This window comes from Homo sapiens, chromosome 5 (assembly GCF_000001405.40).
Source record: "Homo sapiens chromosome 5, GRCh38.p14 Primary Assembly".
NCBI lineage: Eukaryota > Metazoa > Chordata > Mammalia > Primates > Hominidae > Homo > Homo sapiens.
In genome coordinates, this window is record NC_000005.10 from 166,115,228 (window position 1) to 166,187,316 (window position 72,089).

At 37.8% G+C, this 72,089-nt stretch overlaps 3 annotated features.

The window, feature by feature from the left end:
* Positions 29,711–30,245: an enhancer, noted in NCBI's record as "H3K27ac-H3K4me1 hESC enhancer chr5:165571943-165572477 (GRCh37/hg19 assembly coordinates)". NCBI's record gives its function as "activates a minimal SCP1, AML or CMV promoter by ChIP-STARR-seq in naive H9 embryonic stem cells {active_cell/tissue: H9 hESC(naive)}" and the evidence as "EXISTENCE:reporter gene assay evidence [ECO:0000049][PMID:30033119]".
* Positions 30,246–30,779: an enhancer, noted in NCBI's record as "H3K27ac-H3K4me1 hESC enhancer chr5:165572478-165573011 (GRCh37/hg19 assembly coordinates)". NCBI's record gives its function as "activates a minimal SCP1, AML or CMV promoter by ChIP-STARR-seq in naive H9 embryonic stem cells {active_cell/tissue: H9 hESC(naive)}" and the evidence as "EXISTENCE:reporter gene assay evidence [ECO:0000049][PMID:30033119]".
* Positions 50,650–51,404: an enhancer, noted in NCBI's record as "OCT4-NANOG hESC enhancer chr5:165592882-165593636 (GRCh37/hg19 assembly coordinates)". NCBI's record gives its function as "activates a minimal SCP1, AML or CMV promoter by ChIP-STARR-seq in naive and primed H9 embryonic stem cells {active_cell/tissue: H9 hESC(naive and primed)}" and the evidence as "EXISTENCE:reporter gene assay evidence [ECO:0000049][PMID:30033119]".

The following is a 72,089-nucleotide window of genomic DNA, read 5'->3' on the forward strand; positions in this document are numbered from 1 at the left end:
CTTGTAGCCATGCTGTTCAATCCCTGAAATCAGCAATTTATTCAAGAAATCCTTTTCCTTTTAGTGGGAAGTAAAGACCAAGATCTAGGTATAAGCTATGCATGTTGCTGTTAGGGAGTTCTTGCTTCTGGGTCCTTGCAGCAGACAGTGTTGGTAAAAATATGTTTATATACAGATGTATTTGCATACATGTATTACACAAGCACACTTGTATAGATATACTTATATGTTTGCATTCATGTGCACATCAACATGCACATACATACACACGTACCTATTTCAGAAATCATCACTTCATTTGTTCTTCTCAGTGAAAATCTTAGCTCCCAACATGACCAACACATTTATGCATTTGCTCAAGCCTATAATACATCTAAAATATTTTCATAATTTTCTTACCCACACCATTATCATAAACAATTCTACTAAAAAGAGTTTAGGATTGGTTTGAGCTTCTGCCATCAAATCCCACACATCACTCTGCCCAAGACCAAGAGTACAGAGTGAAACATTCCGTCCATCTGCATTTAGACTGGATCTTTCTTTTATACCCCTTTCACGTGACTATGGTGTTCACCTAAAATATGACTAAGCTCATTTGTTTCCGTTTGTGGACAGTATTTTCTTCTTGTCATTCTTATTGTTTAATGTAACTTTGTGAATATGTGGGATGTTAATGTGCTTCAAAAGTCAAAACTGTACATCAACATATACTCAGAGAAGAGTCACTCTCCTCTGTCCTTCCACCCTGTCCCTTCCATCTCACCCCGTGTAGTTAACAACTTTATTTTTTTCTGGATTTTGCTACTACCTATATTGCTCTTTTTGGGTCATGATTAGCAAGTGTAGTGTATTTACTTATTATTCTTTCTTACATAATATATAGCATAGCATATATATTCTTTTACGTTTTTCTTTTTTACTCAATACTATGCGTGTTCAGAGTCTTTCCTCATTTTTTTAATGACAGCATAGTACTCCATTGAATTTACCCATTCTCCTATGCTTGAAGATTTAGGTGGTTTCTAATATTTTGGAATTACAAATAAAGCTGCTTTAAATAGGCTTGTAAAAAGGGATTTTCATATTTTTGGAGGTATATCTTGAGTGTAAACTTCTAGAAGTAGGACTACTGGATTGAAGGGTAAATACATAGATAGTTAATTAAATATTTTCAAAATCCACTCCATAAGAATCGCACCATTTTCCATTCCCACCCACAATGTTGGAGACAGCCTGTTTCTCCATAGCCTCTCCAAAGGAGTGGATTGTTAAGCTTTTGAATTTTTGCCAGTCTAATGGTTCAGGAACACTTTCTTACAGTAGTTTTAATTACACTTTTCTTATGAATGAAGATGAATACCATTTCAAGTGTTTAAAGGACTTTTTTTTATCTCTCTTTGTAAATTTTCAGTTCAGGGCACTTCTTTAACAAATATGGAAAAGTTGATCTTGGAGTGCTTTCATCCCCGTTCAAAGGCAGTGATAGACAACAGGTATATTGTGACTGAGCCAGAGGTCAGAAATCAGAGTGTCAGCAGGGCTGTGTTCCCTCAGAAGCTCTGAGCTAGATTCTGTTCCTTATCCTTTCTAGCTTCTGGCAGATACATATGTTCCTTGGATGAAGGCCCCACCATTCCAATCTCTGCTTCCATCCTTATATTACCTTCTCCTCTTCTGTCTCTCTGCTCTCCCTTGCCTACTTCTCATAAGAACACTCACGGAGACATTTAAGGCCCACCTGAATAATTCAGGATAATCACCTCCTCTCAAGATCCTTAACTGAATTATATCTTTGACACACAAGATATTTACTCTTTTGCTATATAAGGTAGTAGTCAAAGTTTCTGGGGATTAGGTTATGGACATATGTTTTTGGGAACTATCACTGAGCCCACTACACATGGTTAATCTTAAATTATATAAAGGGGAAAGAGGAGACAGGCTTCTTGGTATCTAATATGCTGTGGGTATTTGAAGAAAAGGAGTTATGGGAAACAGCATGGTCATTCTCCTGGCTGTGACTCTCAGCTTGTCTGGAATAGAAGGCTCAGCTTGTCTGGAATAGAAGGGTACTTAGATCATAAGAGCGTTCAGCTGAAAGAGATTTAGTAATTGTTTTTGTATTTTAACCGACTTAATCATTTTGTTGTAATGTGCCCTAATAGCAGTAACTGCATTATAAATTTATTAAAAATGAAGCCATCTGAGGATGTCTGGATTATACAATAAACAGTTTTGAAAAGGAGGAACAAGGCACTTTAAAAACTTCAAGCATCTAATGAGCTTAATTTGTGACCCTAGCAACAATACCAAAACATGTGGTTGTAAAGCTTTGTAGAAGGGTGAGATCACAGTATTCCGGGCATGGTGATTCAACTGAAGGCACCATTCAGATATGATGTCATCAACACTGAACATGTGTTGGAAGCACCTTATACTGACAGCTGTTGTTTCACACAGTTTTTCTTAAACAAAAGTCTACCTTTAAATGTCATTGTAAAGGGTGTTCTCCTTTGTTTAAGGATTAGGTCATATAACTGGTAAATATTATTGCCTTATATATTTTCATAATGCCTGTCCATCAGAAAGTATTGGCTGGTACTACCTATTGTGATTTAAACAAGATGTTCTTAGTCACGCAGAGACTAACATTACACTTTACAGTGTATCCTATTGGCCTTCAGGATAAATTTATGAATCATAGAATCTTATAGTTGGAAGAAAATTTAGAGGTAGCTAACAAACCACCCATCTGATTTGATGCTTCAATAGTGTTTCCTACCAATACCTTGTTAAGAGGGCATCTAAAATTTGTTCAAATACCTCCAATGTCAGGGAACTCACTACCATTCAAAAGAACTCATTTCATTTAATGGTTCAACATTAAGAAAAACAATCGTCCTACATTACATTAAGTTAAATATTTTGTTACATTATTTGCAGACAGGTTATTTTCCTTTTCTAGTCATCTCTTTTCCACAGTGACAATCCTGAGTGTCTCCTGCAGTTCTGCATGTGACACTGTTTTGAGTCATCATTTAAGACCTTGTCTAAACATGTAGATATTGTCAATGCTACTATGTCTTTATTAATATTGACTGTAACCATTTGCAAATCCAAGTTAGCTGAAGGTGTGAAGAAGCTGTAAAATCAAATGAGAGTTACCTGTGAGTTGTGGGTTTGGGCCGATACTTTGGGCCTAGAGGATCTGTAAAGTTCCTGTAAGATTTTGGCTGTTGGTATGTGTTTTGTTTAAGCAAAACAAAGGATTTATATTATAGAAATTATAAAAAACTTATAAAACAATTAATAAATAATTTTATAAATAATTATAAAAAAGTGTCTCATGAAAATGAAGGTTAGAAATGCAGCCAGGGTTCAAAGAGCTGAAACAAGGATCTCTAGAACTATGAGAAACAATCACATCTGTTTATTCATTTATCTCTCTCCCATTTTTAGTCTCATTCTTTCTGAGTGTCAATCTCATTTCTTCTTTCTTCTACATATCTTCTGCTTGTGTTTTATCCTTTTCTTTCTCTACAAACTGGCTTATGTGATATTACTGATTATCGATTTACATATTACTCTTTAAGATTTATTCAGATCAACAAACAGCTCTCTGTTACAATTCCAAATTTTTAGAAGATATTGACTCTTTTGCTCACTTTTAATGGCAAAAACTGCAATTACTTTTGCACCAATCTATAGAAGCCACTTCCCCCAACTGTTGTCAAGGCAATCATGTTCCTTCACCTAATCAACTGGAGTTAAGGGGCTGAAGAAATAGCATAATGTTGTTCAACATCATGGCTGGGAGGCTTACATGTATAGATCAGAGTCAGACAATTCCAGGAGAAAGTAGATGGCTCTACACCAGGACAGGCAATCCTCAAAATGTCTACAACAGAGACCAGGACGGGCAATCCTCAAAATGTCTGCAACAGAGAGGGGTGACTTTGAGTTCCCTGGGGTCTGAGAAAATCAAGGAAAATGTTTTCTCTAGGAGGTAAATATGTGGGAGCTCGAAGACACAAAAATAATAACTTGGTTGTTTAAAACTTTTTTTAAGATATCAAAAAGGTGAGAGAGGTTGTTTGACTTTCTTTTCTTGCCTGGATCACTTTAGAAGGGATTCAGGGGAGGCCATATATCCAGACATAAATTGCATATCACTTTTATAAACCAAGCTCAATGAGCTTGGTAAAGAAAGGAACCTCAACACATAAATCTCTTAATACATTCCAAGAGTAGATTTGTATTATTGACAATAAGTCACATTTTTGCCCCCATATTTATTATACTTCACTAAAACCCGTATCTTTCTAACATTTGCTATTGTTAAATTATACCTCAACCTATCTACACTTACTGAGTATTCCTTTATGCAGGATTTGATATTTATCCTGGCTGAATTCATGACTTGCCTCATCATTCCAATCTACCGTGACATTTCTGGATTCTTATTCACTAATTCAAAAAGTTATCCCTTCAGCTTCATGTCAACTGAAAATATGATTACATGCCATCAGGTAGTGATGAGGCATTGAAAACAAGGTATCAGTTAGAATACAATGAGCATTTGACAGGATATTAGAGATCTTGACTCTGATTTCAACTGTGAACTATTATAGGAATTTGCATAAGCCATTTAATTGGATTATGCCTTCTTTTATTTATATATAAATGGGGTAATAAACAGTTTTGTAATTATAAAATGAAACAGCATCGAAGAAGAAGACAGGCAACTGCTTCAACTTCTGTATAAATGGATGGTATCATAGAATTCTTGTCTTAGGTATCAGGAATTGCCAGGTGAGATGAATTGCTACAGTCCTTGCCCTGGGGTGGCCTGATCTGAAGGTCCAGTTGAACTTTATTCTGCATAGAAAGAAGATGTGAAACTGTAGCTGTAGAGCACACCTTCACTGGAGAGGCAATTTTTTCTATCCCTAGCATTGAAATATAATTTATATGTCAGATGGTGCCTTTGAGGCACCAGTCAGTACATGCATCAAGCCTGTTAAAAGTGATGCCAGTTAAAGGATGACATTACTTTGATTCTAAGATAGCTGCACTGACTACAAGGTGGCTCCTATAGTGAATGCATATGGTTTTAACTTATGCAGCAACTCTAATGCCCTTGTTTATTTTTTTAACAACACTCCTATTTTTCTTCACGAAACCACCCCTTTCCATGTTAGTCCATGTAGTTCAGTTCAGTAGGGTTGAACCACTGTCTCAAGGGTGGACATATGGTACACACTTGACCAAACAGAGTCTGGCCTCCACTGGCCACAGAAATAGAGTCAGAGACAAACATGCAAATGAAGTTATTCCAATTATACTTCCTCCCAGATAATTTAAGTATCAGGTAGAACGACAATGACAAAAACAGTTGCTACTTGGTCATGAGTTCTTGCTGTGTAGATCCTCCAGGCTGTCCTACTTTCTGTTTTTCCCAAGGCCTAGATATTCAAGTGTTATTTTAAAATATACAAGCTACTCCACCTATTTCCAATACTTTTTGCCTGAATAAGTCTGTTCTATTTTTTGTTACCTGTAACTAAATAACTAAAACCAACATATACTATGACTCAAGACAATGAAAAAAAAGGCATTATAGAACCAAGAAAATGCAACATCCCAATGGCTCTACGGTCCCCTCTATGCATGCACTTTAAGTCCCCAAGAGTTCTGTGCTTTTCCCAGTTATGCCGGTAAAATCTAGTATCAACCCAGGTGCTCCCATGGTTCCATCCAAGGCCGATTGTATGAGCCAGCCACTTGAAACACACTATTTATACATGACACCTTCGCACACTCAGTATCAGTCTAGCTCATGCTTTCTCTTGAGCATGGGCTTATGAGTTTCTTCTGTCTCATAAGTACTTGATATAATTGGCCTGATTCTACCTTAGTCCCTGCTTCCTTCAACTAAATTCTTTCCAAATCTCAAACTATTGAAATTAAATTTCACATGTTCTCTGCCCATTCATAGCTGTTCCTTATATTCTAGAGATATTTAGTATTTGTTAGGGAAATTTAATCACAGAAAATGGGTCTTTTTATTTTTGATGTAACTATAGCAAAAGTCTCCTTGGCACTAACTACTCAGTCCTGTATGGCATTGGGAGGTACGTTAATTATCTATTGCTGCATCATTAATCACCCTAACATTTAGTGGCTTGAAACAATAGTATTTATCATCTTATAGTTCTGTAGGTGTCAAATGTGGGCAGAACTTAGTTGGGTTCTCTGTTTCAGAGTCCATCAAAGACTGTAATCAAGTTGTCAGCAATGTCTGTGGTCTCATCTCAAGGCTCAAATGGGGAAGGATCTGCTTTCAAACTCACTTATGTGGTTGTTGGCAGGATTCATTTTCTCATGGAATAGCTGACTAAGGGCCAAGACCTTTGCCGGAGGTTGGCTAGAGGCTGCCCTCAGTTTCTTTCTTTTTTTTTTTTTTTTTTTGAGACAGAGTCTCACTTTGTTACCCAGGCTGGAGTGCTGTGGTGTGATCTCAGCTCACTGCAACCTCTGCCTTCTGGGTTCAAGTGATTCTCCTGTCTCAGCCTCCCAAGTAGCTGGGATTACAGACATGTACCACCACACCCAGCTAATTTTTGTAGTTTTATTAGAGACCTCAGCCTCCCGAAGTCTTGGGATTAGAGGCATGAGCCACCATGTCCAACCAGCCCTCAGTTTCTTGATGTGTTGGTCTCTCTATATGGCAGCTGGCTTCATCAGAGCAGGCAAGCAAGACAGTGAGAGAGAAAGAGTATGAATAAGATGGAAGTCATAGTCTTTTATGATGTAATCTTAGAAGTGACAACCTATTACATTTTTCGTATTCGTTCTGTTGGTTAGAAGCAAGTCATGTGGACCAGCCAGCACTCAAGGAGAAGGGTCATGAATACTACCAGGTCATGAATATCAGGAATCGTATCAGAAGCTTCTTTGCACAGTAGGATGCCAATTTTTTGTTGGATACCACATATTGATATCATGTGGTAGCTTAATCACCAAACATTGAAAGTAGTAAGGCAAAACAGAGCATAGCCTTCACTTTATAATGTCCTCACAACTCTGTTTTCTATAGTAGCATCTGTGTATTTATCAAGAGAAACTACCATACATTTGTTATTGAAATCTTCTCATTGTCATATTTAGTTTCATAGCAGTGTGTTCTCTTGAAGCTCTTAGTGCTGCATACTGAAGTGATCATGACAGTGTGCTTTAAACATGTAGACAAGATTTTTATCTGCTATGGTGCAATACTGTACTGGGTTCTCACTGATAATCAGGTGTTTGTTGTCCTCTGTCAGTGAAAATGGGAATACAATTTACTTGATTCTTTTAAGATGTCTGTGATGCTAGGACTCCCACATTTTCTAAGCAGTTGAACCATCTTTTTACAGAAGAATGTCCATATGTTTTTCTTCAGTATTACAGTCAGTCTTCTTTTCTCTATTGTCTTTTTTAGGATATCTTCTTAATATTACAATTCTGTTACTTAAATCTAATTCTTATGTGTAGAATTAGACTGCAGAAAATTGACTGTGTGTGTGTTTCCAAAGTCAGTATCTGCCTTGTCTTGCATAAATCTGAGAATTTCGTATTTTTGCAATTTTTGTTTCTAAACACTCTCATAGTTGTAATCTTCAGTTCCCCAGTATATAGATAAGTAATTTACATGTACTGTGCTTTCATGATGACAAAAATGAAAGACTTTAAATTTGAATCAATATTCAACTGCGCCATATGTAGAAAAAGATAATAGCTGTGCTATTGAAAAAAAGAGGATGGTCATTCTAATTAATTGAACTTTCTAGTTAAAAGACTTCAAACATTAGGCATTATCCAGAGGATATAGTAAATGTTTTCTATTATGTCTGTGTTTTTTACACTATAGCAATATATGTTATGATGCCAGGATACTGCAGGAGAATAGCCAACACATTTATTGTAATTAATGTTTTTATTCATTCATACTTTCATTTACTTACTCGTTTAATAAACAGTTGTAGAATGTACCCTCTGTGCCAGATACGGCATGGTGTGCTGGTGAATATGAATAACACATAATTCTTATACTTTAGAAACTCACAGTTTATTTAGAGAAAACAAACATAAAAAAATATTTATAGCATTTTACACAAAATAATGATCATAGAAGAATGTAAATGATATGGGAATAATTTAAAACTTATTGTCAAACTTTTGATTTTATTAATTGGAAAACCATTTTTAAAAATTCTGTGGGACTCAAATATACTTATTTTACTAACTATAGGCTTAAAGAAAGAGAGAATATATTGTCACTCTAATATCAAAAAATATAAGCCATTTTAACACCCAAATCAGAGAAAGGACTTGATCTTAGATTAAAATATATTTCTTCCAAAGTAAAACCACTGTATTATTTCTATTAGCAACTCTGTTCATTTCTGCTTAACTAATTACCCCAAAACCTAGAGACAAACAGCAAAAATGTAGTCTCTCACAGTCTCTATAGTTCAAAAACTCATACACAGCTTAGCTGGGAGCCCCTGGCTGAGAGTCTTTCACAAGGCTGCAATTTAGGTGTCTGCTGAGGCTGCAGTTATTTCAAGACTAAATTGGAGGCAGATGTGCTTCCAGCCTCACTCGTGTGGCTGCTGGCAGGTCTCCGGTCCTCACTGGCTCTTGGCTGGGTGCCTCCCTCCATTCCTTCTTTTTTGTGCCTCCATATAGGGCAGAAGGCAGCAATGACAGCTGGTTTACCACAGATTGAGTAAGCAAGAGAGGGGTGAGCTAACTGGAAGACACAGTAGCTCATAACATAATCTCAGAAGCGGCAGCTCATTCGATACTTTTTTTCAGTATCCTGCTTAGAGATGCTAGGTGGACCAGCCTACAGTAAGATGATGAATATCAAGAAGTAGAGATCTGTAGATCATCTTAGAGGCTGCCTATCACAGAAACATTACATCAATCTTTTTCGTGTTTTATTGCAACTTGTGTTGATGAATCTCTGTAATAAATAAAAGGAAGAACAAGAAAGGGAAGGCTTCTTGGAGGCAGTAACTGAGCAACATATTCCCCGACAAAAAAGGGTTGTTGAAGTAACTGTTACATAGAATATGAGCGAAAGCACCAGGTTAGAAATGGCCAGGTGTATCCTTTGGGATAGATGATAAGGAGCAGATACGGAGTCAAAGCTAATAGCACTGCAGAAGCAGGCAAGGGTCAGGTGCTGCAGAGCTGTACATGCCATACTGAGCAACTGGGCTTTATATTTTGCAGGAGGTAATTTAAAAGATACGTGGGGTTGGGATGATTAATGTTTTCTTGTCATCTTTATGAATATGATATTTGTGAAATTATTAGTAAATAGCAAGTTGCTTTCACAGGAAACATTAGTAGAGTTGAAGTTATATATATATATTTGTTGTTCAGGTGGCCTGAAAAAAGGATCTAACCACTAAATAGTTAATTAATCTAGTTTAAAATTACTATTAGAATTTTAAAATAATGACAAATCAGAGTCATTTTTAAATAAATTTTGTGAGAAAAGCATATCATGTCTTTAAAATTTTTTTAGTCATCTTATAATAGTAAGTAATGTTTAAGCAGACAGAAGTAAAACATATATAAATGTTAAGCTTAGCCTCCCAATCGTTAGCAAAATTAATCTTCATCTCTTCTGTTATGAGAATTCTTTATATGAAGTCTTAGTCATAATCAAGAAAGTTCAATCTTAGCAGGTCCCTTAACCTTAGAAGCACTGTCCCATGTTGTGGTTGATAATGTTTTCAAGGGGCAACAGATATCAGCGAAATGTCCCTCTTTTTAAAATGCCTGAGAAACTGTGTTTGAATCCAATGGTGATTCATTTTATGGCTTCTTCAGTGACTTCATAAACTGTACATGTGTGCATCCCTATAAGCATGTGTATGTGTGTGCGTGCACACACACATACACATGTGCCCACACATATAAAGAAAAATACAAACCACTTTCAGGGCATAACCTCAAAATAGCTCAATACATCACTGGGAAGGTAGATTCTGACCTGCAAACCACCTTGCATTTTGCTATAAATATGATCATATCACCTTCAAATGAATGCCCAGGGTTACTTCTGAATATGTTTCCAATATGTGATATAAAACTTTCGGCAAACAGTTTAAATATTAATCCACACTTATAAATGTTTCTACTTCAATTGTTAATGTTTTCATCATATAACTAGTTTACTTTGTTTCGGATTTTGAGGGTGCAAAAATAAGACAACATTTCTTTTTTGAAATTCAGATGATCAGCTATAGCACTTATCTCATAATCAAGAAAATATCATCTTTCTGCTCTGGAATTTCCTCAGTCATAAAAAGATCAAGAATTCCTGGGGGTATGCTCAAGTTAACTGGTCAATTCCTCGCTACAATTGCCTAGTAAGTTGAAAACTAGAAATTCTAACCAATCTGCTAGTTGATTCTGTTGTCTGCTGGTTGCTCGTGCCTCTGCTGATGAAGTGTCTCTGTAGAAAACCAATAGTTCATCATGGAATGAAGCTGACATGTAGGATCTAGAGGTGTCTGAGTTACGTTGCTCCTACTCAACTCTCATAGTTTCTCAGGGAGGAAAGAAGATGAGAATAACATCTCTCTCTCTCCAGGGAGATTAAGCACTTCAAGTCTAAACCCTCTTGGTAACAGCTCTAGCACACATTCTTAGCTATTTTTCAGTAGCATATGTACAGTGCAGAGGTAATTAGCTACAGCCACTCACTATTGCTTGACTCAGACTCCATCATGCACCTCTAGAGCATCAGTTGTAAACTTACAGGCCCACGAACATAACAGATGCAAGAAGCAGGCCAGGTGAGGTCTGGTATAAAGTGAAGAGCTCTCGCCCCACCCTAGCTCCTTGTTATTGTGTGAGAATGAAGGCCCAAGTTACATGTTATTGGATTTTTTAAGAGAAACTAAACATTCTGATTTTTATATAAAATCTTCTGTATTCAATGTTGACAGCTAACTTGTATATTTAAAAACCCAGTGGAGACCAGGTGTCGTGGTTCACACCTTTCATCCCAGCACTTTAGGAGGCCACGATGGGAGAATTGTTTGAGCCCAGGGGTTTGAGGCCAGCCTTGGAAAAATAGTAAAACTCTGTCTCTCCAAAATTAAAAAAAAAAAAAAAAATAGCCAGGTGTGTTGGTGCATGCCTATAGTCCCAGCTACTTGGGAGGCTGAAGCAGGAGAATTACATGAGCCCAGGATGTTGAGGCTCTATTGAGCCATGATCACACCAATGCACTCTAGGTTGGGTGACAGAGCGAGGTCATCTCAAAAAAAAAAAAAAAAAAAAAGAAGAAAAGAAAAAATAAAGAAATAAACAACAAACAAATTCTATGGAGATGTGGCTAGGAAGGACTATTGGCTCCTTCAGCAGATTCTAGTGTTTTGTGTATCACCGCAACTGCCTTTCTGGGGTCTTGGGGTGCTTTCCAGACTCTATTCTCCTGCCCTGTTACAAGGTATTTTTATATCTGCTTCCCTTGCATAGTTGGCAGCAAGTAGCCAAAATCTGAGAATGGAAAGGAAAAAGAAAAAGGGTAGGAAAAAAGGTCTTGCTGGATTTACTTACCTATGAAATATTTATGTCTAGAACAGTGCTTGGCCCAACGTGCCCACTCATCTGTGGCTTGTTTTTCACTTTCTTCATCATGTCATTAGAAGTCCAAAACAAAGATGTCATCAAGATCGCTGACTAGAGGCACCTAGCATGTGTCTCCTCTACAAAGAAGAACAAAAATAACAAGTATGAATAGATAACTGCAAGTTGAACAAAGTCTCTAGGGGAGAACAATGGAATTTAATGATGAAGTGACAAAGACCCCCTGAGGCATGGAAACTCAGGATGGCAGCAAAAAGAGGGAAGCAAAGTACCTGGCCAGGATCTATTTAGAACCAAGCATTCCCAATGTGACAAATGGGTGAGTGGGAGATCCCCAGCCATTCACATCCCACCATGGAAGCCTGTAATTCTAGGCTGCAGAAGAGCCCTACTATCCTCACAGGCCCTGAGTCCAGTGGAGGGAGGTTCCTGGAGTCCAGGTGACTATATTACCGTAAAGATAGAATACACACTTGGCCCTCTTACTTCCTAGGACCCAGGATGCTGTAGTATAACACCATTTTGAGGATGGAGCCCCTACCAGACAGCATCCTGCCCAGGGGGCCAATTACCCCTGCATCTGCACATCCTTGGGGCTCCACTGTTATCCCACCATACCCACACAGAAGACTGCAGGGCCACAGCTCCAGCTAGATTCAGTGGTGCAGCTGTGAACCAGGCTCTTAAGCCCATATAGTGCTCTGCATCCCAGATAACAGGTGGTCCAGCACAGCAGGGAGGATATCCTCAAGATAGAAGTTGTAGATGCACACATTCCACAGAACCTGAGAGCCAACAGCCTGGCATCTGACTCTGCTGGTGACCACACTACCTTCAGTAGTAGAACTACTTTACACCTGTGTTCCCACTTGGGGCCTGAGGATCAAGTCCATCTAGGTCCCACCAATGCTGCAGGTGACCCTACCCATTCCAGGGGCAGAGCTGTCACATGCGTACCCCCCAGGGTCCCAAGGATTCACATACCCAGGGCCTGCTACAGACATTGACCCCACCTACCACAGTGGCAGATTTGCTAATCATCATGCACTCTGCATGGAGCCCAAGGACTGGCCCACCCAAGGCCTGCTGTTGCTGGTAACCTTGTCCACTCCTGCGGCAGAGCTGCTAAATGCCTTCACAGTGGCTCAAGCCCACCTGCTGGTCTCTGTAAGTTTAGCTGAGAGTAAGGATGAGTAGACCCAAAGTCAGGCAAGCAAGTTTTACTAACCTGCCAGCCTGCTCCACAGTAGACAGAGGAGGCAGCCTGGCTTACAGGCTGCTGTGGGGTTTTATAGAGTAAGGGGCTAAGTTGGGGTGGGGGAAACTGAGTAGGATTGCAGGTGTTTCAACCATTTCCTGGAAATGTTTTTGCCTGCTCAGTTATGCAAGGTGGGCAGATGTGTTAACCGCATCCTGGAACTGTTTACCAGTTCTACTGAAAGTCTTGCACAAGCGGCTGTAAAATAAGGCGGGCAGGGGTGGCGTTTGTAGTTGGTCACAAAGGACTGTATTGTCAGGGTCATGGAGTGAGGAGGAGGGGTAGCTTGCATCTCTAACATTCCAGCCTTTAATAGGTGATAAAGGAAGAGGGGCGAGGTTATCGTCTAACTGCTTCTAGCTGAAGAGGGGCGGCGTGCAAGGGGAAAGGCTAGGGAGGTTGGGGGATGGTTGTTCTTGAAGCTGCCGGTATTCCTGAAGAAACAGCATATCTCATACTGTCCCATGGGTGAAGGCTTTAATGAGGTTCTGTAAAACCTGGGTAAGGAGATGTTTGAAGCGGGGTCCAGAAGCTAAGAGAAGGATGGTTATAGCTGGGCCAAGGAAGAGTAGCAGCTAGGGAGCCCAAGAGCTAAGGAAGCATGAGATCCAGAGGGACCAGGTAGAAGATGTGCTTTTGTTTTTCCGTTTTCTGTTTTTTTTTTTTTTTTTTTTGGCTTGGTCTTTGAGTTTTTTGGCTGCATCTAGCACTAGGCCTGATTGAGATAAAAGCAGCACTGTTCATCTAGAAAGATGCAGAGCCCTCTTTTTTCAGCAGTGAGCATATTAAGGCCTCTGCGATTTTGAAGGACAACTGCTGCTAAGGAGTCTATTTGTGATTGGAGGGTTGAAACAATGTTAGCTAAGTCTTCTAAACTGTCTGTAAGATCTTGTGGGAAGGAACGATAGTAAGTGAGGGAAGTAGAAAGCCCGGTCACTCCGGTTCCAACTGCAGTAGTAATTCCTAGCCCTGTTAGGAGGGGTATTAACTGAATGGCCCTGCGTTGGCACACTTGAGTTTTTACAGGGATTGGTAGGCTTTGGTTTCCAGGGACAATGTCGATTTTGGGGCTCAGAAAAACTAGAGTACAGTTACCAGTCCAGTTGGTAGAGAAGTAGAGATAGAGGGAGGTACCGCACAGGAAGAATATGCCTTGGCTGGGTAAGCAGAATTGGCTGTGTATGTTAAAAAGGTGTGTAAGTTTGTGGTCTTTGTATATCCATGCTCCTAGGGTGCTTGCCAAGGCAGCTGCGGTGAGTGACTGTAAAGGGGTATTAGGAGACAGTTGAGTTGAATCTGGATTTGTGTTTTCCCAGTGGAGGAGAAATTGTTTTGTATCTACCAGGAGTCTTTTGTTACCATTTAATAAAGGTATTAGAAGACATTCATTTATGGTTGGGAGATGGGCCTCAGAGGGGGATGGAGTTCAGGGTTGAAGGGATAAGCAGGGTAAGTGCCTTCCATTGTAGTATCCTGAGTTGAAGTTTTGTAGTAGAGTGGTGTTAATTTTGGGGGGACCAGAAAAGCACATGGTAACCCGGAAAATGGGAAGGTTAGTATGGTCAATTGGGCCTTGGAGTTGCAGAGTGAAATTGCAGTGGTTTGAAGGTAGGTGTCCTAGGAGGTAACCTGAGAGTAGGTGGCATTGGATGCATAGAGGGGCTTGGGAAGTTAAGAAGGTGTTGGTGGTTTATAGGACTGAGGATAGGCTTGGTATGGTTGGTATTGGGGCTAGATTATCAAAATAGGGGCACATTAGCAGAACTGCTTGCCCTATTGTGGTGAGGGGTTTGTTTGTTTCGGCATAGGAATAGGAGAGACTTATTAAGGACTGTAAATCTGGGTATGGGTAGGGTCCGCTTAGCTCATAATGGGGGTGGAAAGTTATTCAAGTAAAAACCCAGTCACGGGTTGAAGCAGGAATTGTGGTGTAGGCTGTAGTTGATAGGTAAAAGCAAAGCCAGTAGTTATCAGCTAGGGTGGGCTTGGCCTATTGTAATAAGGCATGGGTAAGATTTGGGATTTTGTGAAGTTAATTAGGCGTTGGTGGAGGAAGGAGAGCTAGAGTGTGGGGGGAGTAGGAGGGGTAGACAAAGGGTAAGTAGAAAAGTAAATAAGTGCATTTCATCTGGGGAAAAATCACACAAGGCACCTTGGAAGAGAAGGTCATTTATCCACTCTAAAAGAGAGTCAAAAGTGGGAGCTTGGGGATAAACCAAGAGCTATCTTGGCAAACGGAGGTGAGGAAGAGGGTAAAGCGGCAATATAGGCATGGGCAGAGCATTTAGAGGTGGTAGTTATTTGTTATAGACTGTGATTCCAATTATAAGGATAATTAACAGGCAAAGGGTTAGAGTGACTGAGGTTTTTTGCCTGATACTCCACTTGGAAGGTGCTACAGTATATAATCCTACTGCAAAGAGTATGGTTAGTATGCCCCTTATTGCAATGGTGGTATAGTGAAAGACTTCCATTAGAGAAGGTAGGGGTAGAAGTAGGGAAGATGTTAAACATTAAATAGGGTGTTGCTTATCTTTCATATCTTTAGGTAGAGAGGGGTTCTTCTGAAACAGGAGTGAGGCAAAGTCAGGTTGGTCCCAGAGGAGCGCTGAGGTATTTGCAAAGGACGATTGGCGGATCAGTTGTGAGTGAGTCAGCTGTAGGAGCCCTTTTTAATCTGGAAAGATGGTACCAAGAGTATGTCCTGGGAGTTTGGCTGCATTGGGGGTTGTGAGAATAACCTGGAAAGGGCCTTCCCACTTGGGCTTGAGATTTGTCGGGTTGAAGGTTTTTAGGAAAACATGTTCTCCTGTTAGGAGAGTCTGGTCGGTGGGGCCTTCGTGGGGTTTTGGGAGAGCTTGGTCTGCTTGTTCACGGAGGAGATGGCAGATAAGGGAGAGTGTGGGGAGGTATTCTCCTGAGAATCAGATGGGGACCTGTTTTGTAGGAGGGGCATCCATACATTAATTCTAATGGGCTGAGGAAGGAGGGTGCCCTTGGACAGGCTCTAATGCAGACTAGAACTATGGGCAGAAGAGAAGTCCAGGGTTTCTGGACTTCAAGAGTGAGTTTGGTTAACTACGCTTTGATAATTCCATTTGCCCTTTCAACTTTTCCTGGTGGCTGGGGTCAGTATGGGATATGGAGGCACCACTAGACACTTAGGGACTGAGAAATCTGTTGGGTAATTTGGGAGATGAAGCAAGGGCCATTGTCTGATTGTATGGAGTGAGGGAGACCAAATCTAGGGATAATTTCTGCTATAAGAATTTGGGTGACTACTGCAGCCTTTTCTGAAGAGGTTGGAAATGCTTCTACCCACCCAGAGAAGGTGTCTATAAGAGTAAGAAGAAATTTTGTTCTTTTGATGGGAGGCATGTGGGTGAAGTCTACCTGCCAGTCTTTCCCTGGGCTTGTTCCTCTGAGCTGATGTGTAGGGATGGAGGGAGAGTGGAGGGCCCCTTGGGAGGAAGTAACAGAGCATATACGACAGTTGGAGGTTATGTCTTTTAGTGAGGTGAATAAGTGGGGAGAGGAGAAATAAGGGCAAGGAGTAGGTACAGGAAGTGTGCACTGATATGAAAGGATTGGTGCAGAGATGTTATAATTTCTTTGGTTTGCTCTTGGGGGAGGACAAGCTTTTGATTTTTGACTATCCAATCCCCTTGGAGGGAGGCTCCTTGCTGTAGTAGCAAAGCTTTTTCAGTGGGAGAGTACTTGGGTTGGATTGCCAGGGTAATGAGGAGAGGGGCAGGGACAGAAGAAAAGGAGGCTTCTTTTGCTACCTCATCGGCCTTTCTGTTTCCTCTGGAGATCTCATCTGACCCTGTGTGATGCCCTCTACAGTGTATAACTCCCGTTTTAGCTGGGAGGTGTGCGGCCTGAAGGAGTTGGTAAATAAGGGGGCCGTTAGTGATGAGGGTTCCTTTGGCAGTAAGGAATCATCTCTCTTGCCAGATGGCGGCATGGGAATGAAGAATATGGTAGGTATATTTGCAGTCTGTGTAAGTGTTGACTTATTTGCCTTTGGAAAGGGTTAGGGCCCTGGTGAGAGCTATGAGTTCTGCTTTTTTGAGGCGGTTCCTGGGGGTAGGGGTTTGGCTTCAATTACTCGGTCAAGAGAAAGAACTGCATATCCAGCAATTTTGGGGGAGCCGGTGGGCCCAGAAGAGGAGCCATCTATGAATAGTTTGTCACTAGGGTTGGTGAGAGGCTTGGAGGAAATGTTTGGGAAATGGGGCTGTATGTGGTCCGGGATGTCAGTGCAAGAATGAGTAGGGGGAAGAGGATATGGGAAGTAAGGATGCTGGGTTGAGGGGAGCACTTTTGGCAAGGCTGAATTCTGGGTTTTTAATAAAGAGGGCATGGAGTGATTGAATTTAGGAAGGAGAGAGGGAGCTTAACACCCAAGAGGAGAGGAGATCCTGTAAATTCTGAGGACTGTGGACAGCGGTGTTTTGGCTGAATGTCAGTTTTTTGCTTTCCAGGGCTAAAATGGCTACTGCTGCCAATGCTCTAAGACAGGTTGACCACTCTTTGATGGTATTGTCTTATTGTTTAGAGAGATGCGCTACAGGGGCAAAGAAAGGAGCATCTCCTTTCTGTTGTCCTAAGACACTGAGGGCTATCCCCCAGCTTTCAGCGATATAGAGAATGAAAGGTTGGGAGATATCAGGTAAGGACAGGGCTGGTGTGGTGACAAGAGCAGTTTGGAGTTTATGGAAACTGAGAAGTATGTTATGTAAGGGGCTTAGGGGTTCATTGAGGTGGCCTTTGGCTGCTTCATAGAGGGGATGAGCTAGGAGGGCAAAGTTGGGAATCCGTATCCTAAAGAAACCTGCCAGTCCTAAGGAAGAGAGAATTTCATTTTTTGAGGAAGGTGGAGGCAGGCTGTCTATTAAGGCTGCCGGTGCTGGGGTCACGGCTCATGCCCCGAGGGAGAGTTGGACTCCCACGTGTGTTACTGTTGGGGTGGATAGTTGTGATTTGGAGAGGGAGACCCTATATCCTTTGCTAGCAAGAAAGTTTAGAAGGCTAATAGTGTGAGTTTGAGCATCTTCTAGGGAGGGGCTGCAAAGAAGGAGATCATCTATGTATTGAAGGAGACCACTGGGGGCAAGGTCCAAGGAGGTGAGGTCTTGGGCTAGAGCTTGTCTGAAGAAGTGAGGGCTGTCCCTGAAGCCCTGAGGGAGAACAGTCCATGTGAGTTGTTGCGATTGAAGGGTCTCAGGATCAGTCCAGGTGAAAGAAAAGAGGTTTTGGGAGTCAGGGTACAGGGGAATAGTGAAGAAGGCATCCTTTAGGTCAATGGCGGTGTAGTTGGTGGTATTGGAGGGAATAAGGGAGAGGAGTGTATAAGGATTGGGAACTACTGGGCGAATGGGAAGGACTGCCTGATTGATAGCCCAGAGGTCTTGGACTAGTCGGTAAGAGCCATCTGACTTTTTAACAGGAAGGATGGGGGTGTTATATGGAGAGTGAGTTGGTCTAAGAAGACTGCATGAGCAGAGCTTGTTTATAATGGGTTGTAGGCCTTTTTGGTGGGTGAGAGAGATGGGGTATTGGGGTACGTTGGGAAACTTGGAGGGGTCTTGGATTATGATGGGGTCATGGTGAGCAGCTAGGGATGGGGGTGTGGTGTCCCACACCACTGGGTTAATGAGTGAGGTGGGAAGTGGGTACTGGGGAGAGGGGTCGGGTTTGGACTGATGGAAAGGAGCAGGAGGGACTCTGGTTGAGGGAGGCAGGAAAAGGTGATAGAAGCCTTAAATTTGGCTAAAAGATCTTGGCCTAGAATGGGGGTAAGGCAGCGAGGCATGATAAGTGTGATAAGGAAAGAGTGTGAGAAAATGGTATTAAACAGGGAAAAAGACAGGGGTCCAGTGGCACACGGATTGGAGACAAGTCCATCAGCTCCCACAACTGAGACCTGAGAGGGATGAGTTGGTCCTGCAAATTCAGGTAAAGCTAAATAGGTGGCCCCAGTATTGATTAAAAAAGAGATAGGCTTACCTGCTACTAGTAGAATTACCCTGGGCTCTGATGCCATGATGGAGGAGGGGTTTGGTGTCCCTGGGCCATGTCAGTCTTCAGTGGCCAGGTCGAGGAGCTGTGGGAGTGCGAGGGATTCTTCAATCTTTGGTTTGATGAAGGGACAGTGGGTCGGGGGCGGGGGCAGGCTTTTCTGTTCACCTGTTAAGAGAGCAGTCAGAGTTCCAGTGGCCTGTATGTTGGCAGACTGGGCAGGGGCTCTTCAGTACTCATGGGTTAGGACACACCTGTGACCAATGGCCTTCTTTGCCACACTTAAAGCAGACCCCAGGAGGAAGACTGCTTTTGGGTCTTTTGTGCCCTTGGGTGCTATTGCCAGGTTGGCAAATAGCTGTGGCTAGTAGCTGGTATTTGGCATGATCTTTTTGGGCCTTATTTATTTTTTCCTGCTCATCCCTATTATTAAAGACTTTCAAAGCCAGGTTGAGAAAGTCTTGTTGTGGGGTTTGAGGGCCTTCTTCAGCCTTTTTGAGTTTTCGCCAGATGTTGGGAGCTGATTGGGAGATAAAATGGGTATAAAGATCTATAGTGCCTTCTCAGGAAGCAGGATCGACATGGGTGTATTTTTGGAGAGCCTCTACAAGGTGGGAGAGAAATTCAGTGGGATTTTCATCTGCCCCCTGGGAAATCTCTTTGAGTTTTTCAAAATTTACAGCTTTATGGGCAGCTTTGTTAAGGACTGCAATGAGGCAAGTGACCATATGGTTACAGGGTGCTCACCCTGGGACCTGTCGGTTGGTATTCCCACGAAGGCTCTTCTCAGGGAACTGCCACGGCCCCTACTGTAGCAGGATTGGCAGAGAGAAGGGTGATTTTGGAGGGTGAAGAAAGCCTGAACATAAGGAATTTCAGACCATTTCTCATGGCAATAACAAAAATTAGTCTAAGTCCCTGAGTATATTGAAATTGAAGGTACCATTTTCAGGCGACGGGGAGTCGTTGTCTAATTTATATTCTGGCCAAGCTGTATTACAGTAGAAAATAAGTCTTTTGGGATGAACCTCTGAACAGAGGCCGAGAGTGTTAAGATTGTGAAGGAGGCACCCCAGGGGTAATCTTAGAGTAGATTGAGAGGCTCCCATACTGAATGGAATGGGGGGCGGTAGAGGAAGAAGAGACTTCCAATGACAAGGACGGTGGGAGATGGCGTCCCCTGTCCCACGGGCCTTGCCTAGGAGCAGGGAGGTAACCACTGAGTCAGGTGTCCCTGAAATGGAGGAACTGGAGGCCCAGATGCTGGGAGGAAGCCCTTGGCCCAGGGCTGGGTCTTTTGGGCAAATAGGGATGTTCAAGCATTCTGGATAAATGGCAAGAGTCTCTCTTATCCCTGTGCAGGCTTTGGTGATAAATGGAGTCACCTACAATGGGAGGGTCTGAGAAATCTTCCAGGTCTTCGGCAGGTTCGGGAAGGGGGGTATGGCCAGGAGAGGGGGAAAGGCACTGAGACTCCAGTGCACCATGATGAGTAAGCCTGGGAGGAGGGAGGGAGGAAGAGGGAGGGAGAGAAAGAGAGAGAGGTGAGCCCGGGAGGATAGAGGGAGCAAGAGGGAGAGAAAGAGAGACAGAGAGAGAGAGAGAGAGAGAGAATGAGTCCTCTAGGGACACCTGGCCAGAGCCTACCCCCTCCCAGGTTTCAGCACCAAAATGTATGGTTAGCTAAGAGTAAGGATGAGTAGACCCAAAGTCAGGCAAGCAAATTTTATTAACCTGTCAGACTGCTCCACAGTAGGTGGAGGAGGCAGCCCCACTTACAGGCTGCTGTGGGGTTTTATAGGGGCAAGGTTGAGGTTGGGGAAACTAAGTAGGATTGCAGATGTTTCAACCATTTCCTGGAAATGTTTTTGCCTGCTCATTTATGCAAGGTGGGCAGATGTCTTAAACACTTCCTGGAACTGTTTACTAGTTCTACTGAAATTCTTTCACAAGCAGCTGTAAAAAAGTGCTGAGGGGTAGTTTGTAGGTGGTCACAAAGGACTGTATTGTGGGGATCATGGAGTGAGGGGGAGGCATAGCTTGGATCTCCAACAGTCTCCACCCTCAGCAAAACCATGCCACACCCTCCACAAACAACTGCACTATAAGACCCTGAGGTACTTGCAGACACTGTTGACTTTTATTGCAGCCAAAGAAATCACTTAGAGACTACATTGTTATGTTTACACCAAACCAATGCCAAAGCAGTCTATACAGCCAACATTATAGGACATATCCACAGGGAAAAGTCTTTTTTCTAAAAAAGCTACTTAGTAAGAATAGAAGATGGGGCTATGCAATGAGATGCACAGATGTCAATGTAGGGACAAAAGCAACATGAAAAAGCAAGAGGAAATAACTCTTCCATACGAACACAATAATTCTTCAGTAACAGAATACAAAAAAAAGGAAATCTATCAAATGCCTGCAAACAAATTAAATGATTTTTAAGGAAACTCAGTCAGCTACAAAAGAATACAGATAGATAATTCAACAAAATCTGGAAAATAATTCATAATCTGAATCAAAAATTTAACCAAGAGATAGATATCATTAAAAAGAACCCAACACAAATCTTGGAACTGAAGAATTCAATGAATAATTTAAAAAATGCACTTCAGGGTTTTAACAATTGACTAGATCAAAGAATAAAGAATTTTTGATTCTGAAGACAGGTATTTTGAAATGACCCACTTAGGGAAAAAGAAAAAAAGAAAAGATTAAACAATATAAAATGAGACTTATAGAACAACATTAAGCAGACAAGAATTCACATTATGAGCATTTCAGAAGGAAAGGAGATGGAAAAAAAGGCATAGAAAACCTATTTAATTAAATTATAGCTGAAAAATTCCCAAGGCTTAGAGGAGATATGGACACTCAGATCCAGGGAGCTCAAAAATCCCCAAGTGAATTCAATCCTACAAGGTCTCTGCTGAGCCACATTAAAGTCAAACCATCAAAATTCAAAGACAAAAAGAGGGTTTTAGCAAGAGAAAAGCATCAGGTCACAGAAAGGGGGATCCTTATAAAAAAAACAAAAAAATTCTCAGTTGAAACCTTACGCACCAGGAGAGAATGGGTTGATATATTTAAGGTGCTGAAAGAAAAATATCGTTGGCCAAGAATGCTATATTCAGCAAAGCTATCCTTAAGAAATGAAGGAGAAATAAAGTCTTTCTCACACAAGCAAATACTAGGCAAATTCATCACCACAAGACTGCCCCTACAAGAAATACTCAAAAGAATTGTACATCTGGAAACAGAAGGATGATAACTACCATAAGAAAGCACACAAGAAAAAAATTCACTGGTAGATCAGATACGTGATGAGAAAGAGGAAAAAATCAAATATCATCACTACAGAAAATCACTAAACCACCCAGATAAACAATGAGAGAGAGAGAGAGAGAAGAAGAAAGAAAGAAAGAAAGAAAGAAAGAAAGAAAGAAAGAAAGAAAGAAAGAAAGAAAGAAAGAAAGAAAAGAAAAGAAAAGAAAAGAAAAGAAAGAGTGAGTAAGTGTGGAAGGGAGGAAGGGAATACAAATCTACCAAAAAACAATTAGTAAAATGGCAAAGTTAGTTCACATCTGTCAAAACACCTAGCATGTAAACAGTTTACATCCCCAATTAAAAGATATAAACTGGCTGAATGAAAACATCCAACTATATGCTGTCTTCAGTAAACTCACTTCATCTATAAACACATGGCCTGAATGTGAGCAGATGGGAAAAGATGTTCTACACAAATAGAAATAAAAAATGAGCATGAGTAGTTATATTTATATCAGATAAAACAGACTTTAAAAATTTATTAAAGAGACAAAGAAGGTAATTATATGGTGATAAAGGAATCAATTCAGTGAGAAGATATAATAATTTTAAATAGATTTATACCCAACACCAGATATATAAAACAAATACCATTAGAGCGAAACGGAGAGATACTTCCCAATGCAATAATAGTTAGGAACTTAAACACCTTACTCTCAGCATTGAAGAGGTTGCCTAGATTAAAAAAATCAGCAAAGACACATTGGGATTTAAACTGCATAGACTAAATGGATTTAACAGACATTTATAGAGCATTTCACTGAAAAGCTGCACAGAGTACACATTTTTCTTACCAGTACGTGGAACATTCTCCAGGATAGACCATATTTTAGGACACAAAACAAGTCTCAACAAATTTTTAAAAATCAAAATCTTATCAAGTGGCTTCTCAGACCACAATGGGGTAAAACTAGAAATCAATAGAGAAATTTTGAAAACTGTACAAATACATTATTTATTTATTTTTTTTTTTTTTGAGATGGATACTCGCTCTGTCACCAGGCTGGAGTGCAGTGGTGCGATCTTGGCTCACTGCAACCTTCACCTCCCAGGTTCAAGCGATTCTCCTGCCTCAGCCTCCTGAGTAGCTGGGACTACAGGTGTGCACCACCATGGCCAGCTAATTTTTGTACTTTTAGGAGAGATGGGATTTCACCATGTTGGCCAGGATGGTCTCGATCTCTTAACCTCGTGATCCGCCCACCTCAGCCTCCCAAAGTGCTGGTATTACAGGCATGTGCCACTGCTCTCGGCCAATTAATTTTTTTTTTATGGAGATATGGGGTCCCTTTCTTTGTCCTAAACTACTGGCCTCAAGCCATCTTCCCACCTTGACCTCCTAAAATACTGAGATTACAGGTATGAGTCACTGTGTCTGACCATCATGGAAATTAAACGACATGCTTCTGAATGACCAAAGAGTTTATGAAGAAATTAAGAAGAAAATAAAACAAATTTCTCAAGACATGAAAATAGAAACACAACATACCAAACCCCATGTAATACTGAAAAAGCAATGTTAAGGGGGAAGTTCATAAGATTAAATGCCTACATCAAAATTAGAAATATTTCAAATAAAGAAGCTATCATTACATGTCAAGAAACTAGAATAAAAAGAAGAAACAAAAATCAAAATTGTTAATAGGAAAGAAAGAATTGAGATCAAACAGAAATAAACAAAATAAAGACTTAAAAAATACAACAGATCAATGAAACAGAAAGTTGGTTTTTGTAAAGATAAGAAAAGTTGAAAACCATCTGTTACACTAAGGAAAAAAGAGGGAAGACCCAAATAAATAAAATTAGAAGAAGAAAGGAGACATTAGAACTGATGCCTCAGAAATACAAAAGATCATGAGAAACTATTATAAACAACTGCACACCAACAAATTGGGAAACCTAGAGAAAATAGATAAATTTTTAGACACGTATATCCTATCAAGGTTGAATGAAGATGAAATAGAAAACCTAACCATACTGATAAGGAGTCACAAGATTAAATCAGAAATAAAGTCTTCCAACAAAAAGAAGCCCATGAGCAGAAGGCTTTACTGCAGAATTGTAGGAAACTTTTACAGAATAACTAATACCAATTCTGAAACTACTCCCAAAATTTGAAGAGGAGGGAATTCTTTCTTACTTATTCGATGAAGCCAGAATTCCCTTGATACCAAAATCACACAAGGACACAGCAGCAGCAGAAACAACAACAACAACGAAAACTACAGGCCAATATTCCTGATGAACATAGGTGCAAAATTCTCAACAAAATACTAGCTAACTGAATTCAATAATTCATCAAAAAGATTATACACATTGATCAAGTGGGATTTATCCTAAGGATGCAAGGATGGTTCAACATACATAAATCAATAGATGTAATACATCACATCAATAGAATGAAGTGCAAAGACCATATAATCATTTCAATAGATGCAGAAAAAGCATCTATTTGACAAAATTTAACATTAACATCCTCTCATGATAAAAATTCTCAATAAATTAGGTAGGAATACTAGAAGGAACATACCCCAACACAATATAGGCCATATATGACAAACATCATAGTGAATGGGGAAAAGTAGAAAACTTTTCTTTAATAACTATTATATAACAAGACAAGAATGCCTACTTTTACTGCTCTTATTCAACATGTCTTTGGAAGTTCCAGCCAGAGTAATTAGACAAGAAAAAAAAATAAAAGGCATCCAAATTGGAAAAGAGAAAGTCAAATTGGTCTCTGTTTGCAGATAACATGATCTGTATATATTTAAAAAAACCCTGAAGACTCCACCAAAAACCTCTTAGAGTTGATAAACAAATTCAATAAAACCAAAATATAAAAATTAATAATATTTCTATATACCAGTAATAGACTACCTGAAAAAAAATCAAGAAAGCATTTTTATTTAAAATAGCTACCAAAAAAAAGCCTGGAAATAAAATTAACCAAGGAGGTAAAAGATCTCTACAATGAAAAATAAAAAACACTGGTGAAAGAAACTGAAGAGGACACCAAAAAATGAGAAAACATGTTATATTCATTAATTGAAAGAATTAATATTGCCAAAGTAATCACACTACCCAAAGTTATATACAGAGTCAGTGCAATCTCTGCCATGATGCCAATTACATTCTTCAGAGAAGTAGAAAAAAACGCAAAATCAAAAAACAAAACAATTGTGTTTAGAATCACAAAAGACCATGAATAGTCAAAGCAATCCTCACTAAGAACAGTCAGAGGCATCACACTACGTGACTCCAAAATATACTAAAAAACCATAGTAATCAAAACAGCATGGTACTGGTATAAAAACAGACAAACAGACCAATAGAACAGAATAGAAAACCCAGAAATAAATGTACATATTTACAGCAACTGATTTTTAACAAAGGCATTAAGAATATACGTGGGAGACAGGACAGCCTCTTCAATAGATGTGCTGGGAAAAGTAGATTTCCATATGTACGGAAATGAAACTAGACTCCAATCTCTCACTATATCCAAAAATCATTCAAAATGGATTAAGAACTTAAATGTAAGACCTGAAACTATAAAATTACTAGAATAAAACATAGAAGAAATGCTTCAGGACACATATCTGGGAAAGGATTTTATAGACAAAACTTCAAAAGCACAGGCAGCAAAACTAAAAATAGATCGATGGGATTATATAAAACTAAAAAAGTAGTTTTTTCCAAATCTGTGAAGAAAGTCATTGGTAGCTTGATGGGGATGGCATTGAATCTGTAAATTACCTTGGGCAGTATGGCCATTTTCACAATATTGATTCTTCCTACCCATGAGCATGGAATGTTCTTCCATTTGTTTGTATCCTCTTTTATTTCCTTGAGCAGTGGTTTGTAGTTCTCCTTGAAGAGGTCCTTCACATCCCTTGTAAGTTGGATTCCTAGGTATTTTATTCTCTTTGAAGCAATTGTGAATGGGAGTTCACTCATGATTTGGCTCTCTGTTTTTCTGTTGTTGGTGTATAAGAATGCTTGTGATTTTTGTACATTGATTTTGTATCCTGAGACTTTGCTGAAATTGCTTACCAGCTTAAGGAGATTTTGGGCTGAGACAATGGGGTTTTCTAGATATACAATCATGTCATCTGCAAACAGGGACAATTTGGCTTCCTCTTTTCTTAATTGAATACCCTTTATTTCCTTCTCCTGCCTGATTGCCCTGGCCAGAACTTCCAACACTATGTTGAATAGGAGTGGTGAGAGAGGGCATCCCTGTCTTGTGCCAGTTTTCAAAGGGAATGCTTCCAGTTTTTGCCCATTCAGTATGATATTGGCTGTGGGTTTGTCATAGATAGCTCTTATTATTTTGAAATACGTCCCATCAATACCTAATTTATTGAGAGTTTTTAGCATGAAGGGTTGTTGAATTTTGTCAAAGGCTTTTTCTGCATCTATTGAGATAATCATGTGGTTTTTGTCTTTGGTTCTGTTTATATGCTGGATTACATTTATTGATTTGCGTATATTGAACCAGCCTTGCATCCCAGGGATGAAGCCCACTTGATCATGGTGGATAAGCTTTTTGATGTGCTGCTGGATTCGGTTTGCCAGTATTTTATTGAGGATTTTTGCATCAATGTTCATCAAGGATATTGGTCTAAAATTCTCTTTTTTTGTTGTGTCTCTGCCCGGCTTTGGTATCAGAATGATGCTGGCCTCATAAAATGAGTTAGGGAGGATTCCCTCTTTTTCTATTGATTGGAATAGTTTCAGAAGGAATGGTACCAGTTCCTCCTTGTACCTCTGGTAGGATTCGGCTGTGAATCCATCTGGTCCTGGACTCTTTTTGGTTGGTAAGCTATTGATTATTGCCACAATTTCAGCTCCTGTTATTGGTCTATTAAGAGATTCAACTTCTTCCTGGTTTAGTCTTGGGAGAGTGTATGTGTTGAGGAATTTATCCATTTCTTCTAGATTTTCTAGTTTATTTGTGTAGAGGTGTTTGTAGTATTCTCTGATGGTAGTTTGTATTTCTGTGGGATCGGTGGTGATATCCCCTTTATCATTTTTTATTGTGTCTATTTGATTCTTCTCTCTTTTTTTCTTTATTAGTCTTGCTAGTGGTCTATCAATTTTGTTGATCCTTTCAAAAAACCAGCTCCTGGATTCATTGATTTTTTGAAGGGTTTTTTGTGTCTCTATTTCCTTCAGTTCTGCTCTGATTTTAGTTATTTCTTGCCTTCTGCTAGCTTTTGAATGTGTTTGCTCTTGCTTTTCTAGTTCTTTTAATTGTGATGTTAGTGTGTCAATTTTGGATCTTTCCTGCTTTCTCTTGTGGGCATTTAGTGCTATAAATTTCCCTCTACACACTGCTTTGAATGCATCCCAGAGATTCTGGTATGTTGTGTCTTTGTTCTCTTTGGTTTCAAAGAACATCTTTATTTCTGACTTCATTTCGTTATGTACCCAGTAGTCATTCAGGAGCAGGTTGTTCAGTTTCCATGTAGTTGAGCGGCTTTGAGTGAGATTCTTAATCCTGAGTTCTAGTTTGATTGCACTGTGGTCTGAGAGACAGTTTGTTATAATTTCTGTTCTTTTACATTTGCTGAGGAGAGCTTTACTTCCAACTATGTGGTCAATTTTGGAATAGGTGTGGTGTGGTGCTGAAAAAAATGTATATTCTGTTGATTTGGGGTGGAGAGTTCTGTAGATATCTATTAGGTCCGCTTGGTGCAGAGCTGAGTTCAATTCCTGGGTATCCTTGTTGACTTTCTGTCTCGTTGATCTGTCTAATGTTGACAGTGGGGTGTTAAAGTCTCCCATTATTATTGTGTGGGAGTCTAAGTCAATTTGTAGGTCACTCAGGACTTGCTTTATGAATCTGGGTGCTCCTGTATTGGGTGCATATATATTTAGGATAGTTAGCTCTTCTTGTTGAATTGATCCCTTTACCATTATGTAATGGCCTTCTTTGTCTCTTTTGATCTTTGTTGGTTTAAAGTCTGTTTTATCAGAGACTAGGATTGCAACCCCTGCCTTTTTTCGTTTTCCATTGGCTTGGTAGATCTTCCTCCATCCTTTTATTTTGAGCCTATGTGTGTCTCTGCACGTGAGATGGGTTTCCTGAATACAGCACACTGATGGGTCTTGACTCTTTATCCAATTTGCCAGTCTGTGTCTTTTAATTGGAACATTTAGTCCATTTACATTTAAAGTTAATATTGTTATGTGTGAATTTGATCCTGTCATTATGATGTTAGCTGGTGATTTTGCTCATTAGTTGATGCAGTTTCTTCCTAGTCTCGATGGTCTTTACATTTTGGCATGATTTTGCAGCGGCTGGTACCTGTTGTTCCTTTCCATGTTTAGCGCTTCCTTCAGGAGCTCTTTTAGGGCAGGTCTGGTGGTGACAAAATCTCTCAGCATTTGCTTGTCTGTAAAGTATTTTATTTCTCCTTCACTTATGAAGCTTATCTTGGCTGGATATGAAATTCTGGGTTGGAAATTCTTTTCTTTAAGAATGTTGAATATTGGCCCCCACTCTCTTCTGGCTTGTAGGGTTTCTGCCGAGAGATCCGCTGTTAGTCTGATGGGCTTCCCTTTGAGGGTAACCCGACCTTTCTCTCTGGCTGCCCTTAACATTTTTTCCTTCATTTCAACTTTGGTGAATCTGACAATTATGTGTCTTGGAGTTGCTCTTCTCGAGGAGTATCTTTGTGGCGTTCTCTGTATTTCCTGAATCTGAACTTTGGCCTGCCTTGCTAGATTGGGGAAGTTCTCCTGGATAATATCCTGCAGAGTGTTTTCCAACTTGGTTCCATTCTCCGCATCACTTTCAGGTACACCAATCAGACGTAGATTTGGTCTTTTCACATAGTCCCATATTTCTTGGAGGCTTTGCTCATTTCTTTTTATTCTTTTTTCTCTAAACTTCCCTTCTCGCTTCATTTCATTCATTTCATCTTCCATTGCTGACACCCTTTCTTCCAGTTGATCGCATCGGCTCCTGAGGCTTCTGCATTCTTCACGTAGTTCTCGAGCCTTGGTTTTCAGCTCCATCAGCTCCTTTAAGCACTTCTCTGTATTGGTTATTCTAGTTATACATTCTTCTAAATTTTTTTCAAAGTTTTCAACTTCTTTGCCTTTGGTTTGAATGTCCTCCCGTAGCTCAGAGTAATTTGATCGTCTGAAGCCTTCTTCTCTCAGCTCGTCAAAGTCATTCTCCATCCAGCTTTGTTCTGTTGCTGGTGAGGAGCTGCGTTCCTTTGGAGGAGGAGAGGCGCTCTGATTTTTAGAGCTTCCAGTTTTTCTGTTCTGTTTTTTCCCCATCTTTGTGGTTTTATCTACTTTTGGTCTTTGATGATGGTGATGTACAGATGGGTTTTTGGTGTGGATGTCCTTTCTGTTTGTTAGTTTTCCTTCTAACAGACAGGACCCTCAGCTGCAGGTCTGTTGGAATATCCTGCCGTGTGAGGTGTCAGTGTGCCCCTGCTGGGGGGTGCCTCTCAGTTAGGCTGCTCGGGGGTCAGGGGTCAGGGACCCACTTGAAGAGGCAGTCTGCCTGTTCTCAGATCTCCAGCCGTGTGCTGGGAGAACCACTGCTCTCTTCAAAGCTGTCAGACAGGGACATTTAAGTCTGCAGAGGTTACTGCTGTCTTTTTGTTTGTCTGTGCCCTGCCCCCAGAGGTGGAGCCTACAGAGGCAGGCAGGCCTCCTTGAGCTGTGGTGGGCTCCACCCAGTTCGAGCTTCCTGGCTGCTTTGTTTACCTAAGCAAACCTGGGCAATGGCGGGCGCCCCTCCCCCAGCCTCGCTGCCGCCTTGCAGTTTGATCACAGACTGCTGTGCTAGAAATCAGCGAGATTCCGTGGGCGTAGGACCCTCAGAACCAGGTGTGGGATATAGTCTCGTGGTGCACCGTTTTTTAAGCCGGTCTGAAAAGCGCAATATTCGGGTGGGAGTGACCCGATTTTCCAGGTGCGTCCGTCACCCCTTTCTTTGACTCAGAAAGGGAACTCCCTGACCCCTTGCGCTTCCCAGGTGAGGCAATGCCTCTCCCTGCTTCGGCTCGCGCACCGTGCGCGCACCCACTGGCCTGCGCCCACTGTCTGGCACTCCCTAGTGAGATGAACCCGGTACCTCAGATGGAAATGCAGAAATCACCCGTCTTCTGCGTCGGTCACGCTGGGAGCTGTAGACCGGAGCTGTTCCTATTCGGACTTTCTTCACAGAATTGGAAAAAACTACTTTAAAGTTCATATGGAACCAAAAAAGAGCCCTCATCGCCAAGTCAATCCTAAGCCAAAAGAACAAAGCTGGAGGCATCACACTACCTGACTTCAAACTTTACTACAAGGCTACAGTAACCAAAACAGCATGGTATTGGTACCAAAACAGAGATATAGATCAATGGAACAGAACAGAGCCCTCAGAAATAACACCGCATACCTACAACTGTCTGATCTTTGACAAACCTGAGAAAAACAAGAAATGGGGAAAGGATTCCCTATTTAATAAATGGTGCTGGGAAAACTGGCTAGCCATATGTAGAAAGCTGAAACTGGATCCCTTCCTTACACCTTATACAAAAATCAATTCAAGATGGATTAAAGATTTAAACGTTAGACCTAAAACCATAAAAACCCTAGAAGAAAACCTAGGCATTACCATTCAGGACATAGGCATGGGCAAGGACTTCATGTCCAAAACACCAAAAGCAATGGCAACAAAAGACAAAATTGACAAATGGGATCTAATTAAACTAAAGAGCTTCTGCACAGCAAAAGAAACTACCATCAGAGTGAACAGGCAACCTACAAAATGGGAGAAAATTTTCGCAACCTACTCATCTGACAAAGGGCTAATATCCAGAATCTACAATGAACTCAACCAAATTTACAAGAAAAAAACAAACAACCCCATCAAAAAGTGGGCGAAGGACATGAACAGACACTTCTCAAAAGAAGACATTTATGCAGCCAAAAGACACATGAAAAAATGCTCATCATCACTGGCCATCAGAGAAATGCAAATCAAAACCACAATGAGATACCATCTCACACCAGTTAGAATGGCAATCATTAAAAAGTCAGGAAACAACAGGTGCTGGAGAGGATGTGGAGAAATAGGAACACTTTTACATTGTTGGTGGGACTGTAAACTAGTTCAACCATTGTGGAAGTCAGTGTGGCGATTCCTCAGGGATCTAGAACTAGAAATACCATTTGACCCAGCCATCCCATTACTGGGTATATACCCAAATGACTATAAATCATGCTGCTATAAAGACACATGCACACGTATGTTTATTGCGGCATTATTCACAATAGCAAAGACTTGGAACCAACCCAAATGTCCAACAATGATAGACTGGATTAAGAAAATGTGGCACATATACACCATGGAATACTATGCAGCCATAAAAAATGATGAGTTCATGTCCTTTGTAGGGACATGGATGAAATTGGAAATCATCATTCTCAGGAAACTATCGCAAGAACAAAAAACCAAACACCGCATATTCTCACTCATAGGTGGGAATTGAACAATGAGATCACATGGACACAGGAAAGGGAATATCACACTCTGGGGACTGTGGTGGGGTGGGGGGAGGGGGGAGGGATAGCATTGGGAGATATACCTAATGCTAGATGACGAATTAGTGGGTGCAGCGCACCAGCATGGCACATGTATACATATGTAACTAACCTGCACAATGTGCACATGTACCCTAAAACCTAAAGTATAATAAAAAAAGAAAAGAAAAAAAAAATTAAAAAAAAAAACAAAGAAACAAAAAAAACTAAAAAAGCTTCTGTGCAGCAAAGAAAACAACAAAGTGAAGAGACAACCCGTAGAATGGAAGAAAATATTTGTAAACTATTCCTCTGACAAAAGATTAATGTTCAGAATATACATGGAGATCAAACAACTAAACAGTAAAAGAGCAAATAACCCAATTTTAAAATGGGCAAAGGATCTGAATAGACATTTTTCAAAGGAAGACATACAAATGACCAACAATTATATGAAAAATTCTCAACATCACTAATCATCAGGGAAATTCAAATTAAAACCACAATGAGATCTCTTGTCACCCTAGTTAGAATGGCTATTATCAAAGAGACAGAAATAACAAATGTTGGCAAGGATGCAGAGAAAGAGGAACTCTTATACACTGTTGGTGGGAATATAAATTAGTACAGCCATATGGAAAACAGTATAGAGGTTTCACAATAAAACTAAAAATAGAATTACCATACTATCCAGTAATCCTACTATTTGGTATTTATGTAAAGGAAAGGAAATCTGTATATATAAGAGATATGTGCACATGTTTATTGCAACACTACTCATAATAGCCTAGGTATGGAATCAATCTAAATGTCCATCAACAGATGAATGAATAAAGAAAATGTGGTATATATATACACAATGAAATATTATTCTGTCATTAAAAAACAATGAAATTCTATCATTTACAGAGACATGGATGAACCTGGAGGACATTATGTTAAATGAAATACGCCAGACAGAAAAATAAATAATACATGTTCTCACTCAAATGTGGGGACTAAAAAAGTTGAGCTCATAGAACTACAGAGTAGAATTTTGTTTACTAGAGGCCGGGAAATGTAGGAAGGATGCGGGGTAGAGAGAATTGTGTTAATGGATACAAAATTACAACTAAATAGCAAGAATAACTTCTAGTGTTCTATAGCACTGTAGGGTAACTATAGTTAACGTTAATTTATTATGTATTTTCAAACAGCTAGAAGAGAAGATTTTGAATGTCCCCAACACAAAGAAATAATAAATATTTGAGGTGATGCTTATGCCAATTATCTTGATTTGGTCATTACACGTCATATATGTAACAAAATATACTCTATCTCATAAATATGTCCAATCATGTCATGTCAGTTAAAAAATTTTTAAGAAGTAATGAAGACCTGCTCCCTCAACATCTATGAAAGCCATTCAAAACATATCTTTAAGATAAATATGACCAATAGATCTTAAAAGTGTATACCTGATTTCAGTACCTACTCATTTTGAGGGTAAGACTAAAGAAAAGAATCAGGATTTTTATTGTTTTTTTTTGTTTTTGTTTTTGTTTTTGTTTTTCTTAGAGATCTTCTTGACTGTTACACAAATTGCTGTACCTCTTCCCTAATAGCCTTACTACCCTAGTGTGGTTATGAATAGGGGAGTGCATTGTCAAATATTGTCACATTCTTCCCTTAGAATAATTGATTTCTATTCAACTGGCATTTTACAGAACAATTTCTCTAGCTTTACTTACAAAAGTAACTGTCAAATTCCACCTTACAGAATTCAGTTACAATAACTTTATTAGAAATATGCATTAATCAAACATAAAATCAAAGATAACTCATACTTGAGACAGCGAGGTTTTCATAAAATCACTTTCTGTCCTAGAAGCAGATGTCTGAGACATTTTTGTTAATAAAGATCACTAGATATACATCCTTACCAAAATAGAACATGTCCTATCATGCAATTTGAAAATAGATATAATCATTGTACTCTATTCCTCCTTTATATATCTTTCTCAAATTGTAAATTCTGAATTATTTCCTAGGGAAAAGAAAACAGGGAAATAGTAGGTTCATATTAGCAAAAAAAAGTAAAATTATTTGAAAAATTTAAATAGGTAGTAAAATTTCAAAATATACAATTGTATTTCTGTCAACCAAAAAAAATATGTATGTAAAAAAAGGGGGAATTTAAATTAAAGCAGTTTTTTTTTTTTTTTTTTTTGAGATAGTTTTGCTCTTGTCGCCCAGGCTGGAGTGCAGTGGTGAGATCTCAGCTCACTGCAACCTCTGCCTCGCAGGTTCAAGCAATTCTCTGGCCTCAGCCTCCTGAGTAGCTGGGATTACAGGTGCTATTGACTTCGTTCTTAGAATGGTTTAATTTCATGTAGAGTATGTGAAAAAAGAATTTAGAAAATCCTTTATTTTAACTTTATTGTTGAGAGACAAGTGAAGACTTGCCTTAGAAGTATTCTTTGATTTATAAATGACAATATCAATGATTGTTTAAAAGCCATTCAGTTTTTATGAGAAATCGGATTGCACGAATCCCCCTCTTTATCTCCTTCATTCACTCAACAGATATTTATCGAATGTTTTCTATATTCCAAACACTATAGTAGGTCCTGTTGAACAAATATAGATCTGGAGTCTATGAAGGAATTAGACCTGAACCCTAATGAAACTTACAGTCTAATGAAAGAGACAGATATTAAACAAATAATTATATTAATGATGGGGCAAATGTTATGAAGATAAATGTATTAGTCTGTTTTCATACTGCTACAAAGAACTGCCTGAGGCTGGGTAGTTTATAAAGGAAAGAGGTTTAATTGGGTCACAGTTCCACATGGCAGGGTAGGCCTCAGGAAACTTACAATCATGGCAGAAGGCAAAGGGGAAGCAAGCCACAATCTTCACAAGGCAGTAGGAAGGAGGAGTGCCCAGCAAAGGAAGAAGAGCCCCTTATGAAACCATCAGATCTCGTGAGAACTCATTCACTATCATGAGAACAGCATGGGGGAAACCACCCCCATGATTCAATTACTTCATCTGGTCTCTCCCTTGACACGTGGGGGATTATGGGGACTGCAATTCAGGATGAGATTTTGGGTGGAGGACACAGTGAAATCATATCAATAAATATGTCATGTTAAAGACACATAATGGAGGCTTGACTTTGTGGTGTTAAATAGGCTTGACTAAATGAGGAAGTGACAACTGAGCAGGCATGTAAAAGATGAGTAGGTTGAGGCAGAATGGAATAGTAGTCTAGACTAACAGCACATGGAAAATCTTTCTGACAGGAGGGAGCATAACCACCACGGAGAACTGAAAAACAGCTAGTGAGACTTGAGCAGAGGGCAAGGGATAGAAAGTATGATTGGAAATGCATCAGAGATGTTCATCAGAATACATTTAAAGCTGTTGAAGATGGGATCATTTAGGGCGACTGTATATAAAGAAAAGAAAGATGTCCCAGAATTGCCCTAAGACATGCCAGTCTGGGTAGAGGAGATTAATATTGCAAATGATAAAGAGCAACCAGACATAAAATCAAAGCATGAAAATGTAATGTCTAAGAGAATATAGAATCCAAGAGAGTTCAGTGTTTCTAAAAAGAGGAATTGATCAACAGTGCTGAATGCTGTGGAGGCAAAAAAAAGGAGGACTGAAATAAGAGAAAACTGGAAATTGTTAGTGATTAGTTTGATCCAGAATGGAGACAGAAAACAAATTAGAATGAGTTGAGGAAAAAGTAAAAAGTGAATAAATGGAGGCAGAAAATATAGACAGCTCTCCTTCGAAGTTGGTTATAAAGCACTTGACTGGTCGAGTAATGGGAGTGACTTGATTGTGTATTTTAAAAAAATAAGTTATTGTCTTAGTACATTCAAGCTGTTACAACAAAATGCCATAAGTTGAGTAGCTAATGAATAGAAATATTTTCTTAGGGTTCTAGAGGCTGAAATATCCAAGATCAAGGATGCTAGCAATTTTATGTCTACTGAGTTCCTGCTTTTATTTTTGTTTTTTTGTTTTTGTTTTTGTTTGGTTTAACATAGACGGTTCCTTCTCACTGTGTTCTTATATGGTGAAAGGGCACACAAGTTCCCTCTTTTATAAGGGTACTAATCTCGTTCATGAGAGCTCTGCCCTCATGATCTAATCATCCCCTAAAAGTCCCACCTCTTAATACTATTGCATTGGGAATTAGGTTTCAACATGTGAATTTGGTGGGGGAAGGACACAAACATCCCAATCAAAACATACTCAAAAGAAGTGAAAATTGGTACTCAATAAATATGTACATAAATATGTACATACATGTTCATAGCACTATTCACAATAGCTAACAGGAAGAAATAGCCCAAATGTCCATCAGGGGATAATGAATAAAGAAATGGTTGTAAAAAATACAATGTAGTTTTTATTTTATTTTATTTTGAGTTGGGTCTTACTCTGTCACCCAGACTGGAGTTCAGTGGTGCTATCTCGGCTCACTGCAACCTCTGCCTCCCAGGTTCAAGCGATTCTCCTGCCTCAGCCTCCCGAGTAGCTGGGATTACAGGCTGACACCACCACGCCCAGCTAATTTTTGTATTTTTAGCACAGATGGGATTTCACTATTGGCCAGGCTGGTCTCGAACTCCTGACATTAGGTGATCCACCCACCTCAATCTCCCAAAGTGCTGGGATTACAGGCATGAGCCACAGAGCCCAGTGGGAATTTTTTCTTCTGTTGAAAAGGAATGAAATATTGATACATGCTATAACATGAATGAATCTCTAAAACATTATGCTAATGAATATAAACCGGACATAAAATGTTGCAATTGTGATTCTTCCTATATAAAATATTCAGAATAGGTAAACTCATAGAAACAGAAGACAAATTGGCCAGAGGCTGTGGATGGAGGAATAGGGAACAACCATTTAATAGGTCCAGATTCTTTTTTCTTTTGGGGTGAAGAAAATGTTTTGAAACTACATACAGACAGTGGTTGTGCAATATTGTGAACACACTAAATGGCACTGAATTGTTCAACTTCAAATAGGTAATTTTACATCAGGTGAATTTTATCTCCAAAATATTTTAAAACTTAGAGCTATTGAGGAAACCAGGTGGTTTTGCTAGGCTTCCATGTTATAACTCAGTTTAAAAGAAAATCAAAACATAACACAAAAGTTTCAAACATCTACAATTCCGCTTTGAGAATTGTTTTAAATAGCTTAAAATGTAAGTGGTTTGATCTTTATAAAAATATATTGGACTTGAACTGCCTTGATTATTAATCAGTGGAATATAATAAATTTGAACTGATGTCTAAACTGAATTTGAAACAAAAAAATCAATTCCAGTTATCACTATTTTTTTAATTTACTTAGAGATTAGGGATTCTACTTAATAGCATGCTCAATTGGTTATTTATAAGTAAATATTTTATCTTGCAATCTTACTGTATATAATTTGCCAATATACACAAAAAGTTGATATTTACACCCATGTACATACACACACTCTCACAGGATGTTCAATTTATAATTTTTGATAACAAATGCTGGAAATGACTTTAATGTCTATCAATTGATATTAGTGAAATTAATTCTGGTACTTTTGTCCAATAGAAGACTACTTAGCTATGAAAATAAATGTGATAGACCGTAATGTATTAACATAGAGATTGCCACAAGGTACTTTATTTTAAAAAGTGTAAGATGCAGAAGTATCTATGGAATAATCCATTAAGTTAAACACAAGTATATGTATGCACATACTTACACAGGAAGCTTTTAACAAAATAGCTTTATGGGCATAGTTTTATAGTTTAGCTATTTGGTTAGAGGGGTTTTTTACCTTATATGCAGGACTTATTGATAGTGCTGGTAATTTCTAACGTCAACAATATCTGGTTGATGCCATCCTAGGCCATTTACTTTTATGTTTTTTGTATGTAAAAATAGTGACAAAATATATTTTAAGCTAACATGTCATACTGAACATTCTGATAAAATAATACATTTTCCTTAGTTCATCTATATTTATTATTTTTTCCTCTTAATTTCCATTTCTCTTCTATTATAACCTTTTACTCATCAATTTGTATTCCTCCTTTAACTGTGAACTCTTTAGGGCTCTAAAAATTTAGCCTAACACCTAATAGGAATGGTAGATATTTAATAAATGTTTGTATGATCCAAGGTAATATACTATAAGAACATAAGCTTTGAAATAAAATAAACATGAATTTAAATTTTGATTTTGAAAATATCTATCGGATTATCATGGCCATGTTACTTGACTTTACTAAATATCCAGAAAAAAAAAAATAAGATCACGCAGTTCCTATCTTATGGGAATTTAGTAGTGATTACATGATACCACATTTCTAAGGAGCAAGCGCCTGTGATTGTCACGCAGTAAGTCTTCAATAAATTAAGATTGTTTCCTCATTTTTCTTTCTTTCTTTCTTTCTTTCTTTCTTTCTTTCTTTCTTTCTTTCTTTCTTTCTTTCTTTCTTTTTTTTTTTTTTTTTTTTTTGTCAGACAAAGTCTCACTCTGTCACCCAGGCTGGAGTGCAGTGGTGTGATCTCAGCTCACTGCAACTTCCACCTCCCGGGTTCAAGCAATTTTCCTGCCTCAGCCTCCCGAGTAGCTGGGATTACAGGCACCTGCCACCACTCCTGGCTAATTTTTGTATTTTAGTAGAGACAGGGTTTCACCATGTTGTCTAGGCTGGTCTCAAACTCCTGACCTCAGGTGATCCACCCACCTTGGCCTCCCAAAGTGCCTTGGATTACATGTGTGAGCCACTATGCCCAGCCTCATTTTCCTTTTTCTACTCATCACTTAATAGTCCTCTGTAGGCTACGATGTCCTCCTCACAAATACTTTTTTTTTTTTTGAGATGGAGTTTCACTCTTGTTGCCCAGGCTGGAGTGCAGTGCCGCGATCTTGGCTCACTGCAACCTCTGCCTCCCAGGTTCAAGCGATTCTCCTGCCTCAGCCTCCTGAGTAGCTAAGATTACAGGCATGCACCACCACACTCGGCTAATTTTGTATTTTTAGTAGAGAATAGGTTTCACCATGTTGGCCAGGCTGGTTTTGAACTCCTGACCGTAGGTGATCCACCTGCCTTGGCCTCCCAAACTGCTGCGATTACAGGCATGAGCCACCGCACCCGACCCTTCACAAATACTTTATCACATACTTTTTGTGATATCTAACTAAGGAAATTTAGATTGGGAAAGGAGTGAACAAACCTAAAAATAAATTGACACAGGATGTGGAAACTTCCCTCCCATTCAGAGGGAGTAGGGAGTTGGCTAAGAGAAATTAACTTTAAAATGGCATTTTTAATAGAATGTTTTTATAATGTATTACATGTATAAATATGTACTTAAGCATAAAAAAAAAGTTATACTAACTTTGCTTTCAAAGGAGATGTAAGCCGTGGCAGGCAGTATCAGTAACTTAAGAGACCAGTGGGAAAAGCTTTATGTAAGATAATATATAATCCAATTATGGAGATGCAAGTCATCACTGTATGTTAGTCTCAAAGAATTATAGTCATTTCACTACCACCATATTATTTATTACTTTGAATTCCTCAAGGTGAAGGGTTAAGGGAAGTGCCCTTCCAGATATTTTTTATTGTTGCTTTTCTTGGAGGTGGGTGTCAGCTGATTTTTTTTTCATTTTCATTTTTTTCATTTTTTCATTTTTCACTTGTTCATTTTAAGTTGGGCTCTAGAACTTAAGCTTTAGCTATCAGTTGAGAGGGTTTTAAAAATTGCAGAATTAAATCATGAATTTAGATTAATAGCCTTTCAATAATCCATGCCCAGTGAACTAATTACAAAACCACAAGCAGTAGAAAAGATCAGAAATTGCAGTTACCCATAGATTTGAAATGTTGACATTTGGCATCTGGCTCCAAAGTGGATGTTTACACAGTAGTTGTCTTTAATATCTTTTTCCAATAAGTTATATATTATTTTTGACTTGATTATTTTATCCTATATACAGTACACTGAGCAAACAGCTGTTAGCCTGTGCAGAATTAAACATATTTCTTGAGGCATTTTAGATGTTGTAAACATGTCTATTCACTCATTTGCAGAGAATTGTGCCATTGCCTGTCATTGGATTTGAGGAGGTCATCCAATCACAATGAAGTTCAATGAAATCTGAAGACTGGTTAGCAAAGTCTTAACCATAACCACTTGCTATCTATTGAAATATATTGGGAAGCACAGATTGTATCATCATGAAATTTTCACACATGGTGGAACTCCATTTGTTAACAGTCACAGAGGGTGATGCTTGGCATTTTAAACTGCACCACAGTCTTAAATTCATTATCATGTGAACTGATAAGATCTAGTACAGAATTTAAAAATGGGTCATTGTTGGTTGTGATTTTTATTAAAGTCATCTGATTTTGATTTTTCAGTTTAATAGTCCATTTCCTCTTTGTAAGTGTGTGTTCTATGGAATCACAAATAATCATTTTAATCACTAGTATTTCTGAGATGAGATCATATGATACCCATATGTCTCGAGTTGCCTTCATACAAGGTCACACACAGTTTGTAGCTGGGAAGAAGAGCTAAAATGAAGCCAACAGGACAGAGGAACTTTTCAGGCAGGTGCGGTCTAATAGGCCCAAAAGGTTTGGAATTGCCTTCAAAATCAGGGAGATCCAAGTAAAACATCCTTTTTCCACTACTTCTGAGCTAAATCGCTTTGGGAATAGTAATTCGTTATTCATTCATTCAGTTGGTAAGTTGATAACATTTATAACATGATGGGAGCTTGCAGCCCAGCACTGTTGAGCACCGGGGAAATAGCAGTGGACTAAAAAGTTCCTTAATTCTGAGAGTGCAGGGGCACATGGAGGAAATAGATAGAGACAATAGCAAATATCAAGTACAGTGAGTCTCCAAAGGAGGACCTAATCATGGGGGCTAGAGGAGGCTTGTCTAATAGAACCCAGGTCAAAGCTGAAGCCAGAGAATGAAAAGCCACGTTAGTGAGTAGGGGAATTCAGGGAACCAGGTCTGCCAGAGCAGGGGCAGCACATGTGGATTCCCACAGACTGACTAGCTTGTTTGGGGGACTGAAATGAAGCCTAGCTGATCCAGACAGTAAGGGGTGAGTCTGCAGAGGACAGTGGTGGCCAGATACGGAAAGGCCTTGAAAGAGATGTCAGAATTTTAGATTGTTTTCCCCCCTAAGAACGTTATTTAGTATTTCTAAATGCCAATTGATTTAGCTATAAATTAAGATATCATCTATCTCATAGGTTTTTGTTTAAAGATTATGTGAGATAAAGATATCTCATAGAGTCCAAAATTATATATATAACTCCACTTCCAAATATTTTTTAATATAAAATTTTCTTAGAAAACAAGGCCTGGCACATTTTAACCATTTTATAAACATTGGTTATTCATTTTGTTGATTTTGTTATTGATAGCATTCTTATTAAATAAGCAGATTTGGGGAGAAGAGTCAGGACAGCATAATGGCTGAGAAGTCAGAACTAATTGTAAGCATATTTGCTAGTAAGGAGTCTCACAACTAGATACTTTCCAGAAGATCCTACCAACTTCAGGAGGAAAGTGAGTGACAAGCAGATTATCTTTGTTCTAAACTCGGAGGGCCTGGAGCAGTGGTTCTTAATCAACAGCAATTTTGCTTCCACAGGAAATATTACTGCATGTCACAACTGGTGGGAAGGAGTGGTTTATAGAGACCAGTGATGCTGCTAACATCCTACATTGCACAGGACTACCGCCTACAACAAAGTATTGTCAATAGTGCTGAGTGTGGGGACCCCTTACTCAGGGCATGCTGGCCAAAGTTAGAATGGGGCCACAGTTGGCATGAGGTGCCCACTGCGGTTTCATGTCTTTCACGTTATCCCTTGGTTGTCTATACCTTCCTTTCCCTCTGTTATAGTTTTTCTCTACCTTGTTTCTCCTCTGTTGTAATGGAATACAAAGTATCATATGGTGAATTACATACATAGTTTTCTCTGTCTCAAAGCTGCTGAAATATGTATACCTTCTCTAACTAATCAGCTTAAGCAAACCTCTGCAGTGGGTGGTAATTGTAGCTGACAATAGCAATCATGTGTTCCTAAAGTGGCAGTGGAGAAACATGAAGATTATGTGGGAGTGTCGAATCTGTGATTTAGGCGGGGCAGTGTCAAACATCTGCAAACAATATTGCTGGAACATCCAAATTAAACAAAACAATTTTTAAAAGAATATAAAGTTAGCATAATAACTAGAATCTAGGGGGAAAATGTAACAAATGACTTTCTACTTCTCTAGAATAAACTGAAGAATTCTATAGTCAAAGCACATTATTGATTGTGCCAAGAGGTTTTGTATACAATCTCTCCAATTTCCTTAGGGATTTCTATATTTCTTTTTAGTGCAACATTACTTTAATTGGATGTCAAGTAAAAGAAGTGGCTGGAAGCACCCATGTTTTATAATTTCTAATTTCAAAATTGATAAGAACACATGCTTCTGTGGTGTTTATGTGTATGATTTGCCAGAGTTATTATTTAAAAAAAAATTTGTAAATGTTAATTTTCCTTAGGCAGTCCACATTTATTTTAAATATTAAAAAATGAAGTTAGTAAATACATTATAATGCATGCAAGAATCAGATATGTGTATATTAATTTTTGTGTGCACAATTTAATTTTGTGTGAGGCACTTTCTTAAATAATGGTTATTAGAATCTATTAAATTCAAACTTTATTTTTCATAATGCACAGGTAACAGGAATCTCTCCCAAACCTAAAAGTATTTAACAAATTTCACAGCTCAAGTAAAAGGAAAAAGAAAATAAGTGTAACTTTTAAAAGGTTGCAAACACTTATGGCATTTTTAACCTTACCATTCTGAAGTAATAAAAACTATAAAGTATCAGAGTGGGGTCTGGGCTAACTGAGTAAAAGCCACAAGATCCAGGCTAGTATTTCAAAACAGCAATCTGATTATGTCATTCCTCCCTTAACATATTTTCATGGTTTCTCATTACTCTTGGAATAAAAACCACTCTCTAACCTAGCCTAGCACCCTGTACAACTTCTGGCTACCTCTCCAGCACCCCTCACACCAGGTACCTGTTGCCGCAGGGCCTTTACACCTATCATTTCCTTTGCTTAAAAGCCTCATCTCAGTTGCTCCTTGTGCCACTCTGGTGCTTAATCACTCGGACTAAGTCAAATCTCTATGTAATGCATAATCAGAACACCACAACCTGTCCTTTATATTTTTATTGCAATGGTTAATTTTTTTGATTTGTGTGCTGATTTCATGCAAGAAACAGCAAAGAATTGCTGTTATTTTTGTAATTAATTTGTTACAGATATACAGGGTTTATCAGTCTTATTTCCCAGTCATTTCTTATGGTGGCCCAATTGTGGAAAAGACGAGCCCACGAGAGAAGAGGTTAATAATTATAAATATGACTCATGTTTGTATAGAGCTTTATATTTTGCTAAGTCTATTCTATGTCTTATTCTCATTTGATCATTGTAATAATCTCAATGGTGATGTAGGAAAGTTATCTATTCAGCAAACATATTTTTAAGCAACTGCTATGATGCGGAGAACTAGGGAGATATGTATATATATGTTGCTTTGCTATATATATAACATTTATATATATAAATAGTATATAAATGTGTATAATTGTGTGTATGTGTGTGTGTATATATGTAATGGGGAGGAGAATAATGTATAGGTATAAATTAAATAGGTAACATTATACAGGTAACATATAGGTAAAATTATATAGGTATATAGTAACATATAGGTAACATTATAATACAGTAATATTATATAGGTAACTTTATGTAGTAACATATAGGTATAAATTATATAGATATCATATATAGGTATAATACCTATATATTATATACCTATATAATAGAAATTATATACTTTATATATAAATTATATAATAAATATATTTTAAGATATAAATGTATAAATTATACCTATAAAATTTATACCTATATAATTTATATAGGTATAATTTATAATTTATATAGGTAATAATTTATAATTTATATAGGTATAAATTATATAGGTATATTATATAGGTATGTGATAGGTAAATTATATAGGTGTAAAAAATTATATAGGTATAATTATATAGGTAGCATTATATAGGTATAAATTATATAGTAATATTATGTAGGTAACATTATATTATAGTAATATTATATACGTAACATATAGTAACATTATATAGGTATAAATTATAAAGGTATATATACACACACCTATATATAACATTATATATACATAAATATATATTAAGCATATATTTATATTTATAACATGTGTTTATACTTATAGTATTATATATAGGAATAAATTTGTGTGTGTGTGTGTGTGTGTGTATATATATGCACACGCACACACACACACACACACATACATAAATGTTTCTCTCCTACCTTCAAGGAGGTTGTTTTTTCACTGGATGTGGGAGAGGTATGGAAAAACAAAAATAACTACCTACCATGGAATGTCTTTAGGGTTGTGTTCAACATAAGACAAAACTGGTGCATGAATGAGAACAGTAAATGGTTAATTCAGCCTGAGGAAGGCAAAGTAGTGGGAATAACATTCTGGGCAGAAGCAGCAACATAAATAAATGGATACATGACTGTACATGGTTTGTGTTGATGTGACTCTGAGATGCCGAAGATATTGATAGAAGATGGCACACAGTTCCACCCACCTTGGTCTCCTTTGTATTTCTCTGTGTTGGTACCATTCCCAAAGCAGCCTCTCCCTTAGCAATGATAACAAAATCCAGTCTCATATGATTTCCTCTCAACATTTCCAATAAGATTCTCAAAACTGTGTCTCATGGGCTCCATATGGGTGAATCAGCCACTTTTTTAAGCCTGATTGGCCACATCTAATTTAAAAGCGCACTTCAAAACTCAGATCCAGATTAGATGTAGCCAAGCCACGTGTCTTAAAACAGTAATTCTAAAGCTGTAGCACATATTAGCCTTCCCACGAGACCTTATTAACATGCAGATTGCTGGGCCAAATGCCCCAGAACATCTGATTCAGCATGTCAGGCTTTTGGCCTGATCATTTGCATTTATAACAAGTTTTTAGGTGATGCTGATGCTGCTGATACAGGGGCCACACTGTGAGAACCACTGCCTTTGAGAACTGGAAGGATGGTTTCCCCTGAAAAATCTGAGGGCTGCTGCCTACAGATGTGACTGGATTCCAGGTTACCTGATGGCACACAATTAAACTATGACTGCTTGTGCAAACTGTGAAACCTATGACAATTGTTTGCACATTGGCCTTTTTTTTCTTCTTGATCTTTCTACTCTGGTTATTCAGTAGCCTCACAATACTTTTCTGGCTATACAAGGTTGCTCACCTTTAAGCACTGGATCATTTTCCATTGAAGTGTGTATTCTCTGTTTGCTCTTCTCAGGATAACTTGACCCAAAGATCTAATGGTTGCATGGCCACTACAAGCACAAAAGGTACCAGAGTTTTTGGATTAAGGACCCTGTTTTGCCATTTATGTGACCTTTGGTTGCTTAATAGCTGTGTGCCTTGGTTTTCTTATGTGTAAAATATTGGTAATAATATCTAGTAGTTATAACTATGCCGTAGAATTGTCAGGATTCCATGAGATAATATATATAAAGAGTTTAGAATAATTTCTGACACATACTTAAAGACAATATAAGCCTTAGTCATTCTTATAAAGTGTTTACTGTCCGTGGCGTTAAATAATTAGATTTGATAGGTTTTAGAAAAGAAGGGGCCCTGAAATGCTATTAGAGTGTAATTCCATCCTTTAATAGTTGATATAACTACAGAGAACTTTATTATCTCACCAAGGATAAAGAGAGATGGTCAGTGGTCCCAGAACTCAGGTTTTCTGTGCTCATGCTACAATACCACGTTAAGTCTAACTTCTTTCCAACAAAACATGACTCCTCATGGAAAGACCATGGATTTGGAAAGCACAGAGGTAGATTGGGATTCCATTTTTTTCCCATATTCTAACCAAATAGCTTTAAGCAAATCAAGTGCTCCCTTGGAGCCTGTGTTTACCTGTCTTTGAAATGGGATTAAAAATAGGCTGGGCATGGTGGCGTGTGTCTGTAATCCCAGCACTTTGAGGGGCCAAGGCAGGGACATGACTTTAACCCAGGAATCTGAGACCAGCCTGGGCAACAAAGCCAGATCCAATGCTACAAAAAATAAAAAAAAAAAAATAGCTGGGCATGGTAGTGCATACCTGAAGCCCCAGCAACTAGGGAGGGTGAGGCAAGAGGATCACTTGAGCCCAGGAAGTTGAGGCTGCAGTGAGCTGTGATCTCACCACTGCACTCTAGCCTGGGTGACAGAGTGAGACTTTGTTTCTAAAGGAAACAAACAAACAAACACAGAAACCAGAAACATTTTAAGTGATATGTGAGGCCTAAATACAGAAATATGTATAAAGTGCCTGGAGAAATACCAGTTTGTTAGTACATGTTAAATTCCTTTCCTTTTTTCTATTTCTTTGCATAAGCCTATTGCATCTAAGCAAAAGCCTTTTCCTGTTATGCCAGTGGAATGACTAATGGTAGAAATTGTAGAGTGTATGTAGATTATATGGCAACATGATGAGGCAAAGTGTGATGTGACTTCAAAGTGTGATGTGATGCCTATCTACTTTAGCAGGACCTTTGTGCCATGTAAGGGTGAAAAAGGAACAGCAAAGATAGTGGACCACGACTAACATGGCTGACATGCTGTTTTGAAAATGAATTGAATATTAGTTTTTAGTTGAGGGTTTACATATTTCCAGACTTCTTTATGGGAATGGTAGGGGAAAGGCTGAATATACTCATCCTGAATACTGTGAAATAGGGGATACCTCTCTACTTATGATCCTCCCCCACTTTTTTAAAAATATGCTGGCCACTATCTGGTGTGGAAAATTGGCCTGTGCTTGTCTTTAGAACATGCTCCAAAGCATGCCTCTGACTTTGCTGGAAAGGCGTTCTCCTGTCTGTTGATATCTTTTTCTACATTCTCCATTTGCGTAAATCTGATGGAATCTTTTAGACTAGCTCAATTGCCTTCCTTCATGAAGTCCTGCTCGGGTTGGACTGCATCAATTGCTGATCTCAGAGTTCTAGTTTGCTAGATGTCTTTAAAAATATTTATTACCAACATGGCACATGTATGCATATGTAACAAACCTGCACGTTGTGCACATGTACCCTAGAACTTAAAGTATAATAATAAAAAATATAATATTTATTATACAATTAATACATATACAAATTTGAAACTAACAGACATAAGTGTAAAGCATAAAACAATCACTTGCAATTTCACTAGCCAGAAGAAAGTGCGCTCACATTTTTCAAGCATGAATGTGTGTATGTGTAAAGAAATACTTGTATGTATGTGTGTATATACTTATGCATATACAATTATATAACATCTAGTATCCTGTATCTTGCTCATTTACTTAACATTATACTATAAAATGTGAAAAATATGACTAGTACTTTTTCATCTGTACATTTACATGAATCTTAGTAGTCAGATATAAGTTCTTCATAAGACATTTTAAAGTTATAAATAAGTAGCAAGACATGACTGGTTTCCTGGCTACTTATTTACTATGGGATCTTAGGCAAATTACTTATCCTGTTAATTTTTATGAAAAAATATTTAACTTGGTTGTTCTGAAAATCAGATGAAATAATGCAAATAAAATACGTAATATATGCCTGACACACTCAAAAACATTTTCATCACTATTGTTCACATTGTCAGTATTTATTTGTTAATTCAATATATGACAACTATGTGTCCAGAAATATGTTAGCTCTAACTTAACTTCTAGGAGCTTAAAACCTATTTAAGAAATTTTTACTACATAACAGTATTTCCACAATTGACAATAGGAAGTGATGGATAAGTTTGTACTAAATTAGAACAGCCAAGACTTTAGTTTTAAAAATTAGGTAGTGATACAAAAAAAATTGCAGAGAACAAGATTTTCTATATCTCGAAAGAGATTTTATAATGAGCTATCCAAACTTGTAACCAGCAACCTCAGTAATTTTCTTTTATCTTTTAGATTCTATAGTAAAAAAGGAAAGCCAAAATAGCCCTGTCACATCCAGCCACTGTCAATTAATGCCTGGAACTGGATTAACTACTAGTAAACCAATTCAAGTAGCACGAGACTCACCAGCTGTCAGGCACGGTTAGTCTCCTTGGAGGGACCACATACATATCCTGTTGCCAAGGAAAATGGCCTATAACATCATCTTTTTTCAGGGCACGGGTAAATTCCTGTCTCATTCGTACAAAACCTTCAGAACTCTAGGAGGCCACGGGGTATAGATTAAAATTCATGCCTAGCAGAAACGGCTTCCATACTCCTCACTACACTCTCCTACACAATATTCAAAAGAGAATCCCAAGGACTTAGCTGTGTCTCAGCTCTGCATTTGAACTCCATTCATGTACATGTGGAGAACAGCTAGTGTTTTACAAAGGGCAGAGGTGGTTACATTGAAAGTCCTTGGCATTATCACAAATCCCTATGTTTGTATTCTTTTTTATGGGATCCACAAGATTTTATCTATTGCATTCTTTTTTACCTAATGCCTTTGTTGTCAGGGTTGGAACATTGTTGAATTCCGGCAAACAATGGGAATGAATTGGTTTTATACAAACAACTTTGTGTGTGTGTGTGTGTGTGTGTGTGTGTGTGTGTGTGTGTGTGTGCGCGCATGCATGCATGTTTCCCAAAGACCAGAAAAGCAAAGGAGACTATTAAAATCTTAAAGCAAATCTGTGGGTTACTAGGCCTACCTGGGTCTTTATTTACTGTGTTCCACTGGATTACTGACTAGAAACACCTGTTGTAAGAGGAGGAGTACACGTGGCTGGTGCATGAACCTTGGTAAGTCATAGTAAAGCAAGAGTGTAAATACTGGAGTATGCATTCTCTGTCAATTCCATGCTACTTTTGGAGAAGTTTTGGCATTTGCTTCCTTGCATTTGGCACTATAGATTATTTTAATAATGTTTACACTCTTGTTCTGCTCCCTAGCTCTACAAGCTGTTAAGAGAAACCACATTTAAACAAGCATCCCTGCATCTTTTGCGTCTACATGAAGAGGGTAGCAGGCTGTTCCCCAGAATAGTCTGTAAAGAATCTTCTCAAATAAACTACTTTAATGCTAAGCAAAATGCCACATATGTAAAATAGGTAATGCCGGATTATGTAAAATGCTTTTTAAAAGATGAGGGAAAAGGACTTAGCATCAAATAAATCTGTCAGCATGGGGAGTTCCAGAAATAGTTGTAACAGTGGTTTGAATTGCTTAATATTGCAATTACTATTTACTTCTTCAAATTAGCCTCCATTATCTTATGAAAGAATCTTAGAATAATTTATTTGACTCTCCAGGGGCTTGTGGCCATATCATGAATAGATGTTTAAAGAGCCTTCTAAGAGTCTGCTAAAACCTAAATTAATCTTTGTATCAAACACTTTTACTTATTGCTTTCCCCCTTCCAAACACCCCCACAATCCAAATTTCTCAAGGAGGTTTTATTCCTACATCAGTGTTAATGCATTGACATGCAGTAGGGAAATTAGCCTTGAGTTATATGTATCAAGAGAAACAACAAAGCAAATGTGCTTTGTTCTTGGCAAGCTTACTTAATCTCTCAGATATGTAAAGATGAATCAGAAAACAATATGATCCAGCTCATCTTCTTAATTGGAATCCTAGAATGAATGTTAGAGTAAAAAAGTACCATAGAGAATACCCAATCTAGATCCTTCTTTTCCTGTTTGAGAAAAAGGAGGTTTCAAATGCTAAAATAACTGACCCAAGGCCTACAGGCAGGTGTCTGTCAGTATCCAAACAATGCAAACAAGAAACCAGTGCTTGATGTTTCCAATTTCATTTTACCATTTTACTATTCCAGCACCATTGCCTAATCAATAAGAATCAACCGGGAGGGTTTTTAGAAACAGAGATATCTAAGATTCTCTCTTAGAAGATCTGTATTAATAGTTGGAGTGGAGTCTGAGATTCTGCTTTTGACAAATGCCCTGGGAAATAATTAGGATACAGAAATTATAGAAAACTCCACATTCTATCATTCTGTCTTCAGAGATAAAAGATCACTACTAATCAAATAAACTGATATAGGAATTTCTAAAACATATGGCTATGAACTTATTTTAAAACATAGACTTATTGTCTGTGCTTATGTATTAGACCTTAGAGAAGCCGTGCATTTAGACCTGTATGATACATCCATTTATAAGTCAATTGTCCTGGGATCTGATTTTATGTTTATGGTGTTTACATGTCTGTCATCTGTAATATTGGTATTTTTTAGAGTTCATCTAGATCTTTGACCATTCAGTCAGCACTCTGTTTAGTAAGATACGGAATCCAAAGATGCACTAAAACTATCCCAACTGTGCTATAGGAGATGTGCAATAGGAATTAATGTCAGGCAGAAGCAGTTAAAACACTTGGCAACTGCCTGAACTGCTATGCTTGCCGTTTCCTAGAGATAATGCAAATTGTGCTTTGGCAAGAGATTACCTGTCGATTTTTTTTCTTATTTTGTAATTGCTCCCTCACAAAAAACACAGGTTAGACTGTACCGTCTGCTGTCCATGGTGCTAATTGTGGTCTTTGCTGGGAAATGGTACCTTTTACAGAGCCAGCTTGTGAAATCCTTTAACAGATTGTTTGCGATCCCTGTAATTCTGGCAGTGCCAAGCATATTTGAGTACTAGATTCTATGCTCAGTTAGTTTTCCCCCAAGTCACATGAGCTAAGCTTACCTGCAATCATTTAGATATGCATGGTTGACTTTCAGGTAATTTTCAGAGAAAAAGAATGGCAAATGAACAGAAGTTGAAAGTTACACTTTAAAAAGATAGCCTTAACCTCTAAAGCTCACATGGCTTATTTTAGGCATTTCAGAGGCTGTATACTCAACTTCTTGTGTGAATTGTGCTTTTAAACCATCCCATTTGACAATTAAAATGGAAACGTGGAAAAAGCCATTGTTTGTTTTTTCTATAGTCCCATCAATGTGCACTGTGCTGAACAATAGTCAGGGCATGGCAAACAAAGGCTCTGCCCCGTGGAGCTTACAATCAAGCTGCATGATGCAACGCAGAACAATACAATTCAGAACAAGCATGTGGTGATTAACAACCTTTCTAACTGGCATTCTTTGAAGAATAGGAGTTTATATATATACATATAAATCAGTGGGGTTGGGGGGCGGACATATAGTTTCATCTGTAGGGACTTTGACAGAAGATGCAAATCAGCCGTGGGTGCATAGACCAAGGAGAAAAGAAGATCAGGAGGATAGCATGATCAGTAATTAAATATTTCAGGGAGCTGTCTATGCACTGAATGGAGAACTGGAGAGCTCCTAAAAATAATGAGTATAGCCACCTTATGAAACAAAATGGGAACCAACGTGTTTAATAAAGAAGAGTCCCTTTCTTTCCAGTATTTCAGAAAAGGGGATGGGTTTAAAAGCAACCATGGAGAGCAATCGGGGATGATTGTGTATGGTGTGTGCTTAAAAATTTGAAATTTTACTTGAGCCATGAGGCATTTGATAAATAAATTATCCATTGATTAATGGAAGAAGTAATGCAGTTTAGCTACAATTGTGTGTAGAGGAGTCCTTAATCCAGAGCCATGACTGTGTGGATTCAAACATATCTTAGAACTTAATCCAGTGTTGTGTTTGTGTGTCGGTATGGGTGTGTACAACAATTTGGTTAAGTAGAGCAGCTGCTGGAAGCAAGAAGTCATTTATCCTCACTCCAGTAATAATGGCTAATATTTATTGAGTACCTACAATGGCAAAGTAGTATTCTCAGCAGTACTTATCTTATTCATTCCTCACAGAAGCTCTGTGAGGTAGCTGTTGCTACTATTTTAAATCCCATTGCACAGGGCTGGGCACAGTGGCTCATATCTGCAATCCCAGCCCTTTGGGAGATCGAGGTGATCAGATCGCTTGAGCCCTGGAGTTCAAGAACAGCCTGGGCAACATGATAAGACCTTGTCTCTACCAAAAATACAACAATTAGCGGGGAGTGGTGGCAGATGCCTGTAATCCTAGATACTTGGAAGACTGAGATGGGAGGATCACCTGAGCCCCGGGAAGTTGAGGGTGCAGTGAGCCATGATCGTGCCGCTGCACTCCAGACTGGGCAACAGAGTGAGACCCTGTCTCAAAAAAAAAAAAAAATTCCATTGCATGGATGAATAATTTGAGACACACAGAGGCAAAGCAACTTCTAAACCCCATTAATCTGGCCCCAAAACCAGTATTCTAATCACTGTGTTATAAATTCTTTTCAAAATTTCAGGTTCTCATTCTCAGAAAAAAACTACCTTGATGGAAACCCCCTATATTTTCCTGAAGGATAGGGAACATTAATTTATTTGTGTTTGTGTAATATCATATAGTATTCTCCCTATAGGCTTGCATTCTACTCAAATCCCCTATATAAATTGACAGATTAGTATGAATAAGATAATACTGTTTGTGTTAAGTACAATGGATTCAATATCTAAAAGGCTACATAAAATAACAGAGAGGAACACCATGTAAATCCTCGCAGTCCCCTAAAGAATAATATAAAACTAGGAAATAAAATATTTAATAGATTAAAGTCTGAGCCCCTGAAAAATATTAGCAAGGGGTCACTTGCTATATCTGTTCACTGCAGAAGGCCCCAGGGTGGTTTATGGCAGCCTGGGTTCAACAGTATCACATTCAAATAGATTATAACTAAATTTAAAACTTAAATAGTTTTCTTACTGTTTATCTCAGATACAGCAATATAAAAGGTGTTTCTTGCTATGCAGGGATCCCCAACCTTGCTTTTTTTGTTGTTGTTGTTTCTGTTTTTGTTGCACCCAAGCTATTTCTTTATCCTGGAAGCTTTCATAAAATTCTTAAATGTGAATTATTTTAGGTAATGTTTTATTTTAAAATACAGTAGGCCCCAGAGCACCTTTTGCTTCAGATAGGGGGACATGAAAACCAACTGCCATTGGGACCTTTGCTTTCAGAATTATTATGACAATCCTAAAGAAGTTGAGACCACTATGAGTAAAATGCCAAGGGCATTGAAGTATTATATCTTCCTTTCTTGTGAAGTTTAAGCTTGCATAATATCTGTGTTCCTTGAGCTTGAATAACAATTTTCTCATCTTCTCAACACCAAACGAGTGGTTCACCAAATAAAAAAACAGGAAAGGAGAACACAATAAATTTTGTTAAATACTACATTTGCAAAAGAATTTCTAAAACTCCTAAAATGATTTTAAGCAGATATGCATTTGGCTTTTAACTGTAATAACGTAGGTTGGAGTTATAGGCAAATGACAACAACAAAAACTATAAACAGAATTTAAGGGCACAAAGCACTTTTTGCTTTAACTGATGTGGATTCAAGTGTGCAAAGCTTAGGGATGATTTTTCCTCGTTCTCAAGCACTATCATCAGTTCCCGGGTCTTCTTCGATACAACTTTTTTTAAAAAAAATTTCATCCTTTTTGCTCATTTTTTTATTATTCTAAAAATTTTATCATACCTTTCCTATATTAAACAACAACAAAACTACCATGTTTCAAGTCAAACAAGTATGATGATTTACTCCCTTTGAGGATAAAATTCCCAAAAGTACAGTCTAGATTTTCTATTTTGCAAGATACAGGGTCTGCTCCACAACTTCACTGAAATATCTCTTTTAAATATAATTAATAACTCTATTTGTACTTCTTACCTCTTCCTAAATTAAGATATAATTTATATATAGTAAGAAGCACAGATCTTAAGTAGTTATATAATTTATATATTTTGTAAACCACATACCTATGTATATACAGTACATGTGTATCATTCCAGAATATTCCCTCATATCATCTTCTAGATGTGATGAAAGAAATTAGAACACTTGCTACTACAGAGGACAGGGTGGTTTCTTTCATCATAGATTATTTTTTTCCTGTTGTAGAACTTCAAATAAATGGAATCATACAATGCATACTTTCCTGTCTAGCTTCTTTCACTAAGTACAACATCTTTAAGTTTCATGCAAGTTGTTCTGTGTAGCAAGTTTATTCCTTTTTTATTACCAAGTGCTTTTCATGTCGTGAACATACTACAATTTATTAATCCATTCCCTTGTTTATGCACATTTGGATTTTTTACAATTTGGAACGATTCTGTAAAGCTGCTATGAGCATTCTTTCACAAGTCTCCTTGTGAACACGTTTCCATTTCTCTTGGGTAAATGCCTAGGAATAGAATTGCTGAATCATAGAATAGATGTATGCTTAACTCTATAAGAAGCTTTCAAACCATTTTCCTAAGTGGATGTACAACTGTGTATTCTCATTAGCAACATATAAGGTTCTAGTTACTATATCCTCCTGCCAATCATTGGTGTTTTCAGTTTTTTAAATTTTGATCATTGTAGCAGGTAGATAATAATATCTCTGTGGTTTTGATTTGCATGTTCCTGATATTTAAGGATGTGAACTACCTTTTCTTGATTTTACTGTCCCTTTGTGAAGTATTTGCTTAAGTATTTTGTCCATTTTTATTCTGTTTAAAAAATTACTTAGTTGCAGGAAACCCCTCCCTCCTACCATATATACAAATTAATTAAAAATGGAATATGGACTGAAACATAAAAGATATCAAGACCATAAAACTTTGAGAAGAAAGTATTTTTTAAAGTTTTTTACAGCATTGCAGTAGGCAGACATTTCTTAGATGGGACTGAGAAACACTATCCATATAATAAAATATTGCAATATCAGGTTTTACGAAAATTAAAAATCTCTGCTCAACAATTGTCACTATTAAAAAAATCAATAGGGAAGACACAGACTGCAAGAAAAAATCCACAATACATGCTTCTGACAATGATTTGTAGGCAGAATATATGACAAATGATCTTTTAATTATTAAATATATGGGCTTTTCATTTCTTCCTTCTCCAGTTTGGTTTTTCATATCCTTTGGCCCTGTTTGGCCACCCACTTCTTCTTGAAGATTACTTCTCTTTTGGCCGGGCGCTGTGGCTCACGCCTTAATCCCAGCACTTTGGGAGGCCGAGGTGGGTGGATCACGAGGTCAGGAGATCGAGACCATCCTGGCTAACACGGTAAAACCCCGTCTCTACTAAAAATACAAAAAACTAGCCAAGCGTGGTGGCAGGCGCCTGTAGTCCCAGCTACTCAGGAGGCTGAGGCAGGAGAATGGCGTGAACCCGGGAGGCAGAGCTTGCACTGAGCGGAGATCATGCCACTGCACTCCAGCCTGGGCGACAGAGCGAGATTCCGTCTCATTTAAAAAAAAAAAACAAAAAAAAACTTTTAGCTGTTATTTTCCTTATTTGCACATTTTAAACTCTCTTTAATTCATCTGTTTTAAGCTTTTTCACGGTTCCTCTTTGAATAATGTTCTGATGTCTTGTCCTACTTATCTACTCTTTTCAGTCTACACTTTTCCCTGGATGATCTAAATTCTTGCCACTTACAATGTGATCTGCCACCCAACAGCGTCAGCATCACCTGTGAGCTCTTTCGAATTGCAGAACGTCTATACCAGGCCTATACATCAAATCTGCCTTTTAACAAGATCCCCAGGTGACTCCTATATGTGCACATTAAAGCTCCGGAAGAAGCATTGTTGTAATTTATATCTACGGTTTCAACTGTCTCCTCTGGTGACAGTTTCTACATATTTAGTTCATGCTATTCTCCTGTGGTCCAGATTTATACCTCAGTGTGCTAAGCATCTCCAGATGGCTGATATTTAAGTAGGTATGTAAAACACAATATGTTCAAAACAAACTTATTATCTTTCTCTTCTTTTATTTCCCTATCTCAGTTAATGAAGAGGCAAAGCCAAATAATGATTTCTCTTATAAAATAAATGACTAAATATTTTTTAAAATAAAAAGATTCTACTTAAAATAAAATGATTTTGCAATACCCAATTCTGTGACTTACAGGGCACAGCCTGAGTTGGTATGGAAAGACAAAAAATTAAATAAAATTTGTTGTGGTGAATAATAAATTGGGATAATGTACATTAACTCCCTAAAAGAAAGATGATCATTTAGTATCTTTCATCCTCAATAATCTCAAAGTTTGAAATTGAAACAACTTTTTATACATGCAAACAGTTCAGCACCTCACAGGGAAAAGAACATAAAATGCTATATATTTTGCATATACCTGTTATATGATGTCAGAATATCATCAAGTTTTTATCCCATCAACAAATATCTATCAACAAAAACTAAAAATAAAAGCAGCATTTCTACTCAGTTATTCCTAGTCACAAAAAAGCAATTCATTCCACTGGAATGAGAAAAGAAAATGCAAAAGATTTGATTTATATTATATAAAGACTAGAAATTACTGTTGAATTGCTGGACTGAATTATACACATCCCACAGGTACTGAGTTCAATGACAGTTACATTTTTAGTGAAAAATATTTCATTCTCATTCCAGATGTCAGAGTGTCTTCACAGTTATGTCACAGAAGGTACTTTTTCTTACCATTTCTCTAAGGTGAAGATACAAATTCATGCATCCCATTTTACTGAAGAAGAAATTTCAGATGAACTTTTGTGCCACCCCTAGCTCCTTTTTTTTTTAAATAGGCATTTTTGGTTGTGATACTTTAGCCTTGTCTTCTGCTAAGTACATAAAATAAAATATCAGTAAGCATGACTGAAAGATGGTGGTGGTTTTCCCATTGTGTTTGTAAGTAATAATCATGTCATTAATTAACATTTATAGGGAGCTTTTTTTGTGCCTCACTTTATGTTTCATTATTTCACTAAATCCATACAATAGCCAATGATGTTTAGAGCTATTGGTGGCTTTCTTACCTTCTCACAGCAAGAGAAATTCTCCTTAGTATTGTTTAATTGCAAAGTCAATGTTATTCACCATCCCAACATGAGGGTGTAGAAATTTGTCTACACAGTTTGCGTTCACATCTCTTATTTGAAGAAATAATTTAAAAAGAGGAAAATCTATCCCCTCTACACCTCTGGAGTGTAAATTTTCTGCTCTGTGGAGTCAGAAGGAAGGAATCAGTCAGAGAAACAATGAAAATGATGATAACTGTGTCTGTTCTATGGAAGAGAGGAAAATGAATTACTTCATGGCATCAGGGTGCATTTGGAAAGTAAGGGCTACAAGAATTCCAGAAAGAAATTTTATTTTTGAGCAATGTGTGGATCCTCCCCCATGCCCTACGATTAGGCCAAGAAGTACCTGCTCATTCGTAGCAGGGATAGACACACACACACACACCTATTTCTGTCTAAGCTTCAACATTAGCGTGGACCCTCAAGTTACCACTTGTACAACTAGAAGCATGAGTGTTTGCAGCTGGGAAAATGAATTTTTCACACATTGCTGGAGTCCTAACCCTGAGCAGACACAGCATCCTCCCAGTATACAAGTTTTCTGAGTGAAATCAGTGCTGCTGACAGGATCCACGTTTTCAATCTATATTCATCTACACAGCATCATATCTTCTTGGGAAGGGCATTGTCATACAGTTGAAGCTAATGTTCTGGCAGGCTTTTGTCTTGCTGGTCTATCATTACAATCCCAACTGAACCGGAAGGCCTCAGGGGTTTTCTGTTGCTCTCAGTCAATCAGAATGGCAGGTACCGACTTTTCATAACATGCTGATCCAAAGGAGGCAGTCACTGCATGGGGTTTCCGTGTTTGGCCTCTTTTCCTCCTTGTACATGAGAAACCTGGAATAATTAATTGGAAAAAAATTGAGAAGCATTAGGTCTGCAGTATTTGACCAGGCTATGAGTTTCAATTAATGTTCATAAATTTCCAGTTTCCTTTCTCGCTGTTATCTAGCAAGCTGCTGCTAAAATTTAAAGTTCAAGAAGAACTTTCCCAGCTCTATAGCTGTTAACTGCATCTTCTTAAGGAGTCAATATTTAGATTTTGAGAGGGAAAAAGTGACTCTAATAATGCAAAATGCACATGGAACTGGTTAGATATATAAGACATTTTACAATGTGTACATTTTCCCCATAGCTGAGGCCTTCCTTTTAAGAGCTATTGCAAAAATTTTTATGAAAATTTTTATTATAGATTTAAAAAAAATTTCCTGCTTTCTTAAACAGAATATGTTGAACATAGTTTAGCTTTATTCCACAGGGCTCAGGAACATTATTATGAATATCCATTATTGTGTTATGGTATAGTGATGCTGTGCTAGGTTCTATGTAACGTAGTAAGTCAGATTTTCCTGTAGCCTATTGAGTTTCATTCATTCCTTTACTCACTGATTCATTCTCTCTGTATTTATTGAGTTCCAACTATGTGCCAAACATTTCTCATTACCTATCAGTAAATCAAAAGAGAAAGTGTCCTTGTTTTCTTAGATTTAGTCTAGTCTGAGAGCTGGGTGTAGATAGAATAAATACACACAAAAATACATAATGCAAATCTAATACATGACAAGAAGATGAAGAGTTGGATGCCATCAAAGAAAAAGAGAAGACTTATCTAATTCAGATGAAAAGGGCAGGGAAAGATTCTGAGGAGTAAATTTTTTTTCCCATGAGATTTTCAAAATTAGGAATTAGCTAGAGTAATGATATGCGTGTGCAAAGGACAAGGATTGAACAAATGGCTCATCTGGCTGAAGCATAATAAGGAGAAAGAGTTTAAAAGAATACTCATGAGGTTTAAAAGTTTCAAAAAAAATTGCCAACTACTTCCTCATGAGTGGTTTAAACATTTCAGAAAAAAAGTCACAAAATTATGAAAACATTGATACCAAAAAAGTTGACGTTTTAAGTATTAATGAGGATTTAGGTCAAATGCAAATATATTTTTAAAATTACCTTTATGTTTGTTATTTTTTATTAAGTTTTTTCTTAAGTTATTTGAGAATTCTCCATGGAAATTTAAATGAGTATGATGTGGGATAAAACAAACAAAATTATTTATGCCAATTGAAACGCCGATGTCATTGTTTCCCAGATTAACACTTCATTAAAACCTGGGAATGTCTATAAAAGGGATCTTTAAACAAATAAAATATTATTTTACTTACTACAGCATGTTGCTGGTGTGAGAACAGTTTGTATGTAAAGCAAATGGAATTATGGTTAATTAGCATGAAGTTTCGTTCAATGAATAGTGAGTGAAACTCAAAATAGTGGAAGTATCTATTTGGATTATTACTAAAATCAAGAACAAGATGATTTTCCCAAATGAACTCCCTGCTTTATTTTATTCCATGGACACAATTTTCTTTTGAAAAAAAATCAGAATTAAAATATCCTTAAATTGTGCTGATAATTCCCTTGAATTATTGATTACTTAAATTAGCATGTAGAAAATATTTTACTTCCCTGAAATTGATTTTCTGTTGATTTTTTAAAAGGATGCATAAGATACGTGGATTGATGTTTAAATTCATCCTGAGCATTGAAATTCAGTAGCCAATTAATGATACTCAGTATGTGTTATTCATAAAATACCCGTAAAATTGATTATTAAAACCCAGAGCAACAGATTTTCATACTGGAATGTATGTGTACTCAAGACAAAACTAATTCTAGTGCCTGCTAATGCCAGCATTATTAGAAAACCTTTTCCTTGTTTTACTTTTTGAATGTAATTAGAAATTTGCTTAAAAGTCCCCACTGATGTGAAATGTTAATATTAGTGCAATTAATGAAATGCTAATATTTATGAATTAATTTGTGAAAATCTTGATGAAAGGAAGCTAACCAAAATCATTTATGCAGAATCTACCAGAGGACACAGTTTGTCCTTGGTGACTTTCTCATTTTGCCTTCAGAATGTTATTTAGTAAAATAGTCAGTGATATTTCAGTAAATGTTTGGTTGAAAGGGCTCTTTAAGACAAAGTTAACACCAGCTTCTAACATAGATATATTAATTGGAAATATTAGAGATGATATTTCTCAGCCACTAACTCAGATGTGTAGGGGGAAAATGTAGTTTTTGTTTTCCACAATTTAACTTTGTCTTTATCTTGAGCTTCCATTCTTCCTGGTGACCAAATACGTAGTTTCAGTCTGACCCATGTGGACTCCTTTATTTCAAGATTAAATGCAATTGATCCAGTATCTGTTCCTTCTACTCCATGCCGACCAGCATCTCCAGGTGCATCTGATTTCCTGAACATCCTACTGGTATTTGCTCAAGCTTCCTTGTTCAGACCCATACTCTAACCACCAGGGCAAACTCTTTTCTTCTTTGGCGTCTTTGCATCATGTCTGAAATTTCTCCATGTCTGCTAGTTCTTAGCGTCACAGTGTCATCACCTTTTATTATACAAGAAAACAAATAGCATCCCCCCATGCCATGTGACATGGGTTGGGGCTGATTTGTTTAGGCATGCTCTATTCTTCCCAAGATGTTGGTTCTAGAAACACAGTGGGGTTTGTTGTCTACTAGGGCATATGGCAGACCATGTTTAACTTCAGCTCTCCTATTGCCTCACAGAGATCATAGCTGAATTAACTGACTTGGCAAATATTTTTCACATTTTTTTCTTAGTTTTGTCTGGATTTTGACTTTTTAAACTTACATCCACAAATTTGGTATCCATGGCAACTTCTCTTTGGGGCAATAGTGGCCTCTTGATGGATGGTTCAGGCAACCAACGAAAAAATTTCCTGATGCCAAAAGAGCAAATAGCTCCTTGGTCAATGCTTCACATTGACTAAAAATTTGCAGAAGAGAAACGAAAGAAAGGAAAGTAGGAAGGAAATTATGCATATTAGCATAGGACTTAGAAAGCAAGCCTTTGCAAATCCTTTGTGATAAGACCCCAGAATATCATTATAATTAAGGGTAGCCAAGGCAAAATAGCAAATTCAGGAGGATGCCTTCCATTTCCTCTTCATCCTATCTTGATACTACTCTTCTTTTCTTGCACAGTCTTCTCACATATCCAAGTCCCAGCTTCAGAGAGTTCCCATGGATCTTTTTAACCTATGTTGTATTAACATCTCATTGTTTAAAAACCTTTCCTCCATTGACAGATGGCATATATATATTCACACACACACATACACAAACATATGGAACATAATTCAGCCATTAGAAAAGAAATAAATCTTGCCAATTACAACAACATGGATGAACCTGAAGGTTATTATGTTAAGTAAAATAAATCAGACAAAGAAAGACAAATCCTGTATGATCTCACTTATATGTGGAATCTAAAAAAGTCAAACTCACAGAAACACAGGGTAGAATGGCGATTGCCATTTCTACAGGGCTGGGGGATGAGGGAACGGGGAGATGTTGCACCATACTCATAATGTAAAAGGTAACTGTGAGGTGATGGATGTGTTACTTAACTTGATTATGGTAATCATTTCACAATATATGCATCTATTAAATATTCACAGTGTACACCTTAAATTTAAGTAGTTTTATTTCTTAATTATATCTCACTAAAGCTGAAAAAATTAAAAAAATAAAATCTTTTTCTTTAAAATCTCTCTCTGAGGATTCAACCAATATGCAATGCTGCGTCAAATACACATTTTGACCAGGGTCTTCTAGAGATAAACTCTTATCGCAAACATAGCTGAATTATTCTGAGGTACAAAACAAGATAATGATGGAGAGAATTCTATCGGGCTACTTCGTGGACACCCCATGGCATAAGATAGACTGCCTCACAATTAATAGTTAAGATGTAGAGAATTTTAGGAAATTTGAAAGCAAGTTTATTATTCTTACAAGGGATACCTGGGGAGAGCAGGGTGGGCACAAACAGATCCAGGCTGGCTTGGTCAAGGCAGAAGGAGGGGATTGAACCTTCATAGAGGTTAGGGGATAAGGCTGGGGGTTGGCTAGATTTGAATTTCCCACCGGGGCCCAAGGAAGGGGCATGTATGGGCTTTTTGATCAGCCTGTCCAGATGTGGGGCTAGCAGAAAAGGGAAAAGTGAGTCTTCAGAGTAAGTGGTCAAATGTCAAAAAATGAGGGTGGGTCTCTTTTTCACACTGATTTTTCCCTGCTATGTGGGAATGACTGGTCATTGCCCAGGGGTTCCTTACTCCAGAGACCAAAGGCAGCTTCCCCACAGAATACATGAAACTGCAGTGAGGGGTGGTAAGAGACCATGAGGATTACGCAAATTTGGGGAATATGAAGAAAGCCAGGGTCTGGTTCCTTCTTTCCTTTTGTACCTATTTCCTGAGGTAGATCTGGAATTACACACAGGACCCCATGATCCATAGATCCATCTTCTCTAAAGCTAAAATAGTAGAAAAGTATAAAAAACACTTTCATGCTTCAAACATGATGTGCTAATAGAGTAATATTTGTAGGGCAGGAGCAAATGTGTGACATTCACAATCAATTTTAAAATGAGACCTCGGTGTATATTCATTTATTCATTCATTCTTTTTTTAATGAATAAAACCATATCTACTTATTTAGCCAGGCAGTTTTCTAGGTGTTGAGATACATGAGCAAGAAAGATAAATAACCTGACCTTATGGAGTTGGCTTTTTTTTGAGATGGAGTCTTGCTCTGTCACCCAGGCTAGAGTGCAGTGGCACCATCTCAGTTCACTGCAACCTCCGCCTCCTGGGTTCAAGCAATTCTTCTGCCTCAGCCTCCTGAGTAGTTGATTGCAAGCCACCAAGCCTGGCTAATTTTTGTATTTTTAGTAGAGAGGGGGTGTCACCATATTGGCCAGGCTGGTATCGAACTCCTAGACCTTGTGATCCGCCCGCCTCGGCCTCCCAAAGAGCTGGGATTACAGGCGTGAGCCACCATGCCCGGCCAGAGTTTGCTTTTTTATAGATGACAGTTAAAAGAAAAAAGTACAACTTCAATTCTGTTAAGTACTATAAAGGAAGGCCTAACCTAGTCTTGGGTACAAGGAAGGCAGCCCTTGGGATTGACGGTTTGTCTGAAACCTGAGGCATCAGCCCAGAAAGTCTTTAAAGAAGTCAATTCTGGGCACAGGAGTTCCCATTTTCTAATTTTAGTGTTTAGCCAGCACTATATTTAATTGGCCAGATAGAAATAGGGCAAAAATTGAAATGGGCCTCTCTGCCTCTGTAATGAATTAAATAGTTTTCCATAGCATTAGCTGTAAATGACACTACTGAACTGACAATTTCTTTCTTGTTTGGGCTTCATTTAAACTTCTGAATGGTATTAAGAGGTTATTAGAGATTAATCTCCAATTAGGTATTCTGATAGCCCAAGAAATTGTCAAAGGGTCCCCATGGCCATACTTTTTTAGCATTAAAGAGATATTGAATTAATAATATTTTGCCATCTCTTCAGACCTTTAAACTCCTGTGACTGATGTCCAATCATTTAGCCCACTTAAACAGAATGTCACACTGTGAGCCTTCCATTCTGAATAGGTCACTGTAGGCTAGTGCTCATTAGTGTTGAGTGTGCGTTTCAGAAGCTGCAGCAGTCACTCAGCCCCCATGTTTTAAGATAATAAGTAGAAAATTGTTTTCTCCCAAATGGAAGGGTTATGAAGACAGTGCCATACGTCATTATTACTGTGACTAAAAAATGTTATCGAGGCTCTATAGCGCTGTATAATGCTTCACCATAAGGCTGTAAAATCATGTTGGGATGGTGAGTGAGGCTCATGGCATGGTTCCCAGATGCATCTGGAGTGCTGTGGACTGCACAGGACAGAGTCCAAGAGCCCAGCATCGAGAGCAGGAGGGGCTGGGCGAGGCAGCTGTGAGTTATGTGGGATTCTCACCCACCAAAGCAAGACGTGAATGAATTAACCAAGTATTGGCAGTGAAAATTTAAAGCGAAAGGTCAGGAAGGCATTATCTGCAAAGAATCTCCCTTACTTTGTTCCATTGAAAAGTTATTTTCTTTCTCTTTTACATGTTTCTTTTTTAAAGCTTACCTCTTTACTAGACTATGAAAAGATATGTCATCACTTTGAAATTTATTTTTTAATTAACTTTTTCTTTTCCTCATCTGGTTTCTTTAATTACATTTTATGCACCACCTATGTGTATTCTAGTAATAATAAGACTTTCAAAGGTGTAGACTATAAGACTTAACTAGTAATTCTAAACTGGGAATTTCTAAGGCACACATGGTAGAAAGGATTCACATATTGATTAGAATTGGATGAGTTTTGTAAACATCTGTTATTTTTGCCTTGTAACGTTTCTCACCCTTCTGGCAGGAGCTCCTAGATTTTATTTTCCTTCAGGGAACTAATTTCACCCCTTACCTCGAATTTATGGTTTTGATGGGACTGTCAGTAAAGATACATCACTTTCCTGAGCCAAGGGAGGATGGACAAGTGACCTAAGTTACACCAATAAGACTATATTCTTCTATATTTGAATTTTAAGCAGAGAGACACAAAGATGGAAAATGGTTTGCCCTGACACATTCCTGTGAGGAAAATGTAAGAGAGTGCCTTTAAAAAAATTTTTTTTTTAATTTTAAGTTCTGGGGTACACGTGCAGGATATGCAGGTCTGTTACATAGGTAACCATGTGCCACAGTGGTTTGCTGCCTTTTAATTTTTCTGCCTTAGTTTGCCAAAGCAGCCCTGAGTCATGTTCTTACCAAGATCTGGTTGTAAAAGAGATAGTCCTTTTACTTGGGGAGCTATTCTATGTCTTTCCAATATATTCAGTTTTAGGCAAAATTAGTTCTTTGGGCTGTAGTCTAGGAAAATTACCTGATTCCGTCATAACCAAACCTTCATCCAACCTGATAAACCAAAGAAATAATTAGCAAAAAAATTAGCAATATAGTAGATATATTTGATTGTGTTGTTAGGGACTAATATGTGTTGGGAGGAGGGGGCCACTGAAAAATCAATGGGGGCGTTTGAATTTGGAAGGTCATAAATTATGGGCTTTGAAATTTGCTGTTTGATACAGTGTAATATAACGGACTAGGAGGAAAAAGAAAAAGGTAACCCGTTTTCTGATCTACTCCCATGATGTCTGCGGCCTTGCCCCATGACATCTGTGGTGGGTTTCGGTTGCCTTATTTACAAAGTAATGAGTGAGCTGGATGATCTGAAGATCTTGTTTGGTTCTATGATCTGGTAATTACATATTTTTATTCTTTAAGCTCTAGTGAAATGTTGAAAGTTTTTGAGCAGAGGGATGACAGTATAAAAGCCATGTTTTATGATAGATTAAAAAAAGAGACATTTCGGTAGTTAAAAATGACATAGAATATCTAAATTCTTCTTTACTCATCATCATTTTTAAGACAGGTTTGTGAAATATGTATGCCTTTAGAGCAGCAAACTACTTAGGATTGCTCGATGAAGTCAAAGGCAAGTTACTAGAGGAAATTCAGATCTAACATTTGAGGTTCAAATATTATTTGAGGTAAAGAAAATTTAGGAAAAGAAATCCTAATGAATATGAAACAATATCAACAATAAAACTTGAACAAACTCCTTAAGAGAATATTCATAATTTACATGTTGATTGTCTAATAAGCAAAAGTAAATTAATTTTGATTTAATTGAAATTATCTTAAAGTTAGGTTGTATATGACAGTGTTGAAAAGTTGTTGGAGTCTCACTCTGTCACCCAGGCGGGAGTACAGTGGTGTGATCTTGGCTCACTGCAACCTCCACTTCCCTGGGTTCAAGCAATTCTCCTGGCTTAGCCTCGTGAGTAGCTGGGACTATAGGCGTGTGCCACCAAGACCGGGTAATTTTTTTTTTTTTTTTTGTATTTTTAGTAGAGATGGGGCTTTGCCATGTTGGTCAGGCTGGTCTCGAACTCTTGACCTCAAGAGATCCACCTGCCTTGGCCTCCCAAAGCGCTGGGATCACAGGCATGAGCACTTCTCGTAGCCGAGATTTTTTTTTTTTTTTTTTTTTTAACGCACCTGACGGGTCTCCCAGCCTCTAAACTACCCTGTCACCAATATACTTTTTAAAAATATTTGTGTGTATCAAATATAATACAGAGAACAGGCATAAAACAAAAATCAAGACTAAATTATCATAAAATCAACATTTATGTGTCTACTACTCATAGCAATAAATAGATCATGACCTATAACCTGAAATCTCCTTTCTAGCCTCTTCCCATCACTACTTCTTTCTTACATCCTAACCATTGTCCTGACAAGTATTGTAATCACTTCCTTGGTGTTACTGTCTAATCACTGCTTAGTTTTACCTCTTGTTTTAATTTCATACAAACAGAAACGCATTACTTGGATTTTATTGTGCCTGGATTCTTTAACTTACATTATGCTTGTGAGATTCAGCTGTTATTGTGGGGAGCTATGGCTCAATCATTTTGGGTGCTATATAGTATTTCACATATGGATATGCTATCCATTGATATTATAATAGATAAATAAATTGTAGCATATCTTTGTGTGGAATACTACACAGCACCCAAAATGACTGCTATTATAAATGTCATTTTACAAGTGACCTCTGATGATGTTTCTCCCCTTATTAAATATTTTTATTTCATTCATTCATTTCATTTCATTCCATTCCATTTAGAATAGCATCTAACCTTCCTAGCTTATAATTTGCAGCTTTTTATAATCTAATCTTCCAACTTTATATAATATCATTCCCCACCACATGTATTATATATTCTAAGGCTGTAAAGCAACACTGTTCCCTAGTGATAGGGACACTCACATGCTCCTGTGCATTTGGCTTATGTTATCTCTGCTGTCAGAGTATGCTTTCATTGTTTGGTGATAAAATCTTATTCGTCTTTCTATACAGCTTTAATGTCAACTCTTCTGTGAAAATACGTCCTAAACCCATCTCAAACATACAAACAAAAACACTCTTCAGAACTGATTATTTTGTCCTCACTTTCTGACGCAAATCCCCATGTACCTTATAAGGGAGCCCCGGTAACCTGTTTCCTCAATACACCCTACCTCCATACCTTCATGCATTTGATCATAATTATTTCTTTGCCCAAAGAGGGCACAGCTCATGCCCTGGAGACTTTATTGGTTCTTTTTTTTTTTTATTTACCATAAAAGCTGAGTTACTGAGTTAATACATCACTCTACTGTGCTCCTACAGCACTTTGTTCATATGTCAATTATGGTGGACTACAGTCATATTCATTTTCCAAATTGTTGGTCACATGTGTTTTCTTCCTGGAAGCAGAGAACCCTCTTGTTTTTTTTTTTTTTTTTTTTTTTTTAGCAACAGATTTAATATAATAATTGTCACATACAATATGTGGCAATTAATATATGATTGGTGAAAGAGTAAGTGCACAGATGCATGCATGAATGCATATGTCTCTATTCCACTAGTTATGATATAGTTTTCCACAAATGGGTTCAGAAAGTCACTTTATTAGAATGGACCCAAAATTCATTTTTACTTATCATGATAGTAGGGGGAAAATGGGAAGAATTAATTAAAGCTAGACACAATTCCAAAAGCTGGTTTAACCAGTATTTTCTCTGGCTTCCACCAAAGTGTGACTAACAAATAGAATGATACTTTATTCTGTCTATTTAGGTTTTGTTCATTAATGTACGGTGGAGGTTTTATTGAGCTGTGAAATTATTGAAAGCACTCATCACCAAACATTAGTGGACCTAAGAATCAACGGAGAAAATTGTTAATATTGTACATTTATGACCTTAAGTATCTGGTTCATTAGGGCAGTGTTGGATCCCAGAGATACGCATTTTTTGAAGTCCCTTAAATAATTCTACTTCAAGAGATTCTGCTACCACCATTAAAAACAATCCAGTTTCCATGTAGTTATTGGCCTGGAAACAGAGCAAACTATTGGGTACACAAGTAAAGCCTAAATAATCAGATGCTGAATTCCAGAATGTTGGATAGAAACCATCTTAGATATGCAGCTGAACAACTTGGGCTTGAACTGCATGAGTGCACTTATACATTGATCTTTGTCAACCAAACACAGATTAAAAATATAGTAATGGAGTAATGGTGGGATGTGAAACCCATGTATACAGATGGCTGACTTTTTGTATACACAGATTCCTCCGGGCCCACTGTGGGACGTTAGTATGCATAAATTTGGGTATATATGGGGCAGAGAGTGGTCTGGGAACCAAGTCCCTGAGTGTACCGAAGGACAACTGTGTACATTTGACATGGTGAGAAAGCAAAGTGAAACTCTTTATTTCAATATCTAGCAGCAAACCAAAGTGGCATAAATACCAGAAAACAATGGAAGTGGGAAGGAATTTGTCCATTGCCTTAGAAACCACTTAAATATTGTTTAAGAAAAACAGTAAGTCAAAGGGAGAAACAAATGTAAATTAAGAACACAATGGTATCCTGAAAGATATTTCTCTGGGCTAAAATCTACCCCAGTACTCACAAATACTTGACTTTTAATATTTCCTCTCTCCTTTTTGTCTTCCTGCTGTTCTAAAAGGAGATATACCTAAGATGATAATCTGGCAACTGTGCCTTGAAATACCATGAATTTCAATTGTTTGTGAAATAGACGGATGAACTACAGAGTAGAGAGATTTTGATAGAGTCAGATGAATTTATTAATTTATTTCAGAAACATTGTTTAGCTAACTAAATAAATAACTGTATTTAGTACTTTGAAAATGCCTTGTTATTCATTTGTAATGGGGTGTGTCCACACTTTTTAAGAGATAATCCCTCAAGTTCATGACCTTGATGGGCTCATTTGGCCAGAACAGAAAACTCACATGCATTTGCAAATACGAGCTGACCCATACAACCCTTCTACCTAAAACAGAGAAATGCATCATGTTTTTGCAATTTCAGGCACTAATAGGTAATAGCATTTTGTTATCTTTTTAAAGCTTTTTATAGTATTACTTTTGAACTATACCACTTTGCATTAGGAGCATGTGCAGTATTTGGAAAAAGTAGCATGTTAAAGTATGGGCCTGACTCTCATGCTGTATTTGTGAAGTTGTTAGAACATTCTGGCTTTCTGAATCCACCAAGCAAGTCAGCCAAGATGGAAACATTAATTGGAATATGTGGGTGCATTCGCATTTTTATGGTATACCCTTAGAGATTACACGATTGGCCAAGAAAGCATATTTAGGATTCATATGTTTTAATTATGAAGTATAACTCTCCATGGATCTCATTTTTGGCTCAGTTTATTATTTTAGTTCTTTAAAACTCTAATAATTAGCATACATAGATGTTAAGTGTTTTAATCTGAGGCATTTATTATTGACTTTTAATGGTTCGTCATAAATTATATGCAAAAGGGGACCAAGAAAACAAAAAAGGTTTATGGTTGTGTTATAAATTATCAATATAAATTGTGAGCTCCTAATTTTCAATGGAAAAAATGCTGTGTTTATTTTATTTTCACCATTAATTATTTAACCAGTAAGGGACACAGACACTGTTGGGATTGTCATTCTCTTTCCTCCAAATTCTGAGGAAATATGATTCTAAAAATGAATGCTAGGGCATGGTTTTTATTTGTCTATTCTTTTAAGTTGTAGTTTGGGACGAAATTTATTTTCACCAACACCAGTGGAAAGCAAAGTGCCAGGAGGTCGAGAGAAGGAGAGAGACCGAATGCAGAACTTGTGATCTAACAGAAATAGTCACTTGAAAACTGTAGACAACTGTCAAAATTTGTGGACAGTTCTTAGAATTTGGTTTAAATATTACTATAATGCCAAATATATGAATATATTTTCAGCTGGAAAGTGTATGAATATTTTAAATCAGAGGCACTGTTAAAAGCCATATTCGTACAGATCTTAGGTTAGTTTTTATGTCTGATACAGCATAAAAATAATGGTGTTTATTATTCCCTACCATGTATCATGAAAAGTCATCTTTATAATCGTGACAAGAAGCACAATCACATTTTACACAGGGCAGCCTGGAGTATGCATGGTCCCTATCTAGAAGTGTAATGTTCATTTTTTTCTTGTTTTAAATGAGAGATATTCTGAAGGAGGAGACTTATTTTTGTAATGTGTCTGTCAACTCGTTTCTGCACACAAATGCTCTTTCTCTTTCCCTTTATGTGTCTGCCCTACTAAATAAAAGGATTGATGTAGGTGATAAATCTGACCTACTTCCTAGATTTAACGCTGCGTCTGTCGGTACCTTGCTAAAGAGTCTGATCTCTGATGAGCTAATCAAGGCTTACACTGTCACCCCAATAGGGCATGCGTGGAGTCATAAAATTGTTTTACGCTGTTATGTGTAAATTGGAATAAAACGGTAGTAGCGCACTGTCAGCACAAATGCTTCTGAGCTCTTTTTCTTGAAGAAACTCATCTCTTCCTAAGACACAAGACCGAAGTGAGAAACGGGATACCTATAATGTATAAAACACCATTATCCACTACTTTTTTTTTGGTAGGAAAAAAACTCAGATATTTCCCAGCCCCCATGGATAAGAATAACAGGAAAGCATATATGAGTTCTTTGTTTTAAAACAGGCATATGTTAGTACACAGTCAGTAGTTTTAAGAAAGGAAAGAAAGCCTTTAATTGGCCTTTTTGGATGCATGACACACATCACTTCTTAAACAGAATGAAGCTCTACATGCAAGTGTTTTTTTTTATTTAAAAAATTACTTATTAGATGAAATACCAGTGGAATAACTAGGATGCTGGCTAGGCTAGATTCTGAAGCATGATCAAAATTAATAACACTGTCTGGAATTTAGTGACAAGCATTCGAATGCCACATTGAAAATGGCAGCATCTGCTTAATAGCATGTGCCCATTTAACATTGATGTGTAAGAGCACTAAGATAGGAAATGTTTCTGCCTGGAAGTGAAGTAAGTGTTTGTGTAATTAAATGCTGGGAGAAATGAGTTTTAAGCTCGAGTAGATTGAAAAATGTTAAATTGAAATATTAAAAATAAATTCTAAAATTACTGTTGTGTTTGAGAGTAGTGCAATCGTTAACTATGAGTTTACTGGTTATAAATACTTACCTATATTTGACTCAACTTCTTAAGTATTCATAGAGACAGACAGCAAGCTACTGTTCACATTAGGCAAGATTTACCTTATTAAGAAGAGATAGCAACCTATTAGCAGGAAAAGGAATTAACACTAAACTTCTCTTCTACCCTTCTATCCTCTAATCTTGAATAAATGTCCAAGTTATATACTAAACAATGAATTAAATGCTTATACTACAGATGAATTAAACTTTAGAAACAAAAGAGATTAAAAATTTGAAATTTATAGACTTAATTCACAGTTGGGAAATTTGTCCCTTCATTATACATGAAGTTTTCCTGTAATGCAACATATTCCTTTCTAAAAGTCACCATGCTATGCCAAATCACAGCATTAAAAACCAGGGGCTTGTGGGGAAAATGAGGTTGGAACACAACACTCAAAAATTTTATTATTGACATTATTTAATATTAGTGACATTTACTATTAACATTATTGGCAACAATAGAAACTAATAAAATGGTAGCACAGTTTTACATGTTAAATGGTTAAGAAATTCGTATATATGATATAAGTGTGGCACTTTCTCAAAAACACCAACATTTGCTTGTGGAAGTGAGTTTCAAAAGAGTTGTAGCTTGTTATTCTAAGTTGATAGAAGGATGATTGTCTAATATCAAAAAGAAAGCTATAACGCCTGTAATCTCAGCACTTTGGGAGGCCGAGGCAGGTAGATCATGAGATCCACAGATCGAGACCATCCTGGCTAACACGGTGAAAACCCATCTCTACTAAAAATACAAAAAATTAGCTGAATGTGGTGGCACATGCCTGTAGTCCCAGCTACTCGGGAGGCTGAGGCAGGAGGATCCCTTGAACCCAGAAGGCGGAGGTTGCAGTGAGCCAAGATCACGCCACTGAACTCCAGCCTGGGCGACAGAGCGAGACTCTGTCTCAAAACAAACAAATAAACAAAACAAAAAAAGAATAGGTGTGGCTCATCACAGAGGTGGGGAACTTTTGGTAGTTGATAGATGTTTAAGGTATGTGAGTTTTGTCCTTTCCTATGAAACATGGGTCAGCTGGATACAGTTTTCTGTGTTCACCTACCATTTCACTCAGATGAAATCATGTGTAAATGAACATGAATTGCATTACGCCGAAATTATTCCCTGCTATACTAATTGCATTGG